The sequence below is a fragment of the Perna viridis genome, chromosome 5 (assembly GCF_037379345.1).
Source record: "Perna viridis isolate PV_CMFRI_1.1 ecotype Kerala chromosome 5, ASM3737934v1, whole genome shotgun sequence".
Lineage (NCBI taxonomy): Eukaryota > Metazoa > Mollusca > Bivalvia > Mytilida > Mytilidae > Perna > Perna viridis.
Genome location: NC_142449.1, coordinates 13,745,461 through 13,817,549, shown reverse-complemented (window position 1 = coordinate 13,817,549; position 72,089 = coordinate 13,745,461). Strand labels below are relative to the sequence as shown.

General features: G+C 32.6%; 3 protein-coding genes and 1 pseudogene across 5 annotated transcripts in view; 3 read left to right on the top strand and 1 right to left on the bottom strand.

Moving 5' to 3' along the window:
• Positions 1–6,180, bottom strand: part of LOC148616129 (transcriptional regulator ERG homolog) — a 6,714-nt gene extending 534 nt beyond the window's left edge. Inside the window, exons 1-4 of the mRNA XM_088582840.1 lie at positions 5,868–6,180; positions 5,402–5,455; positions 5,039–5,116; positions 1–1,787 (exon numbers count right to left, since the gene is read on the bottom strand). The exon at positions 1–1,787 is cut by the window's left edge and continues 534 nt beyond it. Of these exons, the coding sequence (XP_088438966.1) occupies positions 1,237–1,787; positions 5,039–5,116; positions 5,402–5,455; positions 5,868–5,937 (753 nt within the window). The 5' untranslated portion in view covers positions 5,938–6,180 and the 3' untranslated portion in view covers positions 1–1,236. The remainder of the gene's footprint in view (positions 1,788–5,038; positions 5,117–5,401; positions 5,456–5,867) is intronic.
• Positions 6,181–25,911: 19,731 nt separating this feature from the next.
• Positions 25,912–28,442, top strand: LOC148616128 (uncharacterized). Its single transcript, XM_088582839.1, has 3 exons — positions 25,912–26,069; positions 26,490–26,840; positions 27,165–28,442. Exons 1-3 carry the CDS (start codon positions 25,994–25,996, stop codon positions 28,208–28,210), a joined length of 1,473 nt encoding a protein of 490 aa, XP_088438965.1. The 5' UTR covers positions 25,912–25,993; the 3' UTR covers positions 28,211–28,442.
• A 1,813-nt stretch (positions 28,443–30,255) lies between these two features.
• LOC148616127 (protein-glutamine gamma-glutamyltransferase K-like) lies at positions 30,256–63,240 on the top strand. 3 transcript variants are annotated; one of them, XM_088582837.1, is made up of 14 exons: positions 30,256–30,421; positions 32,045–32,211; positions 49,763–49,945; positions 51,464–51,724; positions 56,296–56,414; positions 57,032–57,139; positions 58,182–58,359; positions 58,588–58,723; positions 58,969–59,072; positions 59,256–59,498; positions 60,052–60,330; positions 61,008–61,168; positions 62,507–62,643; positions 62,941–63,240. In XM_088582837.1, exons 1-14 carry the CDS (start codon positions 30,381–30,383, stop codon positions 63,098–63,100), a joined length of 2,277 nt encoding a protein of 758 aa, XP_088438963.1. In that variant the 5' UTR covers positions 30,256–30,380; the 3' UTR covers positions 63,101–63,240. The 3 variants fall into 3 exon arrangements, with proteins under 3 accessions (XP_088438963.1, XP_088438962.1, XP_088438964.1); XM_088582836.1 differs by having other exon boundaries at positions 32,045–32,250; XM_088582838.1 differs by lacking the exons at positions 30,256–30,421; positions 32,045–32,211 and adding an exon at positions 42,320–42,527.
• A 6,123-nt stretch (positions 63,241–69,363) lies between these two features.
• LOC148616126 (uncharacterized) lies at positions 69,364–70,500 on the top strand (annotated as a pseudogene).
• Positions 70,501–72,089: the final 1,589 nt, after the last annotated feature.

Sequence of the window (72,089 nt, the reverse complement as noted above, 5' to 3'; positions counted from 1 at the left end):
GTGCGAATTTAATCATTCGAGCAATCAAAAACACGACTGCGGATTTAGACGATGTGATTTATTCACAAATTCAGTATATTAGTTGAAACACAACGGACGGGGTTTGATTAAGTTTTTTTAATATGACAGTTTCATTCTGCTATCTGATTTCATGATGAAATATTTAGTGCAGGTGACAGTCCTTAAGAAAGTTATTCGGATTTGTTTTTCTCATCAACTACAGTATCCGTTATCTAATGTTAATTTCATCATTTAATTTTCTAGGATTATGAATGCTGCGGTTTCAATAAAACACATAACGGATGAAGTTTTAACCTAATAGCAGCTGGTCCCGAAGGAACGTTTTCTAGTCATTCCTGCGTCTTTTATTCATTTAATAGACTCACTTATCCTTTCATCTCATTAAGAAAATATAAAACCCCGATGGCTTTTGTCAAAAGTCATCGTTTCGGGATTTTAGCTTTATAATAGCAATTCTCGTTACTTGAGCAACAATCCATTACTATATATCCTCTCAAACACAGGGCTGATAGCTTAAATAACATAAGTTTTCTTAACAGACCAGGAATCCAATTTTCTAACTGTCAACTTTTCCTGAACAAAATAAAGTCGATTAAGAAGGGCGAAATTACTATCGGAATCAACTTTTCTGTCGTTTCCTTCCGCTAAGCCATTGCTGAAAACAGTTGTGAAAAATGAATCCCATCGAATACTCCCGTAGAGTTAGTCAAGCGTGACTTACATTTCATCTTTGCATTAGTTAAGACATTTCCTTGGATTAATTTATCTGCTGCTGAGATTTATTCTTTAACGGAATCAATAGTGTCTAAGACGATGTAAGAAACGGAGATATTGTAGCAACAATCGGTTATTAATTCCATCTCATCCTATTGTCAACGCCATTTAAAGAACATGTTATTGTTACAGAGAATATTCATGGCAGCTCGACAAAAACACTGGTATCGAGTTTTTGCAAGCCTTTTTAAGATGTCACCTCTACAATCAATATACTGGCACTAACTTTTTTCCAGACTCGAATGATTATCAAGAACAACCCTTTAGGTTTCGTTTACAATATAGCGTTATTTGTTTCTTGTAACGGGCACATAAACCAACCGACAGGGTCGGTATAAAGGTGCCAAATTACAGCTTATCACAGACAACAAACTTCACATGGCACTATACCATCAAAACCTTGGGTTTTCAACTAAGAAAACTAGTCCTCCCGTCTTTATTTTACGAGTAGTATGACCCTAAATGTGACGGCATGTGATTTGGATGATTGTGTGACACATGATGGTGGTTAGGTATACTCGAATACATACTACTACTGGAATATATACTGTTACTGTTAGGCCAGTAGTTTGATGGTGATCCAAAAAAATTAGGTGATTGTGGAATGTGTGAATGTGAATTGATAAAGTTGAATCGTGATCCAGTGTGATAGCTAGACATTAAGAAGTCCTGTTGATGGTATTTGTATGCGGAGGGATCTGTAGATTGAGGTTGCATGGCTTGTGCGAGTCCTGCAAAGTCAAATTTATACGCATATCTTTTCCCGTGCACCTTTGTCATAATGTTTTTGTCATAGTAATAACGTAAAGCACGACTAAGTTTATCGTAGTTCATATTAGGTTTACTTTTCCTTTCGCCCCATCGTCTCGCCACTTCATCAGGATCTACCAATTTGAATTCCCCGTTCGTTCCTTCCCATGTGATACAGTTGGCTAAACTACTATCGGAAAGTAACTCCAATAAAAACTGCCATAATTGAATTTGCCCACTTCCTGAAAATGTAAAATTGAACTGATTTTAGCGTTTAAGTTCTAAGATTTTTTAAAATGCCATAAAGATCTGTGAGAGAACAAATACCAGCGCATACATCATATTTGAAGTAACTCTTGGAGATAAATAATTAAAAAGCAAACGGTAGAGTAGCAATTCGCGCATGTCTAGGTACTTTATATGTTTAATAACTTTAGAAGACGAAAAATAATAATAAAAAAAAACACTTATTAAAACACGGAAATCAAGACAGGCCATCTGAAAAGTTCATCTAACAGAAGAAAAAATATAATCCTTATATTGCTTTTATTATTTTGAGATATAATAATTGTCTAAAGGTAAAATTTTCGCTCAATTAAGCAGTAATAAATATAGTGGATTTACTATAACATCGACTGGTTAATTCATATGAAGTTGCGTATAGTATAGATATTCTAAATGCAGAAACATGACGTTGGGCTTTTCTTCTGGTTGAAGTGCCCTGAATTTAGTTATTGCTTTTATTCTGTCAGTTGATGGTGATAGCCACATGATATTTCAATAATCTACAAGATATGTTCATTAAAAGCTAAAACTAGAATTAATACCCTTTATTGATTTCGATTTAATATAACTGGCTTCTACCACTTTAAACAGTTGTTGATGTGTTAAAAGCATTTGTACATTTACAGGTAAAATTCGTTTCTTGTTGGTGACGACGGAATTACTACACGCAATCACAGATGTTCATTTTAACATTATTGACATAAAACGGCGATTTCTGATAGAAACATTCTTGTACACCAGTTCCCCGTATAGAATCCTGGAATTCAAAATAACTTGCTCAATTGCTTTTAAATAATTTTCTTAATAATAATGGTATGATTCCAATATGCCACAAGAACAGAACACGAAGTGAACTTATTATCCGATAAAATAATTGCCTATTTAATGCGTGTTTAATTTTTTTTTTATTTACCCGAAGCTTACTGGTGTTTCCATGGATTTAACGGATACTTCGAAAAATGATTATTTCAATTTTGCTTTAAGTAAAATATGGTTATTCAAAGTCTGGGAGATATAATTAAATGTTGCAGTTAATCAAAACTCGCCATTCACAGCGAAACATACCGTGATCAATATATACGCCTTCTACTCTTGGTAAATCATTCTATTACATTGAATGTTATTTAACAGTTTCATATCCATGAAACAAAATACTTTGATAAAATAAATGAAATGAATACGAATAAGTATTTTCTGTCAGAAATTTTCCATTATTTTTCAAAACAAAAAAACACCTATATTAAAAGCGGATGAATGAAATAGTGAAATCTAATTTATTTACATTTTTGGTAAACAATATAGTATTATCAGCAGCATACAAAAAAACCCCAAAATGCTGTTCGTGTATTCGTTTGAATTAATTATCTAAATTATTATTTATTCATAAATATCTTGGCATTTTTTAAGATTTTAGATATAAGTTAAATATATTCATGACAAATATATTCATGACTCAAGCGAGATATGATATTTCTTTATACAACACAATTAATATGTCATCTCATCCCCTCATTACATAACCCCGAGTAAAATTTTTTTGTCCTTATGATCGTATATAACCGTTTTTAAAGTCACATATCTTTTTCCAGAAAGAAAAGAGATGTGTTACAGACAGTTTCTTTGTCACTTCCATTTGCTACATGTGTTTTATTGTTGGAGGATCGAAGTCTAACTTCTAAACACTAACTACACCATGTTACTGTCCAAGGGGAACTTTAATTTTGCAGTAGTTTTATTGTCATTTGATTTATCATCAGATTTTTCCAAAAGCACAATCCATTTATAACTATTTGTCTCAAACTGAAACATGTTTTTGTATTGCAATGAAGTTTAATACCTTAAAAACTAGAAAAAAATTAAAAAAACAAAAACAAAAACAAAAAATAAAATAAAACAATAAAATATAAAACGGAAAAGACAAAAAAAAGAAGAAGAAGAAGAAGAAGAAGAAGAAGAAGAAGAAGAAGAAGAAATAAATATTAAACAAATAAAAATAGATAAAAAAGAACACGATTTGGTTTGTAGTTAAACCTATAACCAAACACGTAATGATAGTAATGTTTGGCTGAACGTAGTATCCAAGAAAAGTTCGAAAAGAAAGGCACACTGTCAATACAATAATGCCCATTGTAAAATACATTTTATTAATGTAAAACCTGTACTAGATCGAAACTTTTATATTTTTCTATATTCAACTTACACAGTGTTATGATATGTATTTACATTTGTTAGACACGCGAATTCGGCTTTGACTTAAGTAATTCGACAAAAAAATGAAATACAAAACTTGAAACGGAAGGTAAAACCTCAATAAGCAGAGCAAAAATTATAATACAGTACCCCCTCCCCGCGCTGTAAGAGGATTTTATATGGTTATTCACATTATTTTGAGTCCCTCCGATCATGTCAGTGGTAACCACTTATTATTTTTATACTTGTAAAAACGACACATATAACGCATTAGCAACAGTTTACGGACAGCTTTTACAATTTGGCTGCTAGGTCATTACACACATATTAAATTATGTTTCGATAGCTTACTTGTGAATTTGGATTTAATCAATTGAATTTTCAGAAAATATTTGATGAATAGATATATTTTTTTTCTATTTTTATGCACACGGATATTTTCTGATACGGGCGTATTCTAAATATACTCAAACTGGTATATGGATAGACACTTGCACCTGTGAAGGTATCGAAGTGCTTAACTAACTTAGCCGATTTATTCTAAACTTGCTAGAGGTAGCTTTAATTATTTTATGTGCTATAATCGATTTCATATTGAACATGCCGATTTATTTAGAAAACATAGAAAATATTCATTAGATAATAAATTATAAACATCGAGTTCATAAAAAAAGAACAACATTGTGCGTAAATATATTTAGTATAGGTTTTTATTCCTTGGTAAGTTAATTTACAGGTTTGTCGTGCTTACAGAGGAACGCGTAGAGTTGACCGCACAAGAGCATAATACATAAAATATTATTTGAAATTATTCGAGTTATGATGTGTTTATACATAAACAATATGACCTCTGAGAATTAAAAAAACAATAACGCTGTCATGATATAATTTCATTAAGGTTATAGCCATGTCATTTTATACTGTAATACTTTTTATCCAAAATGTTAATAAAATGAATATTTCTTAATATTCTTAAAACATGTTTGGTTAGATAAATAAATTCATAAATAGATCTTACCTTGCGGTCTCCAATGCGTGTGAGGGGCTTCCAAAGCAGGTTTTGGTAAATGAGGGAAGGGACTTGTGTGTCCATAATCTGTAAAAAAGAACAGAACAATATAATTATTTCAGAAAAATATCGTTTGGTAGAATATTGTTTATAGAAAGTCGGTTGAAGACTTTAATTCAGGTGAGAGTAGTCTTTCATATTCATGAAAAAATTGTTGTTTTAATAAATACAAAAAAGTTTGCATTATCAAATTATAATAATAATAAAAAAACACTATTTTTGGGGGGTGAAAGAAATCTTGAAAGGATTTTAAAAAAAGAACAGGACTGAGTTTCAAAATTAATAATTATATAATAACTGAATTATACTCACTCGGGCTCTGTGTACTTGACGTTGGCGGCCACGATGCTTTCCCGTATGGGGGATCTGAAATTATAATTCCAAAAGTATTTCAATATTTTGTTATACCAGCATCCTTTAACACATCAACTAAGATTTTTGTGAAAATTTAGAAGACACACCATTCCTGTTACTCAAAGTAAATATTATGTAAATAACACAAACATATATAATAATTAATGTAAAGTTTTATCAGGAATTTTAGCACTAAACTTAATGAATAAATCCTAAACCTTAAATATACCGGACTGAAATCAATTATTGTACGTATTTATTTATCCAACAATGAAGCGGAAATTAAAGAAATAAACATTCAAATACCAGTTCCTGTCAGTATTTAATGAAAAATAAATAAAAATCTGATCAAAGTTCCAAAAAAGGAAACCGATTTCTACGGTCTCTGAACACCGGAAAAGGTAATTTCCCGAAACATACATACCAGGAATCATCATTCCAGGCAAACCCGGAAAGCTACAAGTCCGGTAGTAATCGGGCTTAATTCCCTGCATCGGAACTCTCTTGTAAAAGAGTATAGTAAATAGATTAGATCGGGTTTGTATTTACTTCAAAAGTCCCAAACCGACACATCCAATTACACTGTTTCTGTTCGCGTTTCCGAAATGCGTCGAGACCTATTTCCCAAACGGAACTGAGTCGGAACTTACTCCACTGCCGGTTACAGCAAGCTTGTTTAAACTTTATAAAGGAAACTCTCATACATGGTTTTTAAATAAGTTCCTGAAAGACATGAAATAATGTGTACAAAAGCTTTTATTGATTTATAGAATTCGATTTTTATACTAAAGTCATGTTTAATCATTCAGTAATCAACGTATCCAATCAGAAATTCATTATGTGGGCGTGGTTTACATGATGGGCGTAGCCATAGCAGCAATAGCATCTGGTCACGAGTTGTCAGCATCCCTGCTACATAAACCAATATGGAAGAAAATATTGATATACGTAAACAGTCAATAGTTGTGGTTTAAGTAATGGAATAGGTGGATCAGAAAAATATTTGAAGAGATCAAACACTTTTATAATCAACAGTTAAATCAATTCTTGCCAAGATTTTAATTGAACTTAAGGTATAAAATGTTCCGAGATTTATTTGAATCCATGAGTATCAATAATTTTACCCTCAACAAACGATCTACATATTTATTCAGCATTCAGTCATAAGTAAATTTTGTATTTAAATTTCGTGTTAAGGTAAATTAATCAGTAACGTTGTCACATAGATTTTGTATGTACACTACAAAACACAATTTGGATCCTAATTTTACAGCGTCTTTGTTGAGATCGTTAGACTTTTTGTAATCCATCGTAATAACACGCACAACACTTCTCTTAAACATTTATTTGAAGCAGAGACATTGCACTTAAACAATTTCAGAATTACATGAAATTGTTGCAGGTAGAACAATTTTAGGTGATATTTCTTCTTGTATCATTTACATCTATATTTTTTTCTTCAATTTCTTGCATAGATTCTGTAAAAGCTACGAAACATTTATTACAGCAGGTAAATATTTTTATATTGTATTAAATATAATTTAAAAAAAAGACGCCGAAGAAGCTGAACAGAGAACTCGAACTTCACCAAAAGATACGGCAAATTAAGATTAAGAAAAACATAGGCACAGAAGGAACTCATCACACAAAAATATGCTGAAAATTAAGTTTCAGTAAAGACAACGTCGTCATCATATCTTGTGTAGTTCTGACCATGCAAAATATATCTTCTTTATCTGTTTAAAACGGTTTGAAGCAGTTCCAAAGGAGATATCATTTTGTATATTGCATATTCACCATATATGTTATCTATAATGTCCAAAACAATGCAATGACAAAGGCTTCAACGTTTTGCGACTTTTTTTTCGGAGTCTGAGCAGGCTCAGTCAGTACTTCAATTTTAAGTGCAACACTTTCCTGTAAAATGTCCTCACAGTGGTCGATAAACGATATACGACAATGTATCGAAGTTACCTTGGGAAATACTGACCCCGCTAAGATATTGGCACGAAAGAGTTTTTACTTGTAAAATCCCTAAACCCCAGTAGTCGCTGTTGTTTCAGTATTTGAAAGGTTCAGATAGGTGTACCTTCTTTTAAATACAAATCCGCTTTGTGTAAGTGTTTGAGAAATTTGAAGATAGTTCCGATTAACAGTTATGTCGAAAAAGGTAATGTCACGTGCAATATTATTACCATCTTAAGATTGTAATAAATATTATGATTGATTTTGAATGGAAATCTAAAAGACGTCATTTCCAATGTTTTACAGTATTAGTCTTTCCATAAGTTCACGGAAGAATGTTTGAAACATGATACATACATTGTAAATTGAATGATGTGCTTCGATGATCGAACAAATACGGACAAAACCTAACACGCGTTAACGTGACCCACAAAATTAAATGTGCACTATGTCAGGAATGAAACACACGTGTAGAAAATGCAGGTGCATAGTCACGTGCCGTCATCAATAAATACGTGATGAAATGGAAAGTTTGTACGGAATAGATTAATCGAACAAAAAAATAATAATCAAGTGAAATCAAATTTATTTACATTAATCACGAAAACGATTTACGATGTTGTTATTGTCTTCTTGTCAGTTTTTTTATATTTAAAAAATATATTATTTGACTAAATTTGTTTATTTTGTCCACGTACTGTGATAACGACCCATTGAAAAAAAAAAAAAAAAAAAAAAAAAAAAAAAAAAAAAAAAAAAAACCAAAGAAAACAGACATAGAAAAGACACATGACAATTTGAAAATCCTGTTAGTGGAAAGTCAGGTTAAATATCATAATTTTCAGGAGGACACTTTGTACTAGCAATCATTTCGCTTTACCTTCATGCAAACATTGCTTTACTATAACACACACACACAAATCTGAGCCACCATAGATACTTCTGAATTGTTATACCATTGCAAGTAGGGTAATATAGTAATAGAGGTGTCCGTCCTTCCAGTCGTCCATCCGCATTTCCTTCATCCCTTTCTTCTTTCCTTTCGTTACGCAGAGGGTACCAATCTCTTATCCATAACTCCTCTTACATTACGAAATGGGATTTAAAGAAACTTCGCATAATCGTAGATTGCGTATTCACATTGTTCTTCTCCTATTTTAATTTTTGATCCGAATAATTTGAAGATTAATGGTCCGTGTTGTGGTGTCTATTTTTGTGCTCTTCTCAGCTGCCGATTCTGTTATCTAGACTACCAACGGTTACTGTTAATCTGTGTTGGTGGCCAACACAATTAGTACTAGTTAAATTTGCATTTTATTTCTCATACCACTCCTGTTTCATATTATCATCTCTCATCTTGCTTATAGTGACTTTGTCATTATGAATAAAGGGGCACGGGGTATCCAATCTCTTCCCTGTTAGTTCTCATACACCACTACATGGAATTTAATAGATTCAAGATTAAAAAAAACATTGATCAGTCTTAGGCATTTATGAGCAAAGAAATAACATGACATGCATTCATATTACATGAAATAGACAACATTTATACACAGGAGAAAGAGATATCAATTATGTAAATTTTCTATTTAGACCTAAGGTTAAAGTCTCTCCTGACATTTTTTTAAAAATCACAATTTCTCAAAATGTAGGTTGGTATAATTATATTTATTTCTGATGTTAACTGTATATATGCGTTGGACTTATAAATAGGTAGTGAAATTCATCACATAATAAATTACTTTTGTACAAAGTTCATGTTTATGTTAATTGTTCCAACGATCAGTCTTTAATAGAAATTTCATATCACTTAATCTTAACTTTGTAAGGTATTTTCTATTTTGAAAATCCAAAATGTAATATATAATGGCTTTTAACAAAAACATTTGGAACATTGAAAATTGAACATGGAACAAAAATGTCCTTAAGAAGAATTTGCAATTTGACTTCTCCAGTTTTGTACAAATATTGATCTATAAAAATCTTCTTAACACTTGCCTTGATCCAATTTACATAAACAGGAATCTGATTTCTAAAAATATATCTACGTCTAATACCATCAAATGTATGTTCGACATGTTTTATAAACAAGAGTTGCCGATTTCCCGCAGTATGTAATTTGTACATTAACTTATACATTTTAGAAGACATTTTCTCCGAGATATAAATCTACTCCAAAAACACTCTTATTTTGATATTGAAATCTAAAGGGTATCTACGTGTACTTAATTCACCGTAAACAAAAACATTCGGGGTAGCGGTTCTAACATTTAGTGTTCTCTTTAGAAACTGGAGATTAACTTTTCAATATTGTCATTCTTTCCAATTGCCACAATTTCTCTACCAAACAGTAAGATGGAGCTACTAAAGAACCGAAGATTTTTAAATACAAAATCAATAGGCAAACGAAGGTTTTTAATTTTGTAATATAATGCATGTAAAGCTTTTTGAGACTGCTCAACTAAATTTTTATCAGCAGCGTTAAAACCAACAGTATAATGAAAAAGAATAGTCATCAATATATTTATAATATCATCAAGTTTAGAAGTTACTGTAGGTCTGTATTTACGCTTAGAAAAAAATGACAACTATTTTTGTAGTGTTCACCTCAAGCTTCAATATTTTAAATATATCTGAATTAATTTACCTCCTAGGGTGTCAGAGAGTATTAAGGTATCTGCTGCATGAAGTAGAAATAATATTTCTAAATAAATGTCAAAATTGTTGAGAAAAATGGCAAATAAGAGAGGAGGTAGTTATTCTCCTTGACCAACACCTATATCACCTGTAAAGAAGTCCGAGTACATTGTATTTAACGTTGTTACGAACACATGACTTTGTATTCTGCTACATATTTTTATGATTTAAAACGTTTACCAGAAATATTACTTTTCAGTAATTTTGACCATAGGCAGCGACGATTAATCTTATCAAAGACTTTGACTTAAATCAACAAAAGTGCAAAAAAAAAGGGTGAATTACTTTATATATTTCATCGGTCCTGTTTTTAGTTTAAAAAAATCATTTATCCTCTAAAAAGACATATTCACATATTTTTGTATTAAAAAGATGACTAGGACAAGACAAATATAAAAAAAGAAGATTTACGAGACGTTAATTTACTTAAGAATTGGCTATGATAAAAATTTGGTCTATTAAAAATTAACATAATGTTGTTTATTGCGCGAAGTGGAAAATTTTTGTTATTTTTCAATAGGCAAAATTTTTATCATACCCAATTCTTATAAATTAATTTTGAAGCATATTTTTATCCTTTAACATGAGAAGAGTAGCTCTGAATTTAACTGAATAGGGGCGTGTCAATATTTTTTTTTATCCATTTAGATATAACAAAATTATTTTAACCAATCAGATTACAGTATTTATCTCAAATTGACTTATCTAAATTTAATGCAAAATCCATGGTGATGATTTTACCAAGCTTGGTTTCAGTACCAAATTTGAAAAATACCGAACATATCCCTTTTCTTTGACGAGACATTTAAGTGTCAGTTTATGTAAAATCAGGCAGTGGGAGAAACATGATTTGACTATTTGCACCACCAGAATCAATGAAAAAAGACGAGATTTTCCATATCACTTTGTTAAATTGCGTTATAATTTCCACTGAAATGTACTGAAATGAACATTTCAAGGGCAAATAACTCTGTCAAAATACGCATACTCTAACATTCTGTTGAAAAGTTTCTGAGCAAATCAAGTGATGCAGGAAACAAATAATGATTTTCAAATAGAGAAATAGAGAAATAATTTATAAGTGATCAGTTGGTTTTTGACATCGTGTTTCTAATTTTTCAAATTTTGCCTGATTCTTACAAAAACATTCCATTAATAAATGTACATTTTCATACACTAATATAATTGTGAATTGGTTACATATTTTGTACAATGATTAGATACTGGTTATAATATGAACATAACATTAACTAATTGGCTTATATTTTCAGATATAATACCACTATATTGGGGAAACAGTCGCCTGCACATACCAGAAAGTAGTCCGTAAAAACAAAGTCGTTCCTAGGATTCATGGTTACATTAATATATTTTTGTGATATTTGGTGTCATCTGAAAGCTTATCATGGCAAATACATACTGAATACAACAGCTTTTGATGTGCAGAATAATTTTCAGAGCTTAGATCTTATACCTTGATTTGTCAACTTTCCAAAACGAAAGTAGTATTTTTAGCACCTTTACTTCACCACCGTTCTTTCTTGGAAGTTATATATGCTGTAATTTCTATGAGATATTATTTAAAGGGTCTCCTCTAGTATAATACCTGTCGACGTTCACTGTAACAAAAACTTTAGAAAAGATAGTTACCTTGAAAATTGCTTAGCTTAAGTGTTACACATATTAAAACCTTCAATTATCCTCAAATCTTTCCGTTTTTTCTCAAATCTTCAATTTCAAGTAATTTTATTGGTCGAAATTTAAATTGAAGAAGTAACTGAAGATAATCTCAAATTGAGACTCTTTATGATTGCTGGTCCTGAAGGCCTAGACTGAGTGCAATAAATGTGTATGGTAGTCATAAGGTCGATTCAAACCATATAGACTTTTCATAAACCGATGTATGTTAAAAAGTAAATTAACGATGAAAATGGCATTTTACAATATAGATATAAGTGGCATCCTTACTACAGTATACTCGAACAGTTACTATAATTAAATATAACGAGGAGGGATGTGGTAATATGTCAAAGAGACAACAACTCCACCGGCATGAAAATGTCAGCTCAAAGGGTCTTCAATTAACGATAAGGAAACCTTCATACCACAGGGCAGACTGCAGCTGGTCCCAAACAATATTATACACAAATACAGCGAAAAAGTTATCCCTACAGACTCCAGTAACATAAAAATAAACTGAAAGTGAAAACGAAACAAGACATACAGAGGCCAGAAATTCCCGACTTGGGACAGGCACAAACAATGACGGCGGAGTTAAAGTACTTTGGCGTGATCACAGCTCTCCCCTTTTAAATCTTGCCACTGTGAAAAAAGTATTGCACAATTAAAATTTACGTTTCCACAAAACGTGTAAAAGTCGCCTCCCGTTTCCTGACCTGTCTTTTGAGAAACATATTGTCCATTGAACTGCTTATTATTAATCGAGGCAGTGTAAAGAACGTGGATATCAAATTTCAACGAAACCGAAAAAGTTTGAATTTTCGACCGCAGTGCGGCCATTTTCAAAATGCCGTTCGATACGTAGCTCAAACTTCCAATTGAGCCGCAGATCCTTAATCGGGACAACTTAAAGAACCTAGACATCAATTTTCATCAAAATCGGACAATTTAAAATTCTCGAACGCAGTGGCGGCCATTTTGAAAATGGGAGCCAATACGTAGCTCAAACTGCCGATTGAGCCACACATTATTAATCGGGATGTCTTATAGAACCTAGATATCAATTTTCTTCAAAATTGGACAACTTTGAATTTTCCCTCGCAGTGGCGGCCATTTTGAAAATAGCGTCCGACACGAAGCTCAAATTGCCGATTGAGCCGCAGATTATTAATCGGGACAACTTAAAGAACCTAGATATCAATTTTCATCAAAATCGGACAATTTAAAATTCTCGAACGCAGTGGCGGCCATTTTGAAAATGGGAGCCAATACGTAGCTCAAACTGCCGATTGAGCCGCACATTATTAATTGGGATGTCTTATAGAACCTAGATATCAATTTTCTTCAAAATTGGACAACTTTGAATTTTCCCTCGCAGTGGCGGCCATTTTGAAAATAGCGTCCGACACGAAGCTCAAATTGCCAATTGAGCCGCAGATTATTAAACGGGACGACTCAAAGAACCTAGATATCAATTTTCATCAAAATCTGACAAATTTGAATTTTCGACCGCGTTGGCGGCCATTTTGAAAATAACGGCCGAGACGCACGCGAATTTTTTTCGTGATTTTGTTTGGACCATTGAGCTTAATGTATACACCAAGTTTCGTCAAATTCTGATCAGCCTTTGTCGAGTATATGATGTTCCATTTTCCGGTGTAAAAATGGATAACTTCAGTCCGGCGGCAATTTTGAAAAAATGTCGGCAGTGGAAATTTTTTTTGAGATTCTGCATCCTTCGAAGAGTAGTTCTAACATCTTGACAAGTTTCATCTCAATCGAACCTGGCACTTTTGAAAAAAAGGGCGGACACGTTCAACAATTTTTATGATAGGAGAATTAAAATAATAATAATAATAATAATAATAATAATATTAATAAGAAACACAGTAAAAACAATAAGTCACCGCCACTTCGTGGTCGGCGACTTAATTAAACACACTTATAGTGTTCAGAAAGGTCTGAGCCCCTTGTTAAAACAGAAATAAAGAAACTGTCTATAAGTTACACAAATGCACAGAGGACTACTAGCAGTAAACTGACATGTAAGCTCTAGACCAGTTTAAACCTACCAACAGTCATGTCCTCATCGTTAGTGTGTAACACATATCACATACAATAGAAAACACGTGTTTATTGTGGAAAAAATTTAAACTACAGAAAAAAGACTAGTTTTGGACAAGCCCTTCTTGTGCAACCGACAATAATATTCTGTTCAACATGCATATCTTTTGATTCATATGAACATTTACATACCAAGAAACAATCTTTCAACTTAAGAATTTGACGACAGCTAAAATGTAGGAGCTTATCAAACTTTGATACAATTTAATACAGGCAATACTGAAGTTTTTAACGAAAGGAAATCCGTAGACAAAACAAAGCTTGTAAAACTAAAAAGACAAAGAATAAGTCAAACAATCAAAAAAAACTAAAGAGGTATGCACAGAAACGAGCAGCACAAACCAGCGATGAACCATTATAATATGTAACACTTCAATCAGTTAAAACATTAATCAAATTTAATATAATCAAATAATGGGGTCATCATTAAAGGAGGTAGACCTAGTGTAAGGGACATAACTCTTGAAATCAGTGATATGCTTTTATTTTATTCAATTTCACAAACGTCTATCAAGCTTTCATTTGAAACAGAATTAAATCAGTCCAAGTTACTTTGATGCTTACACGAAATTGATGTAGAATGCTAAATACAAACTCTCCAATGATTTGTAAAAGTTGTGTCCCTTAACCTAGGTCTGCCGCCTTAAACAATATCATATAAACAGAAACCCAAACTATTCCCCACGAATGCAGCTAAATACATACATCTTCGACGGTTAACATGTTAATGTCGCTTCCTTGTTAGGAAGAGAAAAGCATTGACACATCCGTAATATTGGCAATCTGTAAAAAAATGACAAATGACTTACTCAGTGCCGAAAAATCTGCATTTTGAAATTCTTTTACTTTAATAACCAAACTACCTGCATAGGTTATCGCTATGAAACCTCAATACGACAAGATAATGGAAAACCAAGGGAACCAGGTCTCGAACGGTTATCAACAATAATTCTGGGAGTAGACAAAGAAAAAAAGATTACAAAACAAAGAACATGAAACAACAGAAAAGTAATACGCTCATGAACACAAAATTAAATGAGAAACCCGGACTCTGCTAAAACTTTGATAATTAAACCGGTAGGGTAAGCGTCCTCTGCCCTCTAGACACACTCGCCGAGATGTTCATAAACGTTCACCTCTGGAGTGGACAAAAGAAGGAAGAAAAAATATGACACTGTGACTTGTCTGTTTCCAAGGTGCAGTAGGATAAAAAAATATGAATTTTTGTTAAAGAAATGGGAAAAAGCTAATAAGACAAAACAGACACTGTTTTGGAAAACTTTCTTTCAATTGTTTACTAACAGTTCACAACCATGATTTTCCGTGATAAATCAAAGGAAATTTATAGTAATTTGTAGTCTGTCGTTATAAGGTCCATGGTCATCTGTGGTTAAGTGACGCTTTTATGATTCTGCGCTATACAATGACATAAAGAATATTCATACTTTCTAAGAAAACACGCGTAATGCTAAAATTGCGTGTATTCTACTTGTTAGAAAGGAAATGGCGGAAACACGTGTCTACAGGAGGACGTAAAGCTATGATTGATTAGTTTCGAACTGCCTGTCATATACCATCACAAACCATTAGCTACATTAAAGGTTTTCAAACGTAATCAGCGCAACTTCCGGACATATAGGCAACTTCCTGTCATCACCGTCCATTAAAATATCGACGACATTTTCCTTGTCTTGTTTACAGATAAGTAGAGAATTGACTGTTGTCGTTAAAGATTTCAAGGTATGAGACAGATAATGGGTATATAATAGATATGATTGAAATAAATGGCAATTTTAGAGTACAAAGCTGACCAAGACCAAAGACAACGATGAAATTAAAGTGAAAAGATGTACATTGAAGCATTTTGAGTTCAGACGACGCACTAATCGTTTTAATTTGAATTGATATTGTGCTTCCTTGTTAAAATATTATTAAGTTTTTTTTTGCAATGCCATATTTTTGGAAATAGTATAAAGACCGACAGTCCTTATCTTTTTTTCAAAAAGCCATCCTAACGACTGTCGGTCAGTTGTTTAATGACTATGACGTTTACTTGTAGTGGGTTCGGTAAAAGTTGCAATTGACAAGACCATTTTTTTGGTTAAGTACTATCTAGACGAAAAAATCCTCCATCATGACGATTCACGCGTGAAAGAGACTATTATTTTGATGAGGAGGGGATTTCAATTAAAAATGGTATATCCCATATATATCAAGTCATAACCGGTAATTCATCGGGAAGCCGGTTTATACGATAATATGACTTAAAATCGGAAATTCATTTACAATGTATTGATGATGTATTATGATAGCATACTAGCACACATCGACAAAAAACATCGTATCAAAATTAAGATTAAAAGAACTGTTTTCACGCAAGGTAATGTTTTAAACAGACACACTTCACACTAATGTACGATTGTTCATAATGTTAAATCAAAACATTAAACGGACCATGAATTAAATTCTTGCAGAGTTTTGTGTTCAATAAACGAATTGAAATATTGTACGGGGTTTTATAGCCTCAATCGTACACTAAGCAATATTAACTTCATGTATCGTACGATACATCGAAAGTAAAATTAAATATACATTTATAGGCACACACACAATATGACAGAAAGTGGGTGATATTGTATTCGGCCGCCCGATAGAAAATAATTTAGATATGTGATGACATTAGAAAGTGGGTACTATCTTAAAAAAAGGAGAGCCGACACAGTAAAATTTTGTTATTTTTACTTAATTTTCCACATTTCATTCAAGAAAATAACACAGGACACACAATTTTAATTTTGCGTTGGAACAATTAATTTCCAAACTGAATCGATTAGATTGTTAAATGATTTCAGGTTAATAGAAAATGTATATAGTGTATATAGAAACAGAAAGCCTAATACGACATTTTCATCTGAAGATAGAAGAGAAACACATAAAAAGAAAAAAAAAACAGAACGGGATTGGATAAACGTAACAAATGCAACAACACATAACCTAAATAGAAATAGTTAATACTTTAGGAGATCACCAAAAGGTCTTCAATAAGTATAAACACACCTAAAGCAAGCCATGGAAGGCCTGACAACAAAAGTTTTAGCTCAAATATTGAAAACTGATTTCCTCCTAAACAAGTGTTTTATACCACGAATTTTGTTTTATGAGTAAATTGATAGAGATGACTCATTACATTTAAAGAAACTGTTCGTTTGTATATATATGACATTTTCCTTGAATAGTTTACTCTTATGGCGCAAGCATTCGTTATATTCACAATATAAATTCTTTACTATTTTGTCTTAACGAATAATGAATAGTTGAAATGTCTAGCATGGACAAAAGAAGAAATCTAAGACTTCTTGTCAAAAGGTTTAAATTTTGGAAAAGATAAAATTAAAAAAAATATTAAATAAAGAAAAAAGAAAAAAAATTATAATAAATAAAATAAAAAAATGCAAATATACTGACATCATCTTGGCGATTTTATTATTTTAGACGGGATCTTTGATTTTGACTTTGTAGAGGACGCTCAAAGATAACGAGCATACAAAAGAAGGGCAGAAATGAGCTACACATGCAAAAAAATATTTACAGGCAATTCAGCACTATATTTTACAGTTCAGATCCTTATAGGCGAAGATTAATGCAGGCCAAAATAAAAATTAGGATGCGTGCTGCTATGAAAAATGATTTTGGACGAATAAAAAAAAACTGAAAACGAAGTATGAGTATAGCGAGGTTACTAGACTACAGTGCGTTAAACAAATGACCGAAATAATATTATTACCCCAGCTTCATGGTGTATAATTTCAACAAGTTGCGTGTTTTATATGCTACCAAGTACAAGGCCTGTCACATGGAAAACGTCATATGCATATGAGTATTACCGTAATTGTACTTACACAGGAACAATTGACCACTTCATTAATTAAAACATTCACTCACTGAAAACTTGATTTGTCAAGCTGTCATCGCTCCTTTATTGTGATATGTCACATTTTCTTATTGGAGTTGAAAGAAAATGCATTTTTCTGTAAATTAAGATCGAAGATTGGTATTGGCAAAACGGTTGCATGGCCGACAGAGTTGTGAAACTTATTAGTACCATGCACGAATTTTTTTTTCGACGCTTACAAATTTAAGTAATGAAGTCCACGTTATTGATAAATAATATAGTTCAAAAAAGAAATTGGATACAAGTAACTTTGTGTCATTAGACAAACATGGACAGGATTAACTCCCATCTGAGAACAAATCTACTTCATGTTCGGAGTCTAGATTTTTTTTTATTAGGATCTGACTTCCAAATAAGTAAATTTATGTTGTCGTGTGATCTCATTCGATATTGACTCAGAACATGAGTACTTTGTTTAGATTATAGAGCGTTGGAGTTGTATGTATATGGCAGACAAATAAAACATTTAAGATATTTCTAAGTTACGCAGTCATTGTTAATATCAAATTATTGAAATTGACGTCAGTTTGGACTTATTAAACTATGACGATAGAGCACTTTTGAGACTTACAATATTTATACATTGAATACTATGGTATTCAAACTTTTGTTTAGTGAAAAGACAATAATGCAAACAATAAAAGGATAACACAGAAAGTCTTGAATAATGGATGTTTAGTGTACAACTACGAAATACATATTTTGTTTTAGAGCATATAATAACTTAATCTTTAGGTAGGAAGCAAGACCAATGACAGTAAACTTTTGGTAAATAGTTTACATGGCCTAAAAATTGAAACGTTAATAGGTGAAATGTTTGGAACACTATCATCGTCTTGTAAGAAATGTACCTTGACAAATATGTGATAAAGTACCTTGCAATCATGGTCGTACATTGCCAGTTTATGGACATGAAACATTTTTTCTTCGAGTTGGCGAAAATGGGCAAAAATGGAAACAAGTAAATAGAGATCCTAAGGTATATCTCATTATGGTTTACAGACCTAGATTTCATGAATGGAATGCTTGTTGATTTGGAATATGGATGACTGCCATGAAGATGTACCGATTTATTTCAGTTTCAAATTTTCTTTAATTATTTTTCGTAACATTGATTCTCAGTCCTAAACTATACCGAAGAATAATTCATTGGGCGTAAGGTTGTACTTATTTTCACATGGACTGGTTCTTAATATTCAATTATTTTACACCGAGCATTAGCTAGTTATAGAATTATAAAATATAAAGGCCGACCCATGTGTAAATGAGTACTGCACCATACCTTACATGAATTATTTCCATAATAATTTGACAAAAAAACCCCTATTTTTTGCATTTGAATCAACAGGAAGTTAAAATGTAGATATACAGAAAAAATATCTTTGACGTTTGTACGACGCCATATTAGAATTTAGAAGCCATTATCATTTGAGAAGCACTGGCTCCGAATAGAAAGATTAAAAATTTGATAATTACCTTAACATAAGAAAGTAACATTTAAATTTGTTATAAATAGAAAAAAGGGCATTTCTACATCAGCGACTGATTTTCTGTGCTGTTATGATAAGTGTTTGTCAGATGAAATAAAATTTGTATTAAATCGCTTATCAGTTACATGGAGTCTCTCTTTGTGTTTAAAATTATACAAAAAGGCATGTAGCTACAGTAACTAGTGTCAGATCAGTCAGTTGGAACTAGTTTGTCAGAATAATCGGTTGTAACTAGTGTGTCAAGTTAGTCGGTTGTAACTAGTGTGTCAGGTTAGTCGGTTGTAACTAATGTGTTAAGTTAGTCGGTTGTAACTAGTGTGTCAAGTTAGTCGGTTGTAACTAGTGTGTCAGGTTAGTTGGTTGTAAATAGTGTGTCAGGTTAGTCGGTTGTAACTAGTGTGTCAAGTTAGTTGGTTGTAACTAGTGTGTCAGGTTAGTCGTTTGTAACTAGTTTGTCAGGTCAGTCGGTTGTAACTAGTGTGTCAGGTTAGTCGTTTGGAACTACTATTTTAGGTATAAATATGAAGTGCAAAACAAATCTTTTATGGCGAATTGATTGTGAATGGGTATTACCGTTTTATTCGGTCTCCAAGCAAACACCAAAGTCAACAGATCAATGTTCCGGAGTTTGTGAAGGATACGTCCATGGTACGGAACTGGAGCGGCTCTAGAGTTCTCTCGACCGACCTATAATTTTGGATATAAGATATACTTCTCAAATTTGATAGTACTTTGGTATGTTACTCATATTATAATATGACTACTGCTTATACTTGTAATGTTGACTCACAAAAGTTATATAAAGTAAATCAAGGTTTTGATATATTCACATTCATTTGTTTGTCTCCTTTGTTTTAACGTTTACACAGCTTATTCATTTTACTAATTACGTGTGTACATGTAAGAGGAGTATAGGATAGTATGTGCTTTATCAGTTAAAGTTTATCCATTTCACTTTTATATGTTATTGATTTTTTGTTTATAGACAGTGGGGTTATTATCTACACTGTCTTTCATGTTATGTCAGATAATCATAGTACAGTCCATCCTTACATAGAATCGATTAACATTGCGATTTACATGCTTTGACGTCAATGTAGAATGTTTGCCGAAAAAAGATGTTCTTTAAAAAATTGAACCAAATCAACAATGTAAATAAAGTAAAGTACGAAAACCTATTTAGCTCGACCAAAACCTTCGTGAAAGTATATCGCGTAAAAATGCAAAAAAAAAAAAAAAATAAATGAGCCCAACGGGCTTTCGTATGAAAGATATATAGAGAAATGAAAAAAAAATGATTAAATGAAATAGAAAAATCAGGCATACCACAAATTCAAAATAAATAACAGTGGACAAGATCAATATTTCATTTTTTGGCATTATTTTTTTAACGAATCGAAGTTATATACATGTTTTGTATAAAACAGGAACTGCTCACATTCTTGTGTCATCTAACTTTTATTTTTAGCCGAGATGGTGCTGTTTTGAAACACCATGAAAGTTAAAAAAAAACACGAATTAATATAATTAGTAAGTTATTCCACCTAGGTTTGATCTATATTACTTTCATGATTCACATTCAGAAAAAATACAATTAGACCCCGGATTATATCAGAAAAAGGTGTATCATATAAGCAGTTTTTGTTTATTTTTAAATACCACCTTACCATTGGGGGTTTTCTTTTTGTTATCATACAGGCGCAGATCCAGATATTTTTGAAAAAGAACGGAGACCAGGCTATGCTATATAACAAAATTGAGTTATACCACTGCCATACAATGTAGTACAGACGATTCTTTCTGTATACAGACTAAACATTGATGACTCGTACTTGTTGACAAGAACTTGTTGCGTGAGACATCTACTTTGTCTTGATTTGTTGTATGAACACAAAAAGCCTTATTAAGCTCTAATGGCTGATGAAAATAAATCTAGAAAACAAATATATATCATTCAGAATTATGACGCTTCCGCTTCAATAACTAAAAGCCTTATTAACCATCTAGTGCCAAGAAGAGTTATGATCACAATATAATAAACTCGATCATAATTATACCAGTCTATGGTTGTGACATGTGACATGGGCGCAAGCCTAAGACTAAGGGTCATAGGTCACGGAACTGCGCGTGGCACTATGACTACTTCGCCATAGATATTAATATGAAAAAGTGGCTTAAAGTGTAGAGTGCAGAAATATTTTGTTATTGGAACAAGCAATATTGGATCAAATTTCAATATGAGCAAATTTAATTTTGAAACTGTTAATACATGCAATAAATTATTTCAATTTTATTTGAAAGAAAACGCTGTTCAGTTTGATTAACGATTCATTACAAGCTATTGTGACAGGTATTGAATGGAGTTCAAGAATTAAACCAAACCGAAAGCCAACATTAAATTCCATGCAGTGAATTTATTAGCATTAGCATTTATTAGCATTATTGAAAAAAATAATGCAGGTTTTAATTCACGTATTCTTTTTTTCTATTAAAAGACTTGAATGTCTTCTTATCTATACGAACTGTACATAGATATTTTATGTTACAACCATATATTTAATGCTGACAATTAGTTCTCAATTGTTCTATAGAATGCCTAGCAAATGAGACACATTTTGGAAGCAATTACTTTTGTAGGTATCCATGTTCACTACTAGAAATATGGTCAAAGTATGGTATACATATATCATACTGATTCAATGGTTTCATTTTGTTTATTGATGTAAGCAATATGATACGCGCCTTGGACAAATGATCAAAATAAATTTGAATATTTAATTGTTGATACGTCAACGAAGTGGATAGTCTTCTAGATACCCCATAATTTATCTTTTAATAAACCAAAAAGTAATCAAGGGAACCAAGATTCTAGCGGAAATAAAAAAAATGTAATCGAGGGACAAAGACCAGACATGGAAAACAGACACACACAACAAAAGACAACAAAAATAACCAAAATAATACGTACAAAGAAACAAAAGTAAATGAGCAACTAGGACTACACCGGAGTATGGACCAAGTGTCCTCTGGCGAGTTGCTCATAAAAAAATTATGTCCAATGGTAGATGAAAAAGGAAAGGAAAACTATGACACGTTGAACAAATCAGTTTTCACTGGTGCAGATAGACACTCCAAAACAATATCAAATCCAACTTACTAATATATTACAATTTTCTGTATCAAAGAGGACTTACACACTTCATTTTTTGCACTAAATCGTATGTACTGCGAGAAGCTCCTCTATTCTCGTCTCCATCCCGATTTTTTCTGTTATACATTACGTTTGACTTGTACTTTTGAAAAAGAGAAATCAAGGGAACTAGGATTCGAATGGTAATAAAAAAATAATTCAAAGATGACGACTAAACAAATAAAAACACACAACAAAGAACAAGAAAGAAACAAAATAAGACAAATAAAGAAACAAAAGTAAATGAGCAACATGAACTCCACTAAAAACTACTTGAAGAATGGACCAGGTGTAGGGTAACATAAACGACTCCTGCTTTTTATAGAAACCTACTTAAAAAATGATATTATTCGTATTTACGTCTTTTACACTTTTATTCTTTGAGTAACCTTTATTAGACCACAGTTAATCAATTGATCGGCATAAGTATCAATGTCTAATGTAGATACCTAATCACTTGGGTTTTGGCTATTGGCTCTGAAACTCGTTTCATTTGAGAGAATTTTGATTCTGAAATGAATGAAATACACATCAAATCCATATCTGATTTAGTGAACGAAAATTTCTTTTTTTTAATGTTTCCTGTGCTCGGATTAAAGTGTTGATGAAATGTGAATATTCGCTTTAAAAAGATAGTGTGGTCATAGTTTATTGCTATATTTTATGAAGCGAAAAAAAAAAGAATATTGACTAAAATATGATCTTTGTTAAAAAAAGAACGTATTCCTGTTCAACCGACTACTTTTATAACAGACATTGCGAAAAACGTTGATTTATGTGACACCATTAACTTTTAAAACACGAAAGAGTATTGTCTGACCTTTTTAATTTCAGAACTACATGTACTGAGAAATCAGGGAAGTACGTAAGGAAATACACGCGCGAGTTTACAGCTGAGATAATTTTTGACGAGAAAAGAATATCTTCACGATATTGAATTTCTGTTGCCCCTATTTTTACTGTGCTTTAGATATGCCGAATTGTAAAAAAATAAAACCAAAAAAGTACAAAAAACATAAGAGACAAACAAAAAAAAAACCAAAAAAAAAAAAAAAACAAAAAAACAAAAATCAAATATTTACTCTAAAAAAGGACTTTTTTATTGCTAAAAAAATGAAATAAATTTCACCTAACATTAGAAATACCTTCTCACACCTTTTGAGTTTTAGATTTTTAGTTTGTGAAAAAGATACTTTCCACTGAAATTGCGTAAGAGTTGATTATAATGTTACCAATGCAATGAAGCTCCACACAAACATCAAATCTGATACCCACATTGATAACGCTTGACACCTATTATGAATTATCCAACTATTTGTGAAAAGTTACATGAGTACAGCAATATAGTGTCGATTATATCTCACCAATTCAATGAATGATTATTTATAACAAGACACAGGTAGAAATCTCATTGTTAATAATTTCGACGACTAAATTGGAAAATAACAAAATAAGCTTTAATCAAACGAGGATGACAAACTCCCTCTGTTTACACCTCAGTGGAGAAACAGAATGAATGTCTGTACTCGATTGTTAACACGGCTTATCACCACACTTGAAATGGACATCACACGCCATGGCATCTAGTCTGACACGTGTCTTCCAATACACTGGCGTGTGGCAACTTTGAATGGACCTTTTTTGCCAGAGAGCATCTCACGTACCAAAATCGCCGTAAAAATTCAGATCTGCAGGACATAAGAGTATTCTAAAAACTCAATTGTCAATTTGATTTGCATTTTTACATCAAAATAATATCCTGTGGTTTTTTTAATTGAATGGACGTACGAACATATTTCTTTGTTGTTAATGTTTACCCATAGATGGTTTGAGTGATAGACTTACACTGATATAGACCAATATTTTTTAAAAAAGGACTTTTTGGTGATTCCATTTAGTCATTTGATATACTAGAATGATTTCTATCATTCAACAAAAGTTGTAAGGTGAACTTTTTCACACAATCATCCAATGGAATGAATAGGACGATAAATTAATCTATTTTACCCCAAAGGTTTTTTTTATAGGATATTGTCTATCCGTTTGAACTTATGTTGTTCCTTTTTAATACTAGTAAATAAATAATAAGACCAAGACACTTAAGAAAACGTATGATAGATAACATATTACCGTTATACATTTATGATGTACGTTTCATATACAAAGTCAAACGTACATAATTCTATATTTCATGATAAGTGATTTGTTTTATGGAAATATGTTTTATTTTTTGGTAGAAAAAATATCTTCGAGTGTTATGCGTAGCGCAGCCTATTATATTTTTATAAATCGTACAGTATCACGATTCAATCGTCTTTAGGACAAAATAAAACAGGACCTATTTCCCTAGAAATAAACTAAAAGCTAATTTCGTGTCTGTTTTAAATGAATGGAGAAACTTTTAACAGAACTAGTTAAGCTAAAATTCATTCGTTCTATACTATATCTATTTAGTATTACCACAAGTATAAAGCATATTCTATGTGTTAATTACTTATATGGTATTACATATGAAAAATAGTTTTGATCTAAAAGTACTAATGGTTATCTAATTCATTTTGTAGAATTTTCTTGAATTTTTCGTAGTAGTCAGTTAACCATTTTGGCCGCAAAATAATTGAAAAAAAACGTGTTTTTGAATAGAATGACAATCAAAACCCAACGTTCTTTATGATAATGACTGAATTGTATTATTTACAGTCTTAGCTAATCAAGGTCGTGATTGCTAAGAATATTTCTGAAATGATCACTTGATACTATGAAAAATTATGCAATCTTGATATAAGTATTTTTTATTTCAAACAATCACTTAAGTTAATTTTTTTTATTGCTTTCGCGTCATAAAATGTATACAATGTACGTAAACTTCAAAGCACATTTTTATTTTTTGGTTTCTCAAATTGATTATTACATATTGTTTATGCTTTTTGTGCTTTGAACCATTTATGTCTTTAATATTTAAACATTGATGTGTCATTGAACTACTCTTAAATCATAATAATGTAATGCTCATGGCTAGTTGATATAGATTTACAACACTTTTTTTCTCTCATACAGATCTACAGAAGTTACATCTTTGTTTACTAAGTTACAAACTTACATTATGGATAAAGAACGACAACTCTAGTCTCATTAAATTTCGATTCAATCAAAAATGTTATAACAGTTATGAGAGTATATAACGACTATTGAAAGACTATTGTTTTATAGTTAGAAAAGTCATAAATTGATACGTTTTACGTAAACAAATGAAAGTAAATTGACAATATTTAAAAAAAAAAACATGCAATGAACCTCTGTATAAAGGGTTCAATCATTTGTTATGTCTTATTTTTGTGCTTCACTACCGCTATTGTTTCACTTCACGTTTATAATATTTTTAAGTTTTAAATGCTCCCTGGAGTAATGGCGTCATTAATTGGTATAACACAACGTAACATAAACACAAAACAATGAGAGTACATTATGAATTCTTTTTTGTTTATTATTGGGATTTTATACTGGTGCTGAATCTGATCTTTTTTACAGGTATGTGTAGGGTACAACTAACGCATTAAACATTCTATCTGAAAAGCAGAAGGAAAACAAAATCTTACTGCCTGTCCTTAGAATGCATAGTTAGGTTTTTTTCAAAAAAGTTATTAACTATTTTCCATCGCAAAATGTAACATATTGAATATTACCAGGTATATTGTTCACGAATGATCATGAGGTCTTAACATTGCCGAACGTGAAGCGTAACATAAATCACGAAAAGCCATGCTTTCCAACTTCAAAACCAGAAATTCGACATTCAAGGATTCAAATCCACAAATCAACCACCGTTTATAGCCAAATGTAATAGAAACTGTAATACTAATTTGCACACAGTAGTTTTATTGAAACAATCAGAAAAAAAGTCTGTTAAAATACCATTATTTCTAATCCAGTTATTTGTTTACATTGTAGGCTATGTAAGTTGTGAAACATGTAAAGGGAGTTTAAATAGTGTTTATACATCAGAATCGTGTTCAATTGGAGGATGTTGTATTCCTACAGATGGTCAAGGTGACACATTGTGCTGTATTCCAACCTTGACTATAATTCTTGTTTCTGTTTTTATTGGTTGTACTATCTTAGCTATTATTACTGTCATAGTATGTTGTTTGTTTTGTCGATACCGGAAAAAGAGAAAGCTCCGACGACGTTTAGAAGAACGCCGTCGTTTACAGAGAGAAAGGGACCAAGAAAGGCAAAGGAGACTTATGATGGACCCATTCGTAAATGGGGACCCCTTTATAACACAACGTCCACCTTCAGGTAAAGATCGAAAAGAAACTTAATTGTTATTTTACAGTTTTAGTCTTAAAGTAGGTAACGCTATTTTTTTAAAGTTCAAAGTATTTCATTGTACCCATTCTGGGTCCAAGGGGCAAGAAAAACTATTACCGTTGTCAACGATGCATTGTATTAATAAAGATATTAGTTTTGAAAATGTGCTACAACTTATACACAATCAAATTAACGTACATGTACATAATTTATCTTATATGTTTCATGGTAAACCGAGTAGAACTTGAGAATCAATGAAAAAAAAATTATGTAAGTATTAAATATTGAGTTCTTGTTTTTCTGTATTTTTAGTTGAAGGTGCTTCACAACCTCCCCGTTACCATGGCCACGAACAAGGAAACGACTCTTCTCATTCACAACAGCGATCGACGAGTTTCCAAGTACCCACACAGCGAGTCCCACCTCCCTATCCGAATACTCCTCCACCAGCATATTATTCGCGAATTGGAACGCGGCACGAAAATCGACAAAGCAGAATTTCAACAAGACCCGAAACTCGTAATGTGACTTCTACAACCAGAACCAGTTTATCTAGATGTCGAACCGGCACTACATTTTCACCTACAGAAATTACTACTGAAGTCATTCAACTTCAATCATCCCCGAATAGAGATTCATCCTTACCTAGGAACTCAGTATCAAGATCTAGTAGCACTTCAAGAATAAATACACATATTTCAACTGGGGTTCTTGTAATGAATGCTTTGAATAATCAAAGTAATCGTTCAGATTTGAAGGAACAATCTGTTCTATCTATTCAAGATTTAGACGATGATCCTAATTCTAAAAATTTGTCAATAGTTTCAGATAAATCGGATTCCAGAACATCTCAAACATTTAATTCTACCGACAATGATCATCAAATTACACCTGTTCCGGTTCCTTTATCAGACACGGGTTCCAGAGCGTCTCGAGCAACTCATACACTAGACAACGCGAATACAAGGTCTAGAAATGAATCCACCATGGAACATGCGAATTCTAGGACATCAACAAAAATGACATCGAGAAATTCATATTTAACAGATTCACGACTTTCGACAAGACTTGATTCAAGATTTTTTGACCAGACTGATTCACGATCTTCCACTCGAAATGAATCACGAGTGTCAACAAAAACCGGCTCACTATCAAAAGCACATATCATTATACACAATCCAGATAATATAAACGACGGGACTAGAACAACTACTAGAGGATGCTTCATTAAGAGTAGGATATCAGATATTTCTGAAGAATCACAAAGGAATGAAAGCCGTAATAGTTCACAAGAAAGAAACTATATTCGCCCTGTTGACCAAGGCGAAACTATTATGAGTAATCTAGACTTTGTTTGATATATATTTTTTTCTTAAGACAAATAACATTCTCCATGGTAGAAATAACTGCTGATGCTATGAACTGTAATTAGTTACAACACGAAGTTTAATTGATGATTTAACTAGACTGACACAGGGAGATTTAACGTATCATAATTGGTTGCATTAGAATAGTAGGGAACGATTACTATGAATTAGATTTCCCAAGATCTTACACATAATATTAAAAGATTGTTTACATGTACTTGAATATGATCCTTAGTATGTACGTACAATATCCCTGTCTATACTACACGACAAACACGGTCACAGTTTGTTTTGTATCGTAAATTTCCATATCAAATGTGTCCTGTAGAATACTTCCCAGTACACATTTATGTTTTCAATTCTAACTAGAAAAAAATCAATATACATGTACCACACAAATATTCCCTTCAGAGATGTACAAAAAGAGTTGAACAAATCCAGGAAGTCGGCAACTTTTTTCTTGTTTCTACACTTATAAGCACATCTGAAATTAAATTTTATCTATATCTGTATTTCTTGGTTTCATGATCAGGCCATGAACTTGGAATTTGACGTACTTTAATGGTACCATTATTCACGCTTCCGTATTATTTGCTAGTATTTATATTACCAGAACGATTAGTAAGCAGTCTTTCAATGGAAAGAGATAATTGATCGGACCTTTTTTAGTTTTTACTTTCAGCTATACAGATGTCGTCTTCCCACCGAGCTAGTATTTTGTAAGATCTAGCATATTGTAAACCAAATATCGAAAACAAATGTGACCAAGGAGCAAATATTTCATTCTTACCGAAATATTCACTGAAAAATATTCAGGCAATGAAGTTTTCTACTTGGAAAAAGTTTACATTTGATTTTTTTTAGTATAAGCACACAGTTTCATAAAAAAATCAGATCACTGGAAATTAAAGATTTGAGGACAGACTCGTAATTCAAGGAAGTTCTAAATGTGATATCCTTTTTTATGAAACCCAAACCAGAGATTTTATGACTAATCTAGACACTCTTTCTCACTCACTGGTTGTTTCATCTAACGCACAAGAAAGCTCCATTGCAGTTGTTACGATGTAACATTTCATATTTATTTAAAACCTAGTAATATGATGATTTTGCGAAGTTGTGAAATTAATGCTTACTGATTTACATTGACGCCCTATCCATCCGCAAGTTATTCTTCATATAGATCCACTTTTAATTGTTGAATATTTGTATTACTTGTTATGAATCTTAATTTGCTGTTTAACTGTAACTATCATTTATTATATTTCATGTAAGCATGGCTCACATTTTTTTCTTTTTGACGCAATATAGAAGATATCATATTATAAATTTTACATGGTAAGTTTATTGATAAGTTTTAAAGTCCAATTAGACATTAATAGCATGATACGTGACCGAATAATCAGACCGTTTTCCTTTCGTCTTGTCTTTTTAAATATTTTACACTGTGTTTTATTAAGAAACGTTCGGACGCGTATTGCATCAAAGATTATATTTTACTTGGTACATTTTTACTATTAGCTTCGTTGCCGAATGTCTTGTTTAGATATAGATAAGTTTACGTGTATCGTTAAAGCTGCGAAAAACAATATTTCATATTTAATTTTGTCTAACATGTAGCATGTTTCTCTGCGAACTTCAGTTGTACAAATATCTTTCAAATATATGATTACAAGGTTATTTTTTTTTGTACCTGCAATTTTACCATTAAAGCAATCCCGCATATTCTTGAATAGTACAATATGAAAGCGTGCATGAGTTATAAAGAACGCTAATTAAATGATAGCGATATGCAAGCTGCCAAAAATATCTGTGTTTCTCTGTGATTCACGGGCGTATATTAATTATTGATGCAGATGTTAAAACAATCAAATAATCAAAGCGGTGTATATCAATATACATATTCCAGTCTAACTGATCATAAATGGTTTATAACTGTAAAACTGTTATTTTTCAATAGAATTTCACAATAATTAGAACCTGCTAATCCGATTTTTGATAGATATCAACTTTCTTGTTCGAGAAAACTTAACCTTGACATTGGCGTATGTTTTCTTACTCTTGATGTACGTTTCTAGACAATAAATACCCTGGATTAAACTAAACGATTCCAGAGAATTGACTTTGTTGTTTTGTTTTGGAATTCTTGATTACTTGAATCATGATGCACAAGGATAAATATGAGGTCACACCGGAACCAAGGTTAGTATCAGATCATTTTCATTCAATGTTACAAATTATTTATCATATAAATAGCACAATGCACCAAGCATCAGCAAGAATGTCGAAAAATGGGCGTGGAATTACGAGTTTATTGGAATATTATATACGGGTAAATATACGATTTTTGATGTACTTTTTGTGAAAATGTATTCAATGCAACATTTGGTTTTAGATATTTTGAAAGTAATTCAACCAAGAAAATATTATAATCGTTTATAAAATCAATCAATCAAGACGAACGAAAAAAAAATTACCTACAAAGAACATAAAGTAACTAAAATCATACATACAAAGTAACAAAAGTAAATGAGCAACTCGGACTCAACTAAAAACTGGGAGCACATGTCGACATCGAGCTGTTCCAATAAGTATATCGGACTGAAAATAATGTGCGAAACATTATACTGTTTACCTTTCCAAAATGTTTCAAATTAAGAAAAAAAAAAAAAGGTGAACTGTAATTCTGATGGTCACTTTTACCAGTTTGCTTTAATACTGTCCATAAACAATTTTGCATTTATTTACAAGAAACTGGATTATTCCTCTTCATACATTAGAAGCTCAAACAACAAGCTGTTGGAAAAGGCAAGCTTATGTTTTATTCTTCATATAGAAACAAATAAACTCAACTCATATGCATTGATTGTCCCAAATATTTTTATTCATTATTAATTTGCAACATAAGGGGTAACAGAACTTTTTATCATTCATGTCTTATTCTATCTCGAAATGTGCTTTATGGTGCATCATAAATATAATTAAATGATTTGAACCTTAAGGTGTTGTTAAATACATTTTTAAATTGAAAAATGTTTCAAACTTAGTACGTAGTGGATACAAAAAAAGTATATTAACTAACGTCCATTTAATAATATAAGGTAAATTACATAAGAAATGGGAACACGCACACACACACACACACACACACTAATAAAGCCGATACCATCAGAGGTTGTCCTATTCAGTTACATCATGTGCTAATGCTCGCGTTCTAGGTTTACCTATGAGAAAGTATCATAAAGTTAACGAAAGCTATATTTATATAGCCTAGCTGGCCGAGTGGTCTAGGGCGCTGAACTTTGTGCAGGCGGTGTTGCCATAGATGTCACAGCGGTACAAGTTCGAGTCCCGCGGAGGGAACGACCAAAAATTTGCCATCGCAAATTTGACATTTCTAACATCGTTGGGAATGTTTCAGACTTTTCTATACGTTTACATATCTTCCCTGTATCAATTTGATCCGATGGAGCAGTGTAGCGAATAGTCGTCACATTCTGAGACGTATATATATATATATATATATATACCAACACAATCAGATTTTCACGATATATATATGTATTCACATCACTAGCGCTTTCATATGATGTGAATACATAAATATATTGTGAAAATCTGATCGTGTTGGATTTTTATTGACAGATAAAATATACCTCTGTATACAAATTATCATTTTGTCACACACACGCACACACGCACACACACACATATATAATATGATGTGTCCGCTAAGAAAGTGTATTATCGAATTCTATTCTAATAAATATTTCCCAGTGATATCAGAATGACAACCAAATATAATATTTTAACAAATTTTTACAGGACGACGATATCAGACAGATTGTCGTCGTTTTATGGAAATATCCGCAGCCATTTACTTGGAGGGGTACTGACAGGACGACGGTCTGTATATGAAGTCAGTGATGCTGATGTTGCAGAAGGAGGAGATGATTTACAGGCATTTAAACAGGAAACCGAGGGGAAAGAAGGTAAAAAGAATGTCATCAAGTTTGAACGAGCGACGTCAGGTAGAGTAGCATAGAACATTAGATGTGGAGAGTGGAATGCGCTTAGCAGCGTTGCAGATAAGAATGGGGTTCAAATTAATTACGCTTTGATAAATCAACCTTTATGTAAGATTAATCTTTTCTAAAATAAGTTATTATTTCAAATTAAAGTCCATGTTTTGATTTTGCATTTTTATTTATCAGAAATACTTTTGTTCCCCTTACTTTCGTCATTCATTCCATTCATGTCTCATCTGCTTAATTAAAGTTGCTTTGCATGTGTGGTCAAGCGATAATCATGTGTGCATCATAAGCTTTAAATATTAATGATATTTACTGATAAGGCTTGTGAAACTATTGAAAACAAAGTTAAAGTTTAAATGAACAGTACAGGAAAAAATCCAATTGATCGTTAATTATATTGATTGATTGATTGGTGTTCAACGCAAAAGCAGCAATATTTCAGCTATATCCGGATGATGAACATAAAGTGATTGATAAATTGAACATGAAATGATGATGGAATGAAAAATGGAAGAGGACACAAGGATAATAAGGTCAGCGAGTCAAGATTCCTCTGGAAATAGGGAGGCTTGGTAGGATCGCATTTTAGCCTTCTGTACCGAAGCCGAGGTTCCTACTGCCCTGTCGAATACAAAAGTAGGGTTCTTTAATGAGCGAGGAATGTGGCATTTTTTCCTTCACGGTGCAAAACTATGGCTTGTGGTAAGGTTTTCCGTACAATAGTCTGACGACCCAAGCATGTCGCATGCCAAGGGTACCCCACTACACCACACGGGGCACAAATGAATGGGCAGATTGCTGTACCCCACGGCTATTGTTCTGAGGGCTATTTAGCTTAGAGCTGCTTTGACCCCTTGACCCGTACAGGGCACCGTTCATAAGAGATCGCCTCTATAGTTATTATATTCATCATGAAGCTACGTGTATTTTTATGGATTTAGTCCTAATCTCAATTGATTAATTCTAGGGAATCCAATATTGTTTATATAAAGTAATGGCGTAGTTACCAGACGGCATCTGCTTAGTGTTATTGAATGTTAATCAGTACATATTTGCACACGTGATCAAAACCCTTTGATTTCCATAATAACTTAAGTGGGACATTGAACCTTACAAAAACGATAAAGCTTGAAAAATAATAAAAAAAAAACATTTTTTTTGTTTCTGGTGCACTGGATCTGTACTTCTTTGCAGATTTTTTTTTCAAATAAATTTATAAAAATATATTTCAATTTAAGCATTTGTCCTTTTGATACCAGAAATTGAATACCTAATCTTATCGCGTTGATATTCTCTGCATTAAACGCTAAAAGAGATAAAGTGACGATGAATCAGATAGACCTTGCTTTAAAATGCACATAAGCCCATTAGTGATAGCAGAAATACATTCAAACGAGATTTTAAAAATTGCTTCCCTTCATTAATGGAAAATGAGGTCATTTTAGAAAAGTCAATATACGCATTTTCCAGAAGAAAACTACATAATATTGACAATGCTTGTAAATTGAACTATTTTCATCTTTGCAAATTATTTTTCAGAGGCATGGACTCTCATTTCTTCTTAGAAAAAACCTATTTTAACTCTTTTAATGTTAGGCTTTGCATTACAAATACAAATAAATATCAAGATGACTTTGCATAAGGTCTAACTGAAGTTGCTAACTAAAATGATTTCATCATGTTTTAAATGTGATACGTTGAAATCGCATTTCGTTGATGTGGTACCCATGTGCTATTTAACCGGAAACACCTATTTTTGAAGATGTGGAGGTCCAAATATACCAAAGATCAGCAATAGATTTTGTTAATAATCCTTAGTAAAAATTCATATTTTGTATATATCGTTATTGCTGAAATAGTGTCAGATATAAAGTGGGAGTCTAAATTGGTCATTGTATTTGATTATTAATTTAGTGTTTTTTTTTAAGCATTTGTCATTATATTTGCATCTGGGAATGTTAGCGTGTTTTGCTACTAGTCTCAAATTTATCATACATATGTTTTCGATTTTCTATAGATTATGTTTACCCGTTTACTTATCTGAGTTTAATTGATTTTTTTCTCTTTGGATACTTGAATTTTCAATGGTATATAAAATAATAATCGAGAGATCCAAGATTCAAGCGGAAATCAAAAGAATGTAATCCGGGGACAAATACCAAACATGGAAAACAGACAAACACAACAAATAACACTATATAACCAAAATAATACACACAAAGTAACAAAACGTAAACGAGCAACTCGGACTCCACTAAAAACTGGGAACATGGACCAAGTGCATCGATAGGGTAAGCGTCCTCTGCTTTTCTAGAAACATCTGCCGAGTTGCTCATAAAAAGTCAAGTCGAGGGCAGATGAAAGACGAAATAAAAAATATGACACATTGAACAAATCAGTTTTCATGGTGCAAATGGATACACCGTAACGAAATCATAATGACGACCATAAATGTGATGACTTCAATCTGTAGCATCATAACCAGAAGCCTATTTGTAAGAAGTCTAGAGCGATACAAAAGTCTGCGTAGTTACGGCAAGCTCTGGTATAACGTAAGAGTTGTGATATGAAAACTCAATATGCAGGTACTGAAGGGATGTTGATACAGATGAAAGGAAAGTTGACAATACGGAATGAAATGTCATCGTGTTTGTCGTATAGTTTGGTCAATAGCTTTTCTTTATCATCGATCTCGAAGTGTAGGTCAAGATATGAGACAGACTTCACAGTGTCTGTAGTATCCTTTATCTAAAGTTCTTTGTGGGTAGATGCGATGTATCAAATCCCCGAAACTAGGATTGTTTATTGATAATAACGTCATCCATATAGAGGAAACTGAGATTAAAGGAAATAGCTAAACGATGTTCCTTCTTTGAGATCAGATCAGCTATAAAGTCATTCTTTCAAGAGGTCAGCATGTTAGAGAAGCAGAATTTGTTCCCATTGAAATGTCGACCATTTGTTGAAAAACGCGTCCAGCACAAAAGTCAAATATGTTGTCGATCACAATTTTGAACATCTTCTTCGGTATACTTGAAAAATAATTTGGAATTATTTGTTTACAAAGTATGAGGAATCTCAACCAAGAACAACACATTTTTATCCAGGTGTACCGTCTTTTTTGGAGTAACAACGATGTATAATGATCTTGAGTCGGGATTTTAACTCAGTATGAGTAATAAAAGTATAAAAAGTTGAAAAATCTTTTTTAATGTTATTGTATTCTGATAACAATCTTGAATTGAGGATATCCAGAAGATCTTATCTTTCGATTTTTTTAGGATCAAATTTGAATTAATACCACTACGGAAGTAATAAGTGTCATGATAGGACTCGAGACTCTCTTTGACTGCTGTGAGTATAGAAGTTAAAAGTTTTGAAGGAGTTTTTGTGGTACGCTTTGCGCAGATCCAGCTTTGTAGCGTTGTTAAAGTATGGGCTCCTCAAACCTACTGAAGTTTAATATTCTGTAGATATCTTCAGTGGCATGTCTTTCCGTTCTCTTTAAATAAATATTTATGAGTAGTAGATATATCACGAATGCAATCGGCTATAAATCATTCCCCATTGAACTGTCTATCCCTGTGGTCTTTTCCTTTTGAATACTGGTTTAATTATCGAATATCATAGGTTACTTACCGGAATTGTCAATAATTATAGCACAAATTACGAAACCTCCTTAACTCCGAATCTTCATTATTTGTATTCAACATGGTAGCTGAAATAATGTAGCTTCAAGACATACTGTGGTAGAACCTCCCATGGTAGATTTGGTTTCCTATTTTAATATGTTTTTGTTTTTAGTTTTTCTTTTATATACTTTATGTTTAGATCTTGAAATCTCTAATTATTGGGTTTTAATGCTTCAAATGAGAAATAACTCCTTGTAACACATGTTCAGCATACCGAAGTTTGCAATTTTAATATGATTGGCATTTTTGTATTTAATGCGCGTAATGCATAATTCCATTAATTTTCGACCGTTATTTGTGGACATTTTGATTATTTTAGGCGTGTTCTATTTTTCTTCTAATATGACCGATTGCATAACATCTAAATTACACAAAGGAGAATAACAATACCTTTGTGGGTTTTACGAAATATCTCAATATATATCGAAGCCATTTGCAGCATACAAAGCAGTAAAATGCAAATTCCATTTCGAGGGGAAAATAAAAATAAATAAATAAATAAAAAGCATTGATAGGTTTTCGTTCGTTACGTAATTGTGATATATTTTACTATTTTTATCCCCGCTATATCGATGTGTGTCATTTGAAGTAGAAAAGAAAATCATTTTTATTATTATATGCTACTTCCTTCACTGCAAGTGATAATTGAATAGATCCAAATGAAGTGTATATAAGAGAAAGCTGTATATCTGTCAAGAAGTTGTAGTTGGTAAGATTTAAGTATGACATCAATATATAAGTTCATTGCATCTAATAAATTCTCATCGAGCCACCCCTGCGCTTTATGTTCATACATCTCTGCATTTTCAAATCTGTTTACATGACTGTCAGTTTAAAACAAATGTTGTTGAAGAGCCTATTCCGATTTACATTCAGTGTACCAATTTATCAATCAATCGATATATTTATCAAAATGATTCGTCAACTGTCATATATTGTAGATTATATACATTTTTTTCATTTTATGAAGAGTTTGTCTTCGCTCATATTGTCTAAATTCATGATAAGTTTATCATAGAGTCCCACAAATTAAAGCAGTGTTATACAATGTTTGTTGCTGTCAATATTATGTGTATACAGTCAACGTGAGGTTCATAATATTGCTGGCAAGTTAAAGATTTAGTTTGTAATTGACCTCTTACATAACACAAAAACTGATGCAATTGTAATAAAACAAAAACGGAAGTGACACAGTAGGACTAGTATGTCCACTAGCTACACCCTTTACATAACAAGTGAATAAAATCCGGTAGGCAACATATTCAGTTATCATAAGAATCATATGGTTTGCAAATATGATAATCATTCGAGCGTAATATGATAATTACAAACATATTGTAATGAGAGAGCATGAATTGCCTCACAAAAGTATACACCCGTCAGGGATCCCTAGCCTGGTCGGTGACAGGCCAGCGGCAAACCGATTCGGCTTAAAGAATTAATTCTTTAACCAAGTCAATTAACTGGCTATTTAAATCTCACTACTTACTACCACGCAGATAGACCGTCCTATCATACTTCCCCCACCTCAAAGTCTTCATTCCATGAAGAACTCTTAAATTAGATCAATATATCTATCCAAACCTCGTGGGTTATTCAGTAGGGCGCCAAATGTAACGAGAGAGCATAATTTGCCTCACGAAATTAAACACTCGCCACCAGGGATCGAACCGACAATCCAGCGCGAAACCAATTCGAATTTATCATTTAGCCAAGTCAATAAACCGGTTATTTAAATCTCACTACTTTCTACAACGCAGGTGGGCCATCTCGCAACAATGATATTCACATATTTCCAAACTAAACCTTCCATATTCATAAATATTTTAACAATGCTATTATCATTATCATATGTGACATATTCAGCTGTGTAGAAGCTTACCTGACAGTGACTGTAATAACAACATAGGTGAACAAAGCACATGCACGACCGTTACGGACCAACTGTTAACGGTATACATTGATATTATTGATGTTATTGATTATGATTTTATTTTCTAATATTTATAGGAGGGTCAGCAAGGTCCTATATATGTAGGATGTAAAACCAAAACTATAAATGGCTGAAAATGTTCTGACGGAAGTGACGAAATATAGATATGTTTCGATATTAATTCATTTATTTATTTATTTATTTATTCAATACGCCCCCGAGGGGTCATTAATGGTGTATTATCAACAGGGGTCTGTTAATTGTATACTTATGGCCAGAAATGACATCAATGTCAGGTTTCGAGGCGGTTTATACCATACGTTTTGGCAGCTTCATTTGCGTATACATTGTAAATGCGATTGAGAACCAAATCAGTCTGGGAAATTATTAGCTAGCTTCGATGAAAACAAATTCGAATCATGCTTTTTTTCAAGATAGAAATGGCCAGATCAGTCTACAGAATGGCACCCAGATGTTTACGAAAATGAAGTAATTACCTTTAATTATTTGGTACTTGATGATTGCGAAATGAGAACGAAACAAAACGAAAACAAAGAATCGATGAAAATTGAATCGAAACGAAAAAAAAATCGAAACAAGATCAATAAAACGAATCAGAATCTAAAACTAAACAAAATGAAGCAAAACAAAACAAATTTGTCCGTTCCACAATTTTACTTGTACTGGACAATTCGACCCAAGGACACTTCGGACCATAACAATGTGGAGCATGTATAAGGACGATATAATTATTTAGAATGATAAAACAGGGCTTGCAAAATGAAAGTCGGCATGAATTTATGTTTCTTCGGGAGCTTTTCAGATTTCACTTGTCTCATATTCATAATTTTGCAATGATTGGCTGTGTAGAAATGTTTTAAGATTTCTAAGAAGAAGGGGACTAGTTTCATGGTTGAGTTCTGCCCATAATTGGCATAACCTAAAATTATCATATTGTCACTAAGAAAGGGGAAGTTAATAAAAATCAATAGCTCAATAAGTGTTGATATCAAATGTGAATTGGTTGTCAATGTTACTGTTCGTACCAATAATGGAGAGCCGAATGTCATAGTGGCGTATCTGCCCGGTAATGCCTGCCGGGTGTCATGTTGCATCGACACATATTTCTGTGTTATATTTAGGCCCCGTATTAGTTTTATTTATCGGAAACTGTTGGCCCCGTACAGGTCCGGGTGTTAAAAGAATAGGCCTGAAGCAGTGCTAAGCTTGTCGTAAAAGGCGACTAAATAGTGCTCAGAACCCTAGCCGGGGGCTAGGGCACTTTGTCCACAGAGCAACTGGGATGTGTGCCCCAGGTGGTGGAATGGGGTACCCCTGGCGTGGTACATGCTGGGGTTGTCAGGCTATAATACGGAAAACCTGACCGCAAACCACAGTGGTGCACCGTGTTGGGAAAGATGTCACGTTCCTCGCACGTTAAAGAACCCTACTGTGGTATTCTCCAGGAGTAGGAACCATAGGGCTCCGCCACAGGAGGCTAAATTGCCCGACCCTACCTACCTCTCTCTATTTCCAGTGGCAATCAAAATTTGTCGACCCCATTGTCCTTGTGTCCCATCCCTTTTTCATTTCATCATCATTTCATGTTCATTTTATCATCAACTTCATGTTCATCGTCTGAATATATCTGAAATATTGCTGCTCGGAGTTAAACCCCAACAAACAAACAAACAAACAAACAAACAAACAAACGGAAACTGTTGTCATATACACGAGACGATTTTTTATTTGTTCCTTTGTAAACCACTTCTTTAATTAGCTTCCCATGCAAAGTTTGTTTTTTACTATAATGGTCCTACATAATCATTTCAATTCAGATTTCTAAAAAATACGGATCTGAATACAAAAAGGACCTTCGTTTACGTAACAATATAGCTTATGTAGACGGAAAAACATTGTTTATTTAGTGGATTTTCTACCCCATTAATCACATGTCTGAATTTGATATGGACTGGAATTTAAGCTGTACGAATCATACGATTTATACGTAGATTCTTCGGAAGAATACCCGAATATCCTAATTCAGTAGCTTTATGTTGTAGTTATTTTTGACTCCGTCGATATTGTTGCAAAGCCGTAACATTCAATTACACATTTCCTAAAATGTATATTGACATAATTCTTCCCACGTTAACTATACGTTTGGAAGAATAAACGCTTCTCTAGTTGAAACGACATTGACATAAGTTCTCCTTTTTGAAATAGAGAAATGGATACATTTTCTATGTTTTTTTACTTCTGTAAAATGTTTCGTTGAATTTTTATTCTTCAATTTGTAAAATTGGCATTTTGAAGCATTCACTGATGAGAATTGTGATAAACGACGTGCTAAACTGTTGCAATGCGTTGATTTTTCAAATATTACGTCAACAAAACAATCAAGCTGTGAAAAGAACACTAAACTGACTGGTCGAAATGTGTGTGTATGCTTTAGGCCATTAGAAACATGTATTTCAAATTAACGTTATTTCAGCATGCAAAATGAAACATAACTTTGTAGGGTGTGTTTACACTATGCAAGAAAACAGTGATTAATTACTAGGCAATTACGGTGTGCTGGTTTCCTAATTTCTGATTTTTGTACTGAGATCTTTAATTTCAAATGATGTCTAATATCTAATCGTTCAAAGTCTGTGTTGATTATGATTTAATGAAAATACTTTATTTAGGATTTGGGGAGACAAATCCGGTGTTACAAAATAAGACAATCAACTGAAGTATGAGTTTATTCCTGACGATTTGCTACGATAAACCTTATATTCTCAGGCGAATTATTTTTGAATTCTTATCGCCGGGGATAGTTCAAAATATTACTCCGTTATCTGGGGCGTAGCTAGGCCTGTTTTATTTGTACGCAAAATTACGGCGAGGGGTCTTGGGGGGGGGGTCGCTCAAGGCCCCCAGTGAGTCATTGCATAAAACCTTTGTTTACTTTTGTTACTATTTCCGAAAGTACGCAACTGCGTATTTGCGTATAGGCAGCTACGCCCCCCCTGGTTATTATACACAGATTTAAACCAAAATCTGAGAACTTAAATGGAAATCTGCAACTATTGAAAATATATTAGTAATTTTTTAAATCTCTATTGGACAAGGTTATTCTATTTAACATCCGAGGATATCTGTTTTAAAATGCACGATATTTACATGCATTAAACCCCTTATTGTATATTCAGTCATACCAATTAGTTTAAAATGGAGGTATAGGCCACAATTAATTTTGTAGTGCATTTCAACACGCCTCAATATCTCAGAAAGATAAATCATCCAACTTCATCAGCTGAGTTCAAGTTTACTAGTGAAGACATTTTTTTTTAAATTCTAGATTGATAGAAGAGTTTAAGAAAAAAATATGATAGTTAAAATAAATTAACACCTATGCTTCTGAGATATGAAAAATTATTACTTAGAAGTAATTTAGGATCCGGTACATAGTATGATCGGCCTCCGCCATGTTGTATTTACACAACAATGTATTAATATAGGATTCAATAGCAGAACTCATTGACTGTTTTTCGAAAATAATATAGATTTGGTGCAAAAACGACATGTTACTTTACAATAAAATCAACCATTGCACATGTTTAAAAATAGATGAGCATATATGACGTCATATATAATAAGCATGATGAAAATAAAGTATCAGTTTAAACAAAATATTCAAATGCGTTTGCAAAAATAAACAAAAACAAAAACCCCCCCCCCCCCCCAAAAAAAAAACAAAAAAAAAAAAAAAAAAAAAAAAAAAAAAAAAAAACTTGCGTAGTATAGAGAGGTCTGAGTAAATTACAATTTTCACTCAGTTGCACGCATTTCGCATGTCTGTTCGTAACAGAGATGCCATTCTACAAAACAAAACTTGAAGAATAGAAAAAATATACAACAAAATAAGCAGCAGATTAATGAATTTGTAAAAAAAAATATGTAAATTATGGTAAATTGCGTATTTATACGTACCTGAAATTAAAAGTTCTCTGACATCAAAACAAATAATTATACTTGTTTATTGATACAAGTTAAGACATCTTTATTGCTACAATCTGTTTAGTACATAATTGATTGCTTAATTTCTGATATGACAAACCAATTCTCAATGATTCGAATGGACATACAAATGTGTTCGATAGATGCGTAATGCTGATATTTTTATGTATTAACAGAGCATGTTAATCAGGAGATTATATCATTTGGAATAGCACATTCTATGAACTTGACATAGATATGATACGTGCATACTATCAGAGTTTCTTTCCAATAAGATTTAGTGGCGGGTGACGTTATCAATACCAAAGGCTTCTCTTGGAACCAATAACCCACACTTGTCTACTCAATCAAATTTCAATTGAGTAATGATACATTCTTCCTTCATAAAAGTGAGACTTGCTTCAAGTATAAGTGATTGAATGTATTCCAATTAGTTATTGTTCAGAATGATGTTATAGACTGAAGAACACTTAACAGCTAGTTGAAATATAACATTAATCATGTAGATATCCCATGAATACACTAGCTTTTGGAGATTACATGACATTTGACAAGAATACTTAAACTGTTAAGTTGAGATGAAAGTTTGTAAAAAGTTAAAATGTTAAATTGTTTACATCGGATGAAAAGCAACAACATATATGGTAAGTTATGTAATCTTAGATATTTTATATATTCAACTAAGTTATATGTAGAAAAGACTTTGCAAAAGTATACTTTTTATGACGAAGTTTTCTTTTGTTTACCTTGATCAAGGATCATATATCCAACGTGAAAGTTAAGGTTTAATAAATTTCAGGTAGAGTGTGTTTAAAACCTTCTAACACTTATGCAAAAGCGTTTTATTTTTGTTTTGTTTTTAATATATCGGTTCTATAGTTGAGGACTATGTTATATTTTTCCGAGTTGTATTCAACTTGACAAGTCTTGAAGGATGTGTTGTTTAGAAGTCTGCATAGGAACGTGGTAGTTTTTTAACTCAACAGTTTTGATTATGACACCATTTTAGGATGATATGTTGACTATTTACACCTGAAATGAACCTATAACAAAAGGTTGATGTAGTCATATTTCTACTAAAACAATTCTTGTCAACCAGAAAACATGACGACGTCTTATTGTCTCATTGCAAAAAAAAAATCATCAAACAAAAAAAAAAAAAAACAATATATATATATATATATATATATATATATATATATATATATATATATATATATATATATACACCCATCATGGAATTGCTTTGTGTTCAAGCATATTTCAATAAAACTCTGACACTGAATCAAATATCGATATGATAAAGTTTGGTCTCTTGGGTATTTCTAAAAGTGTCATAGACAAAATTGTTCCAAAAATACCAACATTTAGCACGTATGGGTTGGAATCATAAACGATTTAGTTCGTGTGACTTAAACAATATAATACCTGCCTTCTATTATGCATGTTATTTTAAGTTCTTCGTTCATTATAACAGCATTATCTTTCGCTGAAACATAAAAAAGAAAGAAAGAAAAAAGGAACAAAATACGTGAAGTAAAAAATGTTTATTTTCCTGACTCACTGGTAATAGTAAGATAACTTTGAATGAGTCAAATAGTCATTATGTGGTAGACTATGTTGTATTTACATAAGTTTTAAATAAGCTAAGACAAAACATACGTTGTGGGATATATTAAAAGTCAATGGACACAGAAAGACTGAATAATTTCCATTTTAATCATGTCTAGATTGTTTCATTTTTCAGTCTGTATCCAATTCGTTCAGTTTTTATGCAAAGAGCGAAACGAAAGTGGATATTTAAAGTGGCATGAATAGCAATATATTACCAAAGCTTATCTTTTAATTGCATTTACTAGTTTTCCTTCAAGGTTAACGTTTATTAAAAGGAAGCAGTAAACATATTTTATTTGTTATTAAGGTAATATAATATTATTATCAAAGCTTTTTCTGTCTCATATCAAGGGAATAACCGACCGACTAATTGTAAACCTGTTAAAGCTATATGAAATACATTATAACTATATCTCCATAACGTAGTTCTGAAAAAAAAGGGCTTAAACAAGTACCTTATTATTATACACAATTATGTCAGCACCGTTACTCCAATATTTAGTATCTGTTACAAGGTGTTAGGGTAAATTTCAAACAAATTGATGTCTATTATATGTAACTTATACATGTCGCATGTTCTTCTCTTAAGATCGACAACACAATAAAGCGCTATGACAATCATCATATATTTCCATTTACTTTGTATTAATGTTGTGCCCGTTGAATTTTTATATATCAGTTATTACATTATTCAAGAGCTTGACATAGCAACACACACATTTTGTTTTTTTTTTCTAAATAATGTCTCAAGAATTTTATAAATCAAAACGAAAATCCCGATCACCATCATGAACTTGTCGGTCTATCCAGACTATGTATTGTCGTCTGAGGTGTCATATACTACAAGTAATAACATGTTACTTTAAACATCTTATTTTTTTTAAAGCGTAGATTGATTGATTGATTGTTGGGGTTTAACGCCCGAGCAGCAATGTTTCAGCTATATTCAGGCGATGAACATGAAATGGGTGAAATTTAAACCATAGAAGAAGCACACTAATCGCAGGGAATTGGACTACCAGTTGTTTATCTGTAAAAAGGTCGTGTTTTGTCGTCATAAGCGTCGACATAAATATTTCAAAAATCATAAAAAAGAAACACAACCTACGCTGTAACTAGCCCATACTACCGTTTTCCTGATATACGATTCTCTGTTTGCTGACTTACTGTATATTTGTTTCCTGTTACTCTTTATGAGTTTGTTTTCATTCTTTTGTTTTCATATTCAAAATTGTTCAATCATTGGTTTTCTTTTTTTTCGTTAAGGATATATTATCCTTTTTAAAAGTTTGTATGATACCGTGTTTTAGGAAATCGTTTTGACATGTATACTATTCAAATCTATCAATGTGAACCTTGCATGGTAATTTATTTTCACGTAGACACAATTCTGATTTTCACAGACGCAAAGAAAGCAAACAACTTTGCTTCTTTAAAAAGATAATGTTCTGCTTATTCTTTGACCCTACAAAAAATCAGCAACTGAGATGTATATTTTATTAGTTCTGAAAATTATAACCATTAGATTAAGTGTTAAATTGTTGAAAAGCTTTGTTATTCTGCAAACAATTCAGTACAAAAACAAACTCAAGGAAGGAGAAAGATATCATTTGAAATTGTCAAAGCATCCGAGTCAGAACAAGTAATGAACTTGGGTTCCAATATCAACAATATACTGTGAAAGTATATTAGTTTGAGGTTACAATTTTTTGTGGAATACGGAAGAAACGAAAGTTTGAAGATTCTTGAATCCGTGGTTTTAACATTTTCAGGATACACATCAATGGTAATCTCCTGTCCGTTGGAAACCAAATTTTGTAGTATGGTCTACCCACAATAACCATGAAAATTGGTACCCTACGAATAATAGTACTACAACAGTAATTGCTTTCCAATGAGTTGCCAATGTCTTGTTGGTGGCATACGGAAGTTAAGATGAAGATGTGAAGTTGATTTCAATCTTTTTGTTGTGCTTCGATAACGAAGGAGAAAAAAGTTGGGACAGTAGAACTTTTCTAGCATATGAATAATGAAACATAATTTAAGAGTCTTTACAACTCGAAAATTAATACAATTTTTAATTTCTTCGACATAAAAGATAATTTTGCAGACTTTATTGTGCCTCAACTTTATCTTGTTGGTCTTCAATTTAACATATATGGGATTGTGATCATGAAAAAATCACTGTTCAGCGAGAACACACTATCTACTCATAAGAAAACACTTTAAAAATTACTAGCCAAATGACGATCTCTTCGTTTGTTCACTTCCGGTTTAAATAGTATCCTAATGATTTATCCTTTCGATATAAATAGAATAAATACATGTATATTTGTTTTTGTACATGCTATTGAATTAGATCTGTTTACTTGCTCTGATAAGATGGAAATGTCTATCAACAGGGTAATGGCCAAACAAGGGATAAGCATACGTCATTTATAAATTGAAATGCGTTCGTCAGAATGATGGTCAATTTTGCTCTGGTGCTTAATAGGTTAATATTTGCTTAGTTTTGTTCTTATATTTCTCGGTCTATTGTTTTTGCATAAAGTGCATCTGACATTTTCGTTTTTATTTGAAGTTTTGCTCTGAGTTCTTTGTCTAAATGTTTGTTCTGAAATACACTTCGTTTTCTATATTTAACGCCAAACATTAATTGGTCGGCAATTTTCCATGGGCACAGGCGCAATTAAATATCATAATAGAAAGGCTGTTTGTGTTGAAACCTTCTAATTTCGCATGTCGACTTTCATAGAAAATAAATCTCTATCAATTTAATAGTATTAAAAGCAAAGTTATCATAGTTACAACAGAGGTAATTATTCTCTGACGCTTTCTCCTTTTAGCAAAAATGAAATCTAAGAGTCAATCATATGCTGCGACACCCACCAGAGGGCCAATACAGTAGTACTTTATTATATTAATTGATTTTACTGTAATTGTTGACTAATCGTATCTTTAACATAAAAAATGATATATTTAACATTCATATAACATTCAGAACAGATGTAATCAGTTGTATACAATTGTATTTTCGACAAATGAAAAATAGTTTTTCGGCAGTTAAATGGGTGTGAAAAAATGGCGCATGACGTCATGAAGATCAGTGGCTGTTTATGTTGATATACTGTGAGTACATTAACATTTTGTCTATTGCATCATAACATTACTTTTTTGTCGAGAGTTTAAAATATGTATAGTGCCGTATATCATTTGTATCCAGTAAAAAAATAAAATCGCATTTGTGAGCATAAACGCGGTTTAGAAAAGACGAAAAGGTTTTGCTTTTTCTAAAATGATCTACTTTAAATCTGTCCTTTTTGGGGGAAGAAAATATCAGTAATCCCTATAATGATGTATTTCGGTGGGTTTGTGTAAACACAAATATTTCTAAGTAGACTTCATTTGTCAGATTCTACCTACTGCGGCTATTTTATTAAGAGCAATTAGCCTTACTGGGTAGGTAGCTTGTCTTGGTACCTGTTCTTTGTTGACGGAATTAGAATCTGTAATTGTTCCATCAGTGATGAATGGTTAGATAGCATGGGAATAGGAGAGAATTATCAGACAACGAGATTAAAGTTAATGAAGCGTGGCAGATTTGTAAGGAGATTTCAGCATCAATATTGGGCTTTATATTGACGGATCATGAAAGTATTGATGTAATTTAAAACATACCTAGAAACTGGTTTTAATTTTTAATAGATGCATTAAGGGAAATTGTATTGCAGCAAATTTTCGAAAATGTATTAAATCAATCTAAATATTAAGTATATGAATTTCTTACTTACAAATGAATAAATTAATATGATATTTTATGGTTTCAAACGTTTGTTTATTAACATCGTTTAATTGTTGTTTTGCTGCAATCAGCAATTTAAAATGCTGTCAGTATGTCCCTAGAAACAAGAGGCAAACAAATATTGAAATTTGAGAGAGAGAGAGAGAGAGAGAGAGAGAGGTGCATGTTTTCAGTGCATATCTGTATTGAAGGTACTTTTTCGACAAGAGTCGTCATTTTATGTTTAATAAATCACCATAGATAACGCTGATATGAACTATAATTTGTTGTAGAATAGCAATCTTCTCCGCATGCATATAACCGCTTCATGATTTTCTACGTATCACTCAGCGTAGAATAGATCGCGTTGGCCATATTTTATCAAAGCCTCCTTGAAGAGGCTGTCAGAAGCGCAAATGTACAAAACACGTCGTCCATTTCCTTTTCTCGTAGGTTATTTCCAGCTAATGGAAAGATTATTTGCATTCGACACAGAGTCCTATCCAAGAGACCAGACGTCAAATAAAATTTCCTGCGATTTATTGCTTAATTAATTAGAGACTATAGGTTATCCATTACATGTTATGTCTTATGTCAACGTTATTGCCATGAATGACACACTGTGTCAAATAAATTACTCTTTAAACACAATAAAAGGCTTTTTCTGGATTCAATGTCTGAACACTGGTACTTAACTTAAAGATTTGAGATACTAGTGTTAGGTCTAATATATATTTAGCATAAGATTTCTTGGCCTATTTTAATCACAATAAAAACACTTCATTGTTCCTAATATTAGAAGTTAAATACCAACAAAAACAACACGGATATGGTAGTTAACCCTGTTCATTGAAATGTGTTCTTAATAATGAAGAGCCTTGTATTTGTAAACATATCAGAAATACAGGATAAATCATACAGTGGTTAATTCGTGTACTTGCTTTTAACTTGGTGCCAGATTTTATAGAGAATCACCATATGTTATTGTGCTAATACTGATTATCATTATTTATTCAAATTTGCAAGGTGTTGACATCCAGAAAACTTGCTTGTTCGGTATTTAAAGAACCTTTGTCTATTGGCAATAACATGTTAGCCAGTTAATAAACATAACAAATCACTTCAATGTCATGCAGTTCTGAGTTATTTAGCTAATTCTCCTTCGTGGTCAAAATTGCCAATGCAAACATACATGGTTGTTATAAAATTCAACACGGCTTTGTTTGAAGGTTAAATTTTGTTTGCTTTTTCATTCTGTCGAGAATCATGGGATTTATTAAGTACTTCTCCGTCTAAGAATCAGGCAAAATGTGTATAAGGTGTGGCACATGAAGGAAAAAACACAGAGATTTTATTGCATTAACCAAGTATTTATACCCGATAACCTCCAGAAATAACCATCGAAGTGTTTGTAAAATTTGCCTTTTTAAGCTAATGATCGGTCAAATTTACCTGAAATGCATTATTGAAAAATTGGCGGGAAAATTTTCTCGCACTTTTTCCTTATATCAGCAGTCAAAAAATATCTACGTCACATATGCTTCAGGATAAATTTAAATAGCTTTTCAGTTTTTTTTCCAGATGAATTGAATATATTTGTGGTAAAACAGACCAAATTGAGAAATATGATGTGCCACCCATTGCCTGATTCTTACACAGAGTGGTACTTAATTACCTTCACTATGCATGACATGGAATATCTTCCTTTATAACTGCGAGGGAAACCTGTTCAATGATGACTAGTCGGGTTGCCAACCAAAGGACTCTATTTTTATCTGTATATTTTATTTGTCGATTTATCTGTATGTCTGTTAATTTTACTTGAATAGAGTAGGTAATGCCCAAAAGTATGAAAAGATCTTAAGTGGAAAATAATCAAATCTAACGGCGTATAATGTAATGTACAAAAGATTATATGAAATGAACTAATGAAAACGTATTAGATGATCTGTAAAATTATTCACCCGTCATGACGATAAAAAAGATTATCAATACTAATTATTTACTTCGCAGAGGCAAAACATATGAAGCTAATTTTTCAAGTAAAATTATTTTTCATCGGATATCTCATGTCACAGTATCGCGTGTTTATTATGACCAAGATACGTAATCTAGAATTGGTGTTTAAATGAATGTTCCAATTAACTTGAATTGCATGACTAAAGTTTTTAAGTTGGTACTATTTTCATCTAGGTCTAAATTGGCAATCTGCATTTAGGATTCGTCAATATTTTAATTTTTTTGCCATTTTATTACGGTTTGTGCATAAGGGTTTTAAAATTTCCCGGTTAACAGTTAAAACATTTGATTTTCTCAATCATTTACGTACAAAAAGTCGAATTCAACGTGTCCAGAATAAAATTATATGGTCAAACAACCTCTTAAAAAACATGCTCTAAAGCATACATTCCCCATTTCTTTAAATGATTGCTTAATCCATATTCTTAAATAATAAAGAAGTTTTGTTATTTTGAAATCTTACAGAAGTCCAGTTGAAACCAAAGTCAGTGGAACTACAACGTACGTTGAACCGACAAGCTCACAGAACCAGCCTGTACGAAATTCCCAACCTTATTCTCAGACGTGGACAATCTTTTGACATAGTTATAACGTTCGATCGGTCGTTCAGTGAGAGAGACGATGACATTGTATTACGATTTGTTACAGGTATGTCATTTGATCTGTCATTTAGTTGAGGAAACTCTGATATTGTAGTACGATTCGTAACAGGTACGTTATTTGATCAGTCATTCAGTGGGTAGACTACGATATTGAAGTACGATTCGTAACAGGTATGTTACACTGTATTTGATCTGTCATTCAGTGGGGAGACTATGATATTGAAGTACGATTCGTAACAGGTATGTTACACTGTATTTGATCTGTCATTCAGTGGGGAGACTATGATATTGTAGTACGATTCGTAACAGGTATGTCAGTCATTAGATCTGTCATTCAGTGGGGAGACTATGATATTGTACTACAATTCGTAACAGGTATGTCAGTCATTACATCTGTCATTCAGTGGGGAGACTATGATATTGAAGTACGATTCGTAACAGGTATGTCAGTCATTAGATCTGTCATTCAGTGGGGAGACTATGATATTGTACTACAATTCGTAACAGGTATGTCAGTCATTACATCTCTCATTCAGTGGGGAGACTATGATATTGTACTACAATTCGTAACAGGTATGTCAGTCATTAGATCAGTCATTCAGTGGGAAGACGATGATATTGTACTACGATTCGTAAAAAGTATGACAGTCGTTTGATTAGTCATTCTGGGGGAGAGACGATGGAATCGTACAACAATTCGTAACAGGTATGTCAGTCATTTGATCAGTCATTCGGTGAGTGAGACGATGGTATTGTACTATGGTTTGTTGCAAGTATTTCAGCCAACCGATCATTTATTCAGTCAGGGGGACTTTGACATTGTATTACGGTTTGCTACAGATATATGTCAGTTGGATACTACGTTAAAACTGTTACAAATTATGAATCGAAACAAAAGTTGATACCTGAACATATTTGATGCAGCCAGATGTCTTATTCACAATTATTTCACTCTACAATAATACATTTTTCGATTTTTTTGTAAGCAATTACCGAATCAATTGGAATGTTTCTTGTGGAAATGTGTCTTCTTCAACGTAATGAGATAAATAGAAAGAATGCTACAAACATCCGCTCATTGAGTGAATAATACAGTTACCACCTTAAATGATACTTTTTTTCTGCCTTATCAATCATATCCTTATAGACAATTAGGAATATAAGCGTACTTTGAAAGCTACAGGGAATAGATTTTCATTATTGATAGTGTGTCTTCGGTCCCATAAAGACATCAACAGCTGTCACTTACTTAGATGGATTGTTCATGGGTCAGTTTGAAGTCATTACTAGTAGACTGTCCAGTTGTAAATTACTCACCACCAAATAATCATACAGTTGTATTTGTTTTATTGCACAATTCCAAAACTATGCGATCAAATAAACAACACTCCTATTAGTGTCTGTCTACTTCTGTTAAAAAAGCACAATGAAATGATATGTGTCTCTTTGCCAAAACGTTTGTTTCATGTGAGTTGTGTTTCAAAATGGCTAAACCATCTTTAAAAGCGCGATAAAGATTGCAATTATTAATATCATCTAAGATCGATTGTTTTATTTACTTCAGGTCGACAACCTATGCAGAGTAAGAATACTGTGATACCTGTCACCAACGTTAGGGACTTACAACAAGGTCAATGGGGATATCAAATAACATCTGTCGAGGACCGGAAGGTCTGTCTCAAAATATGTACCGGAAGTAATTGTGTAATAGGAAGATACACAGTATACATCGATACTATCCATAGGAACAGTGAGAAGAAAGAAGAGAAGTTCCGATACACACATCCAGATGACGTATTTATCATTTTTAATCCTTGGTGCCCAGGTAACGTTTAATCTTAAATAAAAATACCCATGAAATAATCGAAGTTTAAAGAAATCGATAGTTCGGACTTTATGTACTCAATGTCTCAGTTCTGAATCCTTATATTTCTACAAGCAATACCTACTATCAGTTGAATACAGAGAGCAATACTTACTGTTTTGGTTATAAATATTTTGTATCAAATAATTTGTGTCAAAGTTCAGTTTTGATCAGTAAGACTATGTATTCCATCCTTTTTTATATTGAAAATGTAGCACCATCATAACATGCAGTGTCTTGGTGGGCAAATTTAAAATGCATCATTGATCGATCGCCAACAATTATTTCTGTCCTTTATACTTCATCATCGATAAACAGTTCAGGTGCTTTGCCAAAGTCTTAATGATGATTGAATGATATCTACATTCATATAACATAATTTTTTTATTGCCTTTCGATTCTTTATCGAGTTTTTCAGTTAGTTCATTCTTTTGGTATTTTCATAAATTATAAAATAAATCATGCACTTTCAGAATGGTGTGTGCATGTCTTTGTCACGTATGTAAAGCAACAAAAATTCTGTTCGTTGTGTTGCATTGGATAAGAGAAGATGAATTGCTTATATCTACTTATCTTTATATATCTGAACAACACATTAAAGTACTTTTTTTTCAAACAGCAACAGAAAAAAAAAACTACAAAAGATCGATTAAAGCACCGAAGCACTCAGCAATGACATCAGATTTAAGCAAATAATCTCATTTCACGTTCAAAAATATGTATGGTATATGCCAGTTTAAACTGTATTTATTATATAATAACATGAGCACTTCATATAAGTAAATACGTTACATTGTAATTACCATTCATAAACAAGTTTCGAAAGAACTTATATTAATCTGTCTTCTTGTCCACCTTCTTGTAGATATCTTTTTTACTTACAGAAGAAAAAAACGTAGAAATGGACATGATATTCATTTTTTCTAACGTTTTAGTTAAGAGACTTGAAGAAAAAAAAGAAGCGAAATGTTACTAAATGTCAGTCTCTCTAAGAATCAGACAGTGTGTGGAACATAGCAGGAAAAACCCATCATTTTGAAAGTTTAATTTGACTATTTGCACCATCAGAATCCAGGATGACAAAATTTTCCGTATCATTTTGCTAAATTGAATTATTATTTCATTGTAATGCACTGGAAATGAACATTTCAAGGGCAGATTGTCAAAAACCTCCTTTTTTAACATTCGATTGAAAAATTTCTGAGCAAATCCAGTGATACAGTGGTCTCTAAAAGAGAGAAAGCATCATTGAATGAACTAATATTGTCAGATCGCTGGGTTTTGACATGCATGTTTCTGATTTTTCCCACTTTAACTGATTCTTACAAGAAACTTACAATACACTCACTGTTGAATTGAGCGATATATGATTATCGAGTTAAAAACAGGAGGTAAATTAAACACCACAGTGAAGTAACCTGTGACCTGTCGCAAGATGGTGCGTAGAGTATATCCTATTTTGACCTTGATTGCCGGTGATCTCTAAGTCAAGCTTATACTTTTCTTACTGCAGGGCTTCATTCCATTCGGAATTTTTACAATTCTAAATATTTGTTTAGAACAAAAATTATCTTATGAATAAAAACATCATTGAAATACCAAATTTTCTAGTATAACACTTTGAATTCAGATACACAAAGCTCTAAAAAAAAATATGGTAAATAACGTAGAGTCACATATTCTGTAAAAAGAAACCATACACTTCATCTTACGGTCCTACCGTACACTAAATTGAGTTGAATAATGACGGGAAATCGTCTACAGACCTAATAACCACATCCGTATCATCACTACGTATTATTCCGCTAGCACATTATCAGTTTTTTTAGGGTGTGACCGACAATTTTCATAAAGCAATGATAACTGTTTTAATGCGTTTTTTTTATATCTAGTGTGCTATTTAGTAAAAAGTGAAGGGCTTTGTACTGAGTATATTGACATTTATTGCTTTGACATAGAGGTATGTTAGGGAGATTGGTTATGAAGCAGAATCAGTATAGTAAAAATAATGATGAACGCAACAAAAACAAAATGCTTCAAAACTTCATCCTTCCTGAAGAATAAATATTGAAGGCCATTTGTTTGCCTAAATACACATTTAATTTAGTTTTGTTTTGTCCCTGATTTTCCGAAATGTCTTATCTTTGTTTGAGGAGTGAAACATCACCAATATCTGCTTACCAAATATTTATCACATAGTTGTTGTAATTAAAATCCTTGAAATCATTGTAAATCTTCTGAGATATGTTCTTATTCTATGGGTCAATACCCTATGAAGATCTGGTTTTACTAATGATACTTTGGCATGTATTGAATCAAAGAACATCTTAACTGTTAAAGGAATAAAAGAGAATTTATTTACAAACATTGCACACCAGAGATAAACATATTTGTCTGATTATAGAATTGATTGCCTGCAGCTTTACACATCATTCCGGTCTTACGACATCTTTAGAACTTGATATTGTTGAAGTTTTGATCGTTTCTCCGCAGAAGTTCCGGCCTTTGCCGACATGAAATTATACATTAACATGAAATGTCACTTATATGGTTGTACCATTTGGAAAGCAGTAAAACATGGAATGGTATATACGCTGTGGGAAGCAACAAATTATTTTACCTCTTTATTCAAAAGTAAATTTATGTACGATAGCAAAATTTGGAAGGTGTGACATGTACATTGTATAATGATATTGTATCGTCGTCGTCGGTAATAAATACATTGTTTGCCCACAAAAAAAGGAAAGAAAAACAAAAGCAAAACAAAACAAAATAATGAAACAGAGGGTAAAAAATTAATTTCAGTAACTTTAATCCGCCTTCACTGGAAGCCTGCTCGTCTTGGGTACGGAAGGTTGTCGATTGGAACCATAGGAGAGTGGTATCAAAAACTTTAAATTTAAAGTTACTGCTGCTCCGCCTCGCATGCAGTATATGGGAGATAGAGTGACGGCTGTTTGGCGTGAAGTCATAATAATGAGTTTGATAACTTGCCTACACAAGGACTGTAGCGTCTGGGAGAATGCACAACGATAACTTGTGTCAGCGTATCGCACAGTCTGTTGTTATAAAATCTTCGTCCTGGAATGTATAAGATATCTCTAATGAAAGAAAAACAAAACAATTAAATGAATTGTTAGGAACTTTGATTTACCATTATAACTGTTTATGAAAATTTGTGCTATTCTTACTATGTAAGTTATTTGTCCATATTTACTTACTCTGTGTCAAACATCAAACTTTAGTAATGACTAACATTCAGGTTTATGGCAAGCTTAAATATAAATTTAAAAAAGATAACATAAGCTCCATTTTTGAAACATTTTATTACCAAGGCGGAAACAATTTCATTTATGCATATACATTTTTGCTGACTTAACAATGTGTATTCTGTCAGCTAACAAAACTTCTTTTACCGTAATAAAAACTAAAATCATTCCTTAAAAGTGATAGTTACTTTAATTCAGAATAACATTTTTTACCATTTCAAATCACTCTTAGCCTACCTTAACCCATAGGCGTAGCATCCAGATCTGGATTGTTACGGAAATAATGATGCATTGCTATGAGGGTTCTGATGGCACTTTTAAAATACCCTATTTTAAAAAATAATATTTTGACAAGAATTTTAAGTACGGCATGCCGTACCAACGAAAATTATTGGTACGGCATTAGCCGTACCTGACATACCAGGCGCTACGTCCGTGCCTGTCACCAGTTGTAAAAACTTTACCCAACACAATGTCCTTGATGCAGTCCAATCAACCATTCATGACTTAGTTTTTCTTTTCGTTTTATCTAAATCTCTGTAAATTATAAGTTATTGATAAATTATTGCTGGGCGATCGGTGATATCTGTCTCCACAGTCATCACTACGTGCATATCAAAAGCAAGGAGTGAATTATACGCTTTTAAGGGGATAAACTATGGATTCTACCAGTACTAATTACAATGGAAAAATGATAAACGATTGTTACGTGGAAATATAGCGAAAAGAATTCAATGGTTGAGATAATAATTCTCCATTAATGTCCACTGAAGGTCCATCAAATCACACTTTATAAAGCTTTATTAGTAATGAATAGAAGAATTAATCCAACTTGGTTCTGATTGTTATATCATTCTATGTCATAGTAGTTCAAGTACGAATAGAAAAGTCTGCAGTGCTTTAAAACTCAGATCGACAATACAGACTCAAGTTTTTACTTTCCTTTCCGACAGTAAATTTTGCGTTTTTTGTATAATGATGATACCAAAACCAATAGACACTTTGTTCCACCAATTTAAATTTTAAATTTGGTATAAGTATCTTCAATTAATATTAGGATACTAAAGATAAGTAAAAGATTGATACAATGTATAGTTAATTCGGTACTGACAAAGACATTTGCAATAAATTACCAATATTATTTATGTGAAGTTTCTTTTGACGTTTCCTTTACCTCTTTTATTGACAACTTTCAATTCAGGATCAATGCTTTATTAAAGTAATATCAAAGCTTATACTGACCAATATTTTATTTCATTTTAGCTGATATAGTTTACATTGAGGATGAGAATGAAAGGGAGGAGTATGTTTTGAATGAGACTGGTAGGATATGGATGGGAACTGTCGGTAAATTCAGCGTACGACCATGGAATTTCGCTCAGGTAAAGAATAGGTCGGCTTATTCTTAAGTTGAACTTTTAATAAGGTCATTCAGAAGGAAGACCTGATTTCATTTTTGCACTTTCGAATATGAACATAAAATCCCATCTTTTTAAGTTGAAGTATTATACCCATTATAAAATCTTTTATCATGAAAGTTGTATCATGCAAATATGATGCTACGATTTGAATAGGTTTAATACTAACACTTTCATTTATGGTTCCATTCATAATTCAAATACTTCCCAGAAAACAATATAAAATGGACCAGTTTTTAATGTCCCATCATCAAAATCATGCTCACCAATGATCGAAATTCAAAAGAAGATTGCTATTGGACTGTACATGACCAAGATCTTTAAGCGATTGACAACGTAACCACGTATTAAAGTTAACGTCACGTAATCAATGAATTCGACTAGGTACAGGATACAAATTAGTGGTAAACAGAAGTCACATAAATGTTCATTCGGTAATTTAGAACCTAAACCGGAGACAATCAAAAATGTAACTAATAACATAGTGCAAAAATACGTTCTTTTACTCTCATGTCTTTCTATAGTGATCAAAATATATAAAAAGTTATCCCGAAAAGAGAAATCATGTACTTTTATTGCAGTTTGACGATGTCTGTCTAATGGCATCTCTTGCAATGATAGAGAAATCAGAACTAGCTGACGCTGCCAGAGGGGATCCATTACTCGTTGTTCGAGCTATATCTGGAGTGGTAAGTATATCATACGAAATGCCACCATTAATGTACAAAGAGAAGAAGTATCAGTCTTGAATAATAATACATAATACATATTTAAGCCACAAAGAGAGTATGAAGTTCCCCATATGGTCATCATACAAACTATCTTGGGAGATGACTAATATTCATGATGCAGTTTTATGTGCATATTTGTAAAGATATACCATTAACAATATTTGTATCTGTTCGTGACGTGCCTTATATAATAGAAATATCAATATGCTTGGGATAAAAATGCAGTCTAAAGAATGTTTGTGTCTGATAAACACATTTCATTTACAAGGCTATATAAACAACAAACATAGCTTTCTAGCGTTTCTGTTTTATTTATTTTATTCATATTTGCTTAATTCTTGTTCATTTATTTGCATTGAAACAGGAAACATACAAGCTGAATTCTTATTAGATTTCTCTTAAATATTCGAAAATCTCTGGTCTATTTTGAAAACCATTTTTGTATTGTGAAATAACAAAACACCTTTAGGGATACTGAATCTTTAGTTTATTAAGTTTTTATTACATTATGTAATTAAAGTTAGTTGATAAATACAGAAATAGAATTCAGGTTTGACAGAGGACACTTGCCTTACATACTCACCGGTTCCATGCTCCCAGTTTTAGGTTGAGACCGGGTTGCTCATTATCTACGTGTACATGTTCTTTGTTGTGTTTGTCCATTTTCCCCGTGCAATCTTTATCCTTGGATTATATTATTTCAAATGTACGTTCGAATTCTTGTTCCCTTGATTTCCCATAAATTCTGTAAGTCTTGGAATTTTATAATTTTATGAATTTATGATGTGGTTCTGTTTTGAATGATTAAATGAATAACTGTCTAGTAACATACATCGTAAACATGGAGTAAACAGTGGTTCTTTACATAGTACCGACCGTCAAATAAAAATTAACTGCATATCTGAAAACAGTTACTGTATATACATGTACAAAAAAAATCTGGGATTATGTTCTATGGCTATGAGCTATCTCAAACACATGTCATCGATCATTACTGCAGATAAACAACAATGAGCACGATGGAGGAATGTTGGTCGGTAATTATTCTGGGAAGTATGATGATGGCGTTGCACCTTATGCATGGAATGGAAGCGCTGCAATTTTGGAGGAATACTTGAAAAAAAGAAAAGGAGTGAAATTTGGACAATGTTGGACATTTGCTGCTGTAGCTACCACAGGTTTAATCTTCGTCTTGCATTATCAATTGCAATCAATTTTGCAGAAAAAACTCGTTAAATGAAATATTTATTTGTTACTCGGGACAATATAATACTTGAAAGAAAGAGAAAAGATAAGAAATAACACATTCACGAACTTTCGCGTTTCTCAAAAAATGGTCAATAGGCTTCAGTTTTTGAAAAAAAAGCTTATCTGCTTTTGGTGCGTCATATCGAACTCTTTTTCAGCGCTTCGTGCACTTGGTATTCCCACGAGATGTATAACTAACTTCATATCAGCCCATGACAGTGATTTCAGCCACCAGATTGACAATTTTTGGTCCACAGAACAAAAACCAAAGAAACTTTTAAATGACACCATATGGTGGGTACAATAAATAAGAAAACTACTATTTGTTTGATATTGAAAAGAATTCATAACAATAGAAGTCTCAATTAACAATTATATTTGAATATAAAAAATTTCTTAACATCATTATATGCTAAATGTAAAAAGAGAATAAGATATTCGGTAAAATGTTTAAAAGCGTCAACAGACTAGGAAAAGTCTGGGCATAGAGATCTAAAGAAGACCATTATGTTTAATCACCAATTAATTGTAACACTTAGGGATTTCCATGTGTGGAACGAGTCTTGGTTCAGGCGTCCTGATCTTCCTGACGGTTATGATGGTTGGCAGGCATTTGATCCTACACCACAGGAATGTAATGAAGGTTAGTCTTCTAAAACTTTTAAAAAACAAAATCGTTTTTCAGCGAAAAGCTGTCAATAATAATAATAATAATAATAATAAAATTGTCTTTTTTAAATTAATAGATAAAGCTATTTAAAAATTAATGAACAAGCCAAAGTAAACAAACACGTTAGTTTATCAAGATAATTTATTTATTTACTAGGTGTATTTACATGCGGTCCATGTTCTGTCAAAGCTGTTAGGGAAGGGAAGCTCTATTTAGGCTTTGATGCAAGGTTTCTGTTTGCTGAAGTGAACGGTGACAGGATTCATTGGACTATTGACCCGGATGGAAACATGGAACCTGTATCTGTAGAAAGAGGAATTGTGGGAACGTTTATCAGTACAAAAGCTGTCAATACTATTTCTAGAGAAGATGTCACCAACTGTTACAAACACCCAGAAGGTAACTGCCATCAAAATAATATTCTGTCGCCCCTGAGACTAGGCATGAGCTAGGGTGTTTTAGGGGGTGACCAAGTTATTTATTTGTATTTAAGAATCCTCTTGTTCTCTCTTTCCCTTTTTGATATCCTTATTTGCTGTAATTGTATTGTTGATTGTTTTTCAGATTTTAATGATTTTCTTACTCTGATCATAAGTTAACAGCGACAGACAGTGAAATAAAAAAATACATATAATCCGTTTGTAAACCTTTTATCGTCTTGAAGCAGAATGATACTATGTTTCTTTTGCCATTTTTTGCCATACAACTGATTAATGAAACGGCTAGTAAAGAATTGTTTCCATTAGCTCTGCAAATATTATATTTCTTAAGTCCAAGATGCATTGTAAATATAGATATGGAAACAATACTGATGATTGATGAATAACACTGTTCAACAGATCGACCTAGTTGAGCTTAAAACAGTTAAAACGAATCAAAATATGTTTCTGGACGTTTTGTACTCTTCATAGGAATTTATGAATGGCTAACACATATTTGTATCTTTTTATAGGAACATCTGATTATGAAGCAGTTGTTAAACTAGCAAAGAAACTGTGTACTCGAAGTGATGTAAAAATTGTCAGTTCCCCTACGAATGATATAGAGTTCAGTTATAGTGGAATCAATCAGAAGTCTGGGGATATAGATGTTGAAGTTTCCATGAAGAACAATGGGAAGGAATCACGTGTTGTAGATATCTATATAGCTGCCATAGCAACAAAATATACTGCTGTTCCGTCCAACGATCTCAAAGATAGTTTAGCAGCCAATGTATTAGAACCAGGTGCAGGTATGTGAAAAGGTAGATTGTGGAATTTCTACCTTCATATAATATAAGTCAGGGATTACATGTAGGAGGTAAAAGTTATAAGCTGTGGAGACCTTAACGATATATATGTGACTTGTCTTTAGATGTGTGTGGCCCATGTACTTTGAACGATTTGTGTCCGAGTTGACCAATATTTAAAACTTCCATATTTGCAGAGCATATCACTTTACTTTAAGCATTCTCTTCGACAGGGTTATCGATAAAGGAGAGAAAGGACCGATAACTCTACGAAAGATATAGGCAATCAGGTCACAAGTTAAATTGGTATAGGTTTTGTTTTCGTTAGCTTCATCTAGTAGTACTATATTATAAATATTTTGCTTAATAGTAAATTTTGTTTACCTTTTACATGTTGCAATTGACGAATCAGGTGGTGTTTTGTACTTCTTTAAATACATATCATTAGTTTATTATAATCAGTTTTGGTCAATTGTGGTTAATTAAACCCATTGGTGTAAATGGACATAGGTGTTTTACAAATAGCTGCAGGAAACCATTTTTATTGAAATTTGATAAAATCATTTTTTTGATTCCCTCAAAATTCTATTAACATATTACAATTAAAGACTAAGTATAAAAATGAATTGTAGTGTTTTTTTTTCACATTCAGAACAAATGATTGTTTTGCATAATTTCAGAAAACAGTACCAAACTGTCACTTAAAGCAACTGATTACATTAATACTATCGATCCAGATAGTCATGTTAACATTTTTGTCATTGCCAATGTGAAAGATACCAACCAGAAATTTATCAAAAGAGATATTCTCCGATGCGAGAGACCTAATTTAGAACTAAAGGTAGGTATGGCGGTTTTTAAAGGAATTGTTTTATTCTCGTTTTCTCAGTGCATTCTGGACCCGTGCGGGTCCGGGTGTCAAAAGAATAGGCCTGCAGCAGTGCTAAGCTTGTCGTAAAAGGCAACTAAATAGTGCTCAGAACCCTAACCGGGGCTAGGGCGCTTTGCCCAGAGAGCAAGTGGGTTGTATGCCCCAGGATGTGGGATGGGGTACCCCTGGCGTGTTACATGCTGGGGTTGTCAGGCTATAATACGGAAAACCTGACCGCAAACCATAGTGGTGCACCGTGTTGGGAAAGATGCCACGTTCCTTGCACGTTAAAGAACCCTACTGTGGTATTCTCTCGGAGTAGGAACCATAGGGCTTCGCCACAGGAGGCTAAATTGCCCGACCCTACCCACCTCTCCCTATTTCCAGTGGTAATCAAACTTTGTCGACCCCATTATCCTTGTGTCTCATCCCTTCTTCATTTCATCATCATTTCATGTTCATTTTATCATCTTTTTCTTGTTCATCGTCTGAATATAGCTGAAATATTGTTGCTCGGACGTTAAACCCCAACAATCAATCAATCAACTCAGTGCATTCTGTCAACCATCCTGGCTTTATGTAGTCCATTACAATAATAATGTTCAAGCAACTTATGACCTTATGTTTAGTAACAATATGAACATTTATGTCTTTGTGCCTGTAAAATCACATGAAAGAAAGTTTTTTTTTCTAAATTGTATAAACACTGTATCTTCTTTATACATTAAGTCCTGTGGAAGACAAAATTACCATTTGGTTTTAATTACCTTTTTTCATGAATTAATTTGTTAGTCCAAACATATGTTTTCATGTTTTTCATGGTGTTCCTAAAGTATGAAAACAAGATTTTAAGAAACATGGTTTTCAGTTGTTTTCAAAACATATCATATACCACTCACCAGTTAGTTATGTATCGTAGGGTTTTGTACCATTCAGGAAATGTGGAGGTTTGTTGTGGCACAAATATGATATCAAACGTAATTAAATTTTGTGAAAATATTTTAAATACTTATATCTAGCCAATCAAACAGGATTGCCATTTCGTGCAAGTGTCCCTTTAATCATCAGAAGCTAGACAAACACGCATTCATTTTAGGCAAATCGTTTCAAATCGACCTATGTGTCTAGATTCCATTCATCGAAACTTCTTTCACTCACTGCAATTTAATGATTTAAAAATATATAAATGTTTCGTCAATGATTGCCTTTAAAATATTTCAAGTAATGCAGTCAAAAATGCGTAAAACGGAATCCTACTTGCATATATTGTAAGTATCAAATTGTTGCCATATATGTATTTTATTTCAGACGGATGGAAACGCAACAGTGGGGAAGCCATTTGATGTTATAGTAAAACTCGTTAACACCTTGTCAGTACCCCTGTCAGGAGGATATGTTAATGTGGAGGGACCTGGTATGCAAAAAGTCAACACATTTAAAATAAAGTAAGCTAATGCATATGCATTTCATAAACAAAAAAGGTGTTATGGTTTTTGGATTTCGTGGTTTCTATGGTTTTGTCCAAGATTCAAAACTTAAATAAAAAAAAAAGATTGAGATACTCATGATCAGCGTATAATTAATGTAAAGAAAATATTGCTTTACATCTAAACCCATAGATGGTAAATAATAATGAATAAAAGTTGGTCCCGAACTCTTATTTTTCTGTCATTTCAAAACGTTTTTTATTGACTAATATTGCAGAGAGTGTTCTAGTGAATGTAATACTCCTATTCTTTTAGGAAACCAATTGCACCCGGTGAAGAAATGAGAGAAACTATCCAGATAAAGCCAAGACGAGCAGGAAGACGAGAAATTATCGCAAATTTCTATTGTAAACAACTATGTGATGTAACGGGTGTGACAGAAGTTGAAATTACGGCGGACAATTCTAAATCTTAATCAATAAGTGGTTGTGAACATTATATATTTTTTGCAATAATGATTTGTGCAATATCTACGCTATGTGTTCTTTTCTTTTTTTAAATATATTATTTGTCGAAAAATACTTTTATAGTAATAAAGAGTATTTCTACACTCAATATTTTGGTCAGAACTATATGTTATTCTTAGGAATGATTGCTGCGTTTATGACTTTAATAACCTTGGACCTCGTGGTAACCAACAATAAATCATTGAGTGTTTATCACTTTTAAAACATTCTAAGAACGTTAATTCAATTTGCAAAAATGTCAAGTTAAACGTTTTGGTAGCTTATTGCTTCCAGTCTTGATTAAAATCCGAAAAAGAAGAAAATATTTACTGATAGGCAAAAGAAAGATCAAAGCTGGCGAAAAGTTAATATATATGAAGCCACAATTAAATATATTACTGTGTTGCAAACAACAAACTGACATGTTTTTTTTCAATGATTGATAACAAAAATCGATATTTGCAAGAGCCCCAAAAACTATCTAATGCAATCAAGTATGAATGACAGAACTAACATCCATACCATTCTTTTATTCTTTATGAGTGTTAATTTAAACATTCAAAAGAACGCATATTCCATGACAATGATAATTTACCTTGTATTGATTCCCCCGTACAGGTCCGGGTGTCAAAAGAATAGGCCTGCAGCAGCGCTAAGCTTGTCGTAAAAGGCGACTAAATAGTGCTCAGAATCCTAGACGGGGGCTAGGGCGCTCTGCCCACAGAGCAACTGGGATGTGTGCCCCAGGTGGTCAATGGAGTACCCCTGGCGTGTTACATGCTGAGGTTGTCAGGCTACAATATGGAAAACCTGACTGCAAACCATAGTGGTGCATCGTGTTGGGAAAGATGCCACGTTCCTCGCACGTTAAAGAACCCTACTGTGGTATTCTTCCGGAGTAGGAACCATAGGGCTTCGCCACAGAAGGCTAAATTGCCCGACCCTACCCATCTCTCCCAAAATCCAGTTGCAATCAAAATTTGTCGACTCCATTGCCCTTGTGTTCCATCCCTTTTTCAATTCATCATCATTTCATGTTCATTTTATCATCAATTTCATGTTCATCGTTTAAATATAGCTGAAATATTGCTGCTCGGACGTTAAACCCCAACAAACAAACAAACAAACAAACAAAACCTTGTATTGATCAATTATAAATGATCTTGAAATATGATGCTATGCATTGTTACTTGACATGCAGATCAATAACCAGATATAAATTATGCAGTAAGTTGATAGGCAATATATACGTTGATTAGGTACAACCACACGTCCACAATATAGTTGACAAGGTAAGCACTATAACTCTTTTTTTTTACTGTGAGACAAACACATAGGTAAGGAAAACGACGAAATATTTATATTACATATGTTAGAAGGAAATATTGAAGCAATTCATGTTGAAATGTAACTGGCAAAATAGAGTAAACTACCTTTATTGACAACAGAAGGGATGTTATCAAAAGTAATATGATGCACATCGACCAGACAAGACAATTTCTAAGGCAGTGAGATCGTTACACGACAGGCGTTAACTCGAGTCCTATAACGGTTATAACCGCAATACCACACAATAAGACTTTAATAAGTAAATAGGATTCATATCGACTTTCTATATTTCTTTTTTTTTTCAAGTACAATAAAATTTTACTAATTACAATTAATGTTTCGTGCATGTTCATATTGTTTAGTTTTAGACTAGTACCAGCATACAAGTTAGTCGTAAAGAAACCGGTTGTTTACAGTAAATCATGGTCTCAAGTTCTACGCTTTAAGTTAAGTTTGGGTTTGGCGCCGGTATTAACAAAGACGTGGTGACTAATCTGTTACTTAATATGATACAAAATATAGCAACAAATCTTGAGGTAGGCGATGAACTTCGTTGCCTCCGTCTTTATATCTAACACATAACAATGTGTGTACGTTAATTACAATAAAACATTGGAACAAAGAAAATTCTAAAGTGCTTTACCAAAGTTCTAGTTTAAAAGTCGATATCAAATTCTTATGTTGTCTTGGTTTTACTTGCAATAAATTTTAGTTATTTGACAAGTATTTACTTTTCTTTTTTATTGCCGTATATCTTATCAGGACAGGGTCCATCCTCCCAGTTTTTAGTGGAGTCCGAGTTGCTCATTCGCTTTTGTTACTTTGTATGTATGATTTTAGTTACTCTATGTTCTTTGTTAAGTGTTTTCCATGTCCCTGGATTGCATTCTTTTGATTACCACTATAACCTTGGTTCCCTTGATGAATGGTAAATGAATACACTTGGCAAAACTATACAACGCGATGACTTCTGATTCCGAATTGTCAACTTTCCCTTTAGCAACATCCCTTGAGCGTTCCCTCAACAATCCATACGTTTAGCCAGAGCTTGCCGTAGATACGCAGACTACACTTTGATAAGTAATTTAAGTGAAATCATTTATTGTAGGTATAGGAAACAAGTAATATGTAAAGGTCACATGTATATAGAATTTCTAAAATGTAAAACTGACAAAAGACTATTTAATCATAGAACAAAATTGCCCCTAAAAATGGCTGCATTTTAGTGCATTTTCAATGATTAAGAGATAATAAGACACCGTAGAATATAACAATGTATATCTGAGTATTCTTTATTGTATAACAAATAAAATAAACACAACAATCTCGATTCGATCTGTAAAATGGGCTTTACAAAATATGTTTGAATTTGCAAATTTTGACATATTTTAACTACTAAGTATGCTAAAATTGTAAAATATGAAATAATTTTCCGGACAACCTGTTCTGTATCGGAACTGTTGGTACAACAGAATAGCATGAATATTATCCTAAGTAACAATTTTTTTGACATGATCAATATTTTAAGTGCTTTTTAAGCAGATAGATAAAAGTTCGACATATTTTTTTTCTGTTATTCAATAATCGAGCGCTCAACAATGTTCATTTTCAGGAAATTGGAATGAAGAAAAGGGTATTCATTGTCAAGACAAAGCACCAAAAAATATAAAAGAAGTCATAGGAATAACATATATGAATTGAAAGAATTAACTAGTAAGCTAGGCTTGATAAAAAAAAACAACCAAACAAATAAACAAACAAAAAAATAACAAAAAACAAAAAAACAAAAAACAAAAAACAAAAACAAAACAAAACGAAACAAAACAAAACAAAAAAAAAAAAAACAAAACAAAAAAACTGGGGTTTGGGACATGTTCATCGGTAGGATATTAATTTTAACGCATTTTTTTCTGTTTTTCCGATCTGTTCTTATATAAATGATGTCGTTCCGGTTAAATCGAAGGAGGGAAACTCCGGCATTGCTTAAAAATCATCTAATATGTGACGTTGAAAAAGAGAACGTTACAATGATTTTTTGTAAACGGATTATTTCAAATAAAATCGGCCTTTACTATCATACAGACTGATGAAAAGTTTCCAATTTATGAGTGGCTTATTTCCTATTCCTAGATTTCTTCGTTAAGCCAGGGTTACGGTCCTGTCCCTCCCATTGCGTGGAAGAAGGGGGAAAGACCTGTTTAATTCTTATTGGTATTTAGATTATAACAAATCAGAAATAGAATGAACCATAAAGTGGCTCACTTATTCATTCTTTGCGTGAAGAAGACAGACATGATTAGCTGCCCGAAAATTAATACTATGACATTGTAAATGTTCAAAACAATTTTTCTACCTTGTCAAAATATGAAAACAGAACTAACGCACAATTCAATGCACAGACCAATAACTACAACTGCTCTGCACAAGTATGTTTACGCCGCAAAAAAAATTAAGTTATAACAACTTACAGACAGTAAATATAGCAAACGATAGATTGTATCCCCTGTTTTTAAACGTCTTGATCAGAGCGCCTCTCTTTTTATTTAATAATTTTGATCCGTCCCTGGCCTGGACAATGATGTTTCCTTTGAACTAATATTCTATAACATTTATATTACCATTGTGTCCTAATCATACGGCTACTAAAACTGGAATCTTTTTGAGAGGTAAAAAAATCTTAGAAATTTTTATTGCGACTGAACTTCTTTCTTCTTTTTGCAGTGTGGATCCGCCACTGCATAGGATATTGCAATACAAGCATCAGCCTGGCGCATCGTTAAACATAATAAGACAAAAATATTGTGACAACATACATGTACATGTTTGTACATGCTTCCATGCAAAGTTCAAAATTCACAGTTTATGTATTATCAAATTCATTACGAAATCCAGCCTTATCATGAACCTCGAGTCGCATTTTTTGTTTGAGAATCCCTGATTCATGGTTAAATCTTTAAAGTTTTAAAGTCCAAGCATATAAAGACAAGTGCAGCAAAAACAAATATGTATGATTTTTGTATGTCTCAAAACCTTAAGTCTTTACATCAAAACTTTAGGTAGACTCGATACTTTACATGTGTCTCTGTTCATGAAACAGTCCGGAAACTAGACATATTGTCCGCAAACGATTCCGTGTTATACAATTTTAGTACAGTTAATAGTTTAAATATGTGCAAATTTGCAACTTCAAACTCATTTTGTAAAGCCCATGTTGCAGATCGAATCGAGAACGTTGTTTCTTTTATTTGTTATACAATAAAGAATACTTGTAATATTCTACGGTGTCTTATTGTCTCTTAATCATTGAAAATACACTAAAATGCAATCAATTTTAGAGGCATTTTTTTCTGTGACTAAATGGTCAACTTTTGTCGGAAAAAGTTCTTTTTTACATTTTTGAAATTCTTTACATATGATCTTTACATGTTACTTGTTTTCCGATACCTACAATGAATGATTTCACTTAAATTACATATCAAAGTGTATTGGGGTCGATTGATCTTTGACCCTTCCTCTAATTAACGCAAATAGCAGAAAACTTTAGCACTTTTTAGTTTGAAAAGAATGATATTCAAAAACTACATTGATTTATCTTTCCAGTGAAATATGATATACATACCCGTATACTCTAGGCCCATTTAAGTTCGAAAAATCCTTAGCCGTCCGTAGCACTGCTAGGGTGTTTGGTATACATTTGTATTCCGTAAAGATGATCATACCAGAAATTTTAGAGTCTTAACATTTAGTCCTTGATCTGTCTGACCTAAAAAACTGTCTTTTTAGTATATGTACTATTATTCATCGTTATTTCTTAGAAGTATGTAAGAAGCCAGTCAAGGTATGTAAGAAGCCAGTAAAGGTATGTAAGAAGCCAGTAAAGGTAAGTAAGAAGCCAGTAAAGGTATGTAAGAAGCCAGTAAAGGTATGTAAGAAGCCAGTAAAGGTAAGTAAGAAGCCAGTAAAGGTATGTAAGAAGCCAGTAAAGGTAAGTAAGAAGCCAGTAAAGGTATGTAAGAAGCCAGTAAAGGTATGTAAAAAGCCAGTAAAGGTAAGTAAGAAGGCAGTAAAGAAATTTATTTTTTATGAGATTGTTTTCATCTATGATAAAACCTGTCAAAATTCATTTCAAAAGGCTTTAAAAAAGTTAGGGACCTTGAAAATTGAGGATTTTTTCCTTACAAACACTTTTTTGATTCTCTGGTGGGGAGCGGGAAGGTATCCTTTTGTATTTGCCTAGAGCTGCTCTAGTTTCTTTTTTGTTTGTTAAAGTATCGTAGTGCTGGTTAATTAGAAAATTAGATGCATTTTGTTACAGGGATAATGAATAAAACTAGATATTTTATTTATTTATAAGGCTATTTAAAATTGCAGAACCACGTGAGAATGTAATCATCATGATATAAAGTTACGGAAAAGGTTATAGAATCATTCTTAGCAGGAATGATGATCTGATGAGTCCCCGCGCATTGAATTATGATAAAGTAAGAAACAAACTCTTAGTTTCTAATCAGAAAAATGGCTATGCTGCCCTTTACGATTGCATTTTCAAAAACAGCTAATGTCATATCGCGGAAAGACATCTTTACAAAAGCTGGTATATGCCATCAGAATTCAAACGAGTCCACCCATTCTTTAGCAAAAAAGGTCAAGAAGGCGGAAACAAATTTCAAATTCAAAGGGAACAGAGTCCAGTTTGAGATGAACGTGGATATTCTAGATAATCTGGATTCTGCTGTTTCTTGTATTGAACAAGGGCGTACAAGAAAAGCCGTCAGATATATCAAGGATTCGCAGGATTTGTTAACGAAAAGGAACAAACACATTAGGATAGCAGACAAGTCGGAGGGTGGTTGGCAAACAGTAAATGAATACATATCTGATGAGCTTGCTAGTGATTCAGAAGATGAAAAGCGTATTCGTGCCTAATAAAGAAAAGAGTATCTGGTTTCCTTCTACAGTTCAGTGGTTAGGATTTATATGGGATTTATAAGAATGCGTTTTGCATATCCCGGAGGCGAAAGTTTTAGATTTACAAGAACTGATAAGCATTTTATTAGCTAATTCTAACAAGGTTAGAATAAGAACTCTGGCAAAAATTTGCGGGAAGGTTATTTCCCTTACACCAGCTTTTGGAAATGTTACACAAATTATGACTAGAGCTTTATTTTCAGTGATCAATGAACGTGATGATTGGGATCAATTTATTAACATTAATTTTTTTAGTGATGTAGCTTTTGAACTTGTTTTTTGGAAAAATAATCTTCAATTGTTGATTCCGGTCCCTCTGTTAGCCAAAGAAAGTGAGTATAGTATTTTTTCCGATGCAAGTGATACAGGTGCAGCAGGTTTCATTCAAAACTCTTCACATGTCATGTACAAATCTTGGACATTTTCAGAAAAGGTAAAAAGTTCTACATGGAGAGAGATTAAAGCAATTGAAATTTGCTTAAGCTCTTTTTGTGATCTAATTTATGGCAGCACTGTAACTTTTTATACAGACAGTCAGAATGCCGTCAGTGTTATAGAGAAGGGTAGTAAAATATTAGAACTACAAAGTCTGACACTTTTTATTTACAATTTTTGCATAGCTAATTGTGTTTCGCTATATGTGAAGTGGGTTCCACGAGATCAAAATAAACGAGCAGATTTTCTAAGTCGAATTATTGATGTTGATGATTGGGGTATCTCAACTGAAGTCTTTGATTTTATGAATAATTTATGGGGTCCTCATACAATTGATAGGTTCGCAAATATGGACAATAAAAAGTTAGACAGATATAATTCTTTATATTGGAATCCCGGTTCAGAAAATATTGAAACATTTACAAGTAACTGACATGGACACAATAACTGGCTTGTACCTCCTGTTTCTATGGTATCTAAAGTGATAAATCATTTCGTTAAATGCAAAGCTGTGGGTACACTGGTAGTGCCTAGGTGGCCTTCTTCGCCGTTTTGGCCTCTATTATTCGATGAAAATTTTATATATAAACCTTATGTTCAAGATGTTTTGGAGTGTCAAAATATTAGTCTTATTTGACAGAGGCAGATATTGATATGGATTCAGATATGTATATTTTTAGATCCATATCTTTTTTGAAAAAATCGAATAGTTATATATTACGTTCGAAAAATAAAATGTTATCTTATATTCGGGCTAGAGAGATAATTAAAGAAACTCTAAGTAAAATTTGATGTATCGAAAAAGAATTTGGTTTGCATAGTTTCCGATCAGGCGGTGCTACAATGGCAGCAAAATATGGAATCTCAGATAGATTATTTAAAATGCACAGTCGCTGGAAATCCGACCAAGCCAAAGATGGATATGTTTCAGAGGATTTGAATAATCGTTTATTAGTTTCACAAAATCTTGGCTTGTAATAGCAGCTTTCTTTGTACATCGACATGGTCACCGTGTCTGACAAAATCAAATATGATTTTTTGATTATTTATGCCTATATATGAGATAATGGTTGCTAGTATGTGAGAGGTCTTTGCCTTGAAAATTGGGCAGTTATGCACATAAATATTTTATGTTCGGTTGAACAGGGTGAATTTAGAATATAATTAGCAATCTAACAGAATTTTTTTTCAAACATCTCACTGATAACATATAGCGATTTAGCCATGAAAAAATGTAAATTCCATTTGTGCTCCCATAATATTCCAAACGATAGAATACCTTACACAAAACCATCAATGATATCATATACTTTCTATACATGTAGTCATTAACGAATGCATAATGTATAACTTTCATAAATTTCTAGTTATAAAACACTTTAAAAATGCAGTCTCATTAAGGTTAAACAGCATAAGAGACAATTGTTTTGTTTACTTTTACAATATGTATGCGTTTTTGTTTTGTTTTTGACTATAATCATATCTGAATAAAAATAATTTTTCCTACAAATATCAGCAAAGCATACTAAAAGTGTTAAAAAGATGAACAATGCAGAGTCATCCAATACTATGTACTAGACTTAAACGTATATACAGGAATAGAATACAATCTATATACAAAAGAAAGCAAACAAAATAGAATGTAAAATTACATATACAATGGAAAATTGTGGATGAAATATTCCTCAAAGGATGCATATTTCAAGTGTTTGATGGACCGAAATACTACACGGCTAAATTTGGTAACATTTTGTAGGTATTTAATAGCCGCTTCGAAAAAAGCCTGCCGTAGAAGTTTCCTTTGGTGCAATTAAAAACAAGTACTATCTTTAAAAAAAGATAGCCGACGCAGTAAAATTTTGTTCTTTTACTAATAATTTTCTACATTTCATTCAGGAAATAACACATGGCACGCAATTTTAATTTTCTATGCAGTTTGTTTTTGTTTTCGAACGCCACTAAGTTATCAGTATTTTGCCAATTGGGAAACAGAATTGCAATCAGGAGACTTGTGTTTTCATGGAAGAGCGTCTTTAAGGTCAAACGGTAAAAAGCAAAACCATAAGGTTTTAAAGGTCAAAGGTCATAGGTCCATATAAAAGGCATAGTAGGGTAACCAAAATTGTGCATTTTTGTCATCCTCTTTAAAACCGATTGTCTTAACGTGACGGCATGTGAACATAAGTTTGCTAAGGCATTTCTGCGAAGTATTAGTTTTGTCATTAT

What these genes read in the sequence shown, in the direction of transcription:
- LOC148616127 (XM_088582836.1), top strand. Translation starts at nt 30,381, where the DNA reads ATGATGCACAAGGATAAATATGAGGTCACACCGGAACCAAG. An exon ending in GTTTGAACGAGCGACGTCAG is followed by an intron (nt 32,251 to 49,762) that starts GTAGAGTAGCAT and finishes GAAATCTTACAG; the next exon opens with AAGTCCAGTTGAAACCAAAG. An exon ending in TTCGAGCTATATCTGGAGTG is followed by an intron (nt 57,140 to 58,181) that starts GTAAGTATATCA and finishes TCATTACTGCAG; the next exon opens with ATAAACAACAATGAGCACGA.
- LOC148616128 (XM_088582839.1), top strand. Translation starts at nt 25,994, where the DNA reads ATGAGAGTACATTATGAATTCTTTTTTGTTTATTATTGGGATTTTATA. An exon ending in GAATCTGATCTTTTTTACAG is followed by an intron (nt 26,070 to 26,489) that starts GTATGTGTAGGG and finishes TTTACATTGTAG; the next exon opens with GCTATGTAAGTTGTGAAACA. An exon ending in AACACAACGTCCACCTTCAG is followed by an intron (nt 26,841 to 27,164) that starts GTAAAGATCGAA and finishes CTGTATTTTTAG; the next exon opens with TTGAAGGTGCTTCACAACCT.